Here is a 69,608-nt window from a genome sequence, read left to right as displayed (position 1 = left end):
ACGGAATTAAATTTGTAGATTATTTTTTATAAAAAATATTTATATCACTTTGTGCTGTAAAATTTGAAAAACCTTCTCAAGTTTTTATTTTTAAATATGGTGTTGTTTAGAGAGGTTTGTAAAATACAATAAAATTGTGTTGTATGTAATTACTAAATTACTTATTTTTTGTGTGTGTTTAGTTTGATGAGAGGGTTAGAATAGTAACTTTCTAAAGTTTTGGTTGACAAACAAAGTTTTATTAATAGATAGTTTATGTATTTTGAAAATCTACCTTTTGCATCCATATGTATATCCATCGTTATCTATGACCACCACGTCACCATTAAATTTAATTTGTTTCCTAATGCATGACCACATGACATTTGTCTATATTTTCCTTGTCAAAAATAACTGCAAATTGAAGGACTAATGCGGCCATGCCATGGAGAAATTTTTCGTTGTGATCAGAGCACGGGTGGTATAGTACACCACGTGTTTTTATATAAGTTGTGGGAAATTTGATTTTTTAAATTATTAATTTTTTAATATAGATATCTCATCATTTGTATAATAACTTATGGTGAACCACTCCGTGTTCCGATCACATTGAAAAATCTCTCTATGCCATGAAGAGAATGGTTTACTAATCAAATCTAGGTCCTTTCTTCCTTTTTGGTTTTTCTTTTTTATTTCTAATTTATTATTTACCCAAGTTTTCATTCGTACACTTTTTTTTTTCAACATAGCATTATTGATGTTTAGTTGTATTATTTCTCTCCTATTGTAAGTTTTATAGGCCCGTAAATGACATGTTTTAAATCAAATTAGTATATGATTAGCCATTGTGTAGCTTATGTAAACATCTCATTCTTTAGTGTAAATATTTTGCAAATATTATGTGGTATTTAAAAAAGAAAGTATCTTCTTATTCGCGTTCATAACCAAATTAGAAGTCGATGACGCATTCAAGGAAGCCCGTAATTGAGAACAATGCTAAATTTTTCCCCTTGTAAAGTAGTGCGATTATTCAAGGTGATGAATATCAATTCTAAAATACAAAAAGATTATCAAAGGAGTGCTACACAAGTCTTATGATCATATTTTAGAAACGTTAAAAGTGTTTATGAATTTAAAAATGTATTAGAAGTTTTATTTGGAATGAGCAACTGCTATACATTTCTTTCAAGAAGCCTTCAAGTAAAGAAGTACATATTATATATTTCTAATAGAAGCGTTTTTTTAAGGTATTTTCAAACGCTCTTATTATTAAAAATAGAGTCTTACAAGAGAAAAGTAATCCAAATTTACTTGATATATGTAAGTTGAACTTTTTTTATACGAATTAAAACTCACATTGTACATCAGAGAGTGAATCGTGAAGTTTTCCTCTGCATCATATCTGCAAACAGAGATTAATGGAAACAAAAGGAACAAAGCAAACATGAGTAAGGTAAAGGCAATGCAAAAGTCCAGCAGCAGCACAAAGAATCACATGACAATTCTCATAATTAATAAAGATATAATGGGCTATTCCATCATCAATGTTGGTAATTATTTATACGTCACGTGATCAGAGATATAAAAAAAAAAAAACCACCAATTGTATGATAAAATATCTCATAAAAAAGGACATACCACAATCCTCAGCAGTATGGTACAATCTCTTCTCCATCATCAATGGTGGGTATTATATAAAAATATACATGTTGGAATTAACTTTCTAAGTTCAACATTAATTTCTTAATCCAAGTTCAAATTTGTATCTATCTAAAACTCTAAATTACGTGACAAGATAAATAATAAAGAGATAACATAAATAACCGTATAATAAAATCTCTCGTAAAAAGATATTTCAAAATCCTTCAACAACATTGAAGATATTTCCACGTGAGAATTCTCAAGATCAATAAACTAATAGTCCTACTCTCTTTAAACCTAGGGAATCGGTGGGTTTGATCCACGCACCCCGCACTCCGGCCCTTCGCCATCATCAAATGGTGGGGATTATATAAAAATATTCATGTCAGAATATAAAACTGCCATCCCCAACATCTTAATTTCTTAATCCAAAAGCTCTATAAATCACACCACAGCAGCACCAAAGTTTGTCTGGTTCCCTATCATCATGTCTCCTAATCTCCTGGCCTGACCTACTAAAAGCTCTAGACAGACAAAAGCAGCACACAAACACATTTTCTTGTTTTATGCACGCTCATTGGCCAAGTGCAAATCCCAGCCATTGATTTGTTTTTTGGTAAGCAATCCTAGCCATTGATTTGATGCTGAAATCAACAGGAAAATCCATACCTTCAAGCGCGACGCATTTTCGGAGAGCTCATTTGCTTGAGCTTGAGAGAAGCAGCTCGCTGAATTGTTACCGAAGGAGATGAGCCCAAGGGAATCCGAGCATCCGAAAGCGTTGTATCTGACCGCAGTGAATACGTAGAAGTTACTGCTGCTGGTTTTACCTTGGTTGATTTTTGGCGCTTATTATTTGGCTCAAAGGAAAGAAGCTCTTTGGGTCCAAATGGGCTCTGTGGTGTGTGGTACTCTCTCTTCTTTTCCAATATCTCCCACAGCAGCACCTCATCGTTTGCTTTTTCCTTCTCCATGCTCAAAAACTTCACATCAAGATAAACAGAGAGGCAATGTCACAGTGTTTTGCTTGATCTTGAAAATTAGGGATAAGGGTATTCAAATTGCTAACAAAGACGTGTGATGGTATTGAAATGCTAACAAAGGGCATATGCCCAAAACATCTTTCGACTAATTACATGATGCGGCTGTTGATACGTACTTATTACATCAATTATTATGACTAAATGGTGCGCCAATTCTATCATTATGCAATAAAAAACATATGGTAACAAATATGATCAATCATTCTAGCATTCTTCCCAGTTATCCAATCTAAATGACGAAAATGCATAATTCGTTAAGCAATTAACTGGATTAGCTAACACTTTCTAAAGTGGGATTCTTCATGCTTCACATCTCTTAACTGAAGCTGCAATATTATTCTGGCATAATTTTCTGATGCTATTAAAATTGGAATACAAAACAAAAATGCAGAATTTCATTAAGCAATTAACCAAATTAGATAACGTTTTCTGATATGGCATTGGTCATGGTTCACTTCTCTTGGTAAGAACAGTGTTACAAGAATACATACATCCAGTATTGAATCTACAAACTATCAGTCAAATGGAAAGAAAGAGAAGGGTGATTACCATCTGCTGGGCAAAAGGCTTTACTTTGGTAGATGCCTTATGAGGCTCAGGCAAAAACTTGAGGCACTCCTTCAACTTGCACACATTGTTCTCTGCTTCCCGGAGCCTACTCAAAGCCTCAACTCTCTTAGCCTCTGCAACCGCGGCCCTACTCCTCGCTGCCTCCATCTCAACCCTCGCCTCTCCCGCTTCCATAGCCATCTCCTTCACCAACCCCACCAACCTTACGCAACTCCCCTCACTCAAATCAGCCTTAACCCCCTCCACGTACTCCACCATCGGATCGCACATCTGCTCACCCAAATCCACCAGAAGATCATCCACATCGGTCTCTACTGACCCCAGCACGGCGCCCATTTCGTCAAACACCGCCCGGAGGAGCTTCAGGATTGCAATCTGGAAGGTCCGGTGGTCAACGCGGTCAACGGAGGATAGATAATCGACGGCTCTGCGGAAGAACTTCTGGATGTAGAGACGGCGGTGAGTGAGGGTTTTGACCATGTGGCTCTGGCGAGCGTTGACTTGAGTCTCGATTTGCTTCAGGATTCCGACCAGTTGAACCAGCTGATCTTTTTGCTTCTCCATCACGAGCCTCCCTGCCACGGCGGCTTTAGCGGCGTAGATTTCTTCCTTCGCTGAACGGCGGTTCCGATCCGACGATCCGAATTCCCCCGAGTCGGATCCAAAATTCTGCAAATAATTTAATCTTTAGATTTCTCATTCAGAGTTATTAGAAAATTGCGATTCGATTGTTTGGGAATTGAAACCTGATGCAGAGAATCGGTATTTGTCCGGATGATGATGGTGGAGAACCGGCCCTCCGTCGACATCTCCGCCGTCTTCAGACCTACAAGCTTCATCAACGGAATTGCGAGCGATGCGAAGACTTCTTCGGCCTCCATCATTACACAAAGCAATTTAATTCCATTAAATTCAGAAATAGGAGCGAAAATTTTGAAAACCGGGGAGAGAAATTAGGTAGGTGGATACTTCGAGGAGACCGATTCGGATCTGAGATTTGAGATCGTGGAATGCGATCTTCATCTGTTCGTGATCGCACGTGACTCTTCTGAATTTCGACCGGAGATGCGGCGTCGCCGTCTCAGATGATCTCCGATGACTAACCATGTTTTGGCGGGAATCTTCGCACTGAAATGAATTGCTTTTGCCGCTTTTGAATTTAAGCCACTGTTTTGATGTTTACCAAACGGGCAGTCGTTTGTCTCTATTGAAGTAAGTAGGCCTGCAATAAGGATCAAGGCCCGATTGACTGAGGCGAGTTCAGCCTTATTCTTTGGGCCGTGAGCTGGCCCAGCTCAATCTCGGAATCAGGTTTTATTCTGGTCCTTCCAAAATGAATTGGATAATAGATTTTCGTTTCACAATAATTAGCGAATTCGAATTAAATTTATTCTCATACCTCTTAGTGTAAATGCATTATCATACAAAAATATTATATTTAAAAGTAGAATAAATTTAGAGAGAGAAGGTGCGACAATAAATAGATGGTTCAAATATTTTTTATGTATATCGCGCGGTCCTTCTAGGTTTCATAATCTTACAAAGAATACAATAGTACATCGGTCTAGTCCATGTCTAACACTACTTCTAGATTACACAATCACGCTTTGATGTAAATGGCTTACAACACCAGTTATGTCTGTAAAATAAAAAAGCAATCGTATCAATGCATAAGCAATTGATGAAGTTGTCTCGTCAAACACATATGAAAGAACGCATTGATTTATGGGTGATGCATAAAAGAGATTGTTACACCAAAACCATGCCAGGAGAAAGTATGAGTAAGTGTGTATGTGTCAATTCTTGAGTCTTCAGAACGTAGTAAGGCTATAGAAATAAACTAGGTATGAGCATCTCGATGTAGATGCCACATTAAAACATTGCCATGTAACAAAAATCTAACTTGAAATGTTCATGATCAAAGGAAAAAAGAGTACACTAAGGTCAAGTAAGCATGCTTTGGGACTCTATCTGATTTCAACTCAACTCCTCTTGAAACTATATATGTTGCAAATCTGATAATTTACGCAATCCAATACCTTGAACAAGTTTCCAGAAAGTGGGCTTTGGTAGACTTGGTGAAGAGATCTACTAGGTTATGTTAGGTTAAAAGAGGAATCACTTGGAGTTTATTAATTGTAAAGATTGAAATTTTACGAAAGTCTTGAGCATAGTCTTCTGCCTTTATCTATAATATGCTTGGTAAGGGCAACCTCAATTTTATCGTTGAGGTGGACTGGGGAGATCGATCCTTCCCTTTCACTCGCAATAAAAAAAAAATTATCATTATCATAATGGCAGATTGCAAAGAACAATATTTGGCTGCTGAAAATTCAACTGTCATTCCTGCTTTCATCCAATCAGATTTGAATACATGTTTAATTTGTGTTTATAATTTCAATTATTTAGACATGTGTCCAGATCTAATTGGATATAAGTAAGAGTGATTGCTGAATTTTCAGTAGCCAAGTATTGTTTGATTGCAAAAACTTTTATAATTACCAGCTTTTTTTAAATAGTAGATCATAACAGGATCCTAAAATATTGATAAAATTTTGTTCTAGGCTTCTAGCCTACTACATAAAATTCAGTCCTTAGTTTGCTCAAACTCTCTCTGCAGAACTGGCTTATCAGTTATATTGAAGCGCATAAAGTTTGCTCAATAGGGTAGGTGATCACCGCCGCCGGAGGCAGAGCTAGAGGCAGTGGCGTTGTTGCGCTCGGCGTGACAAAGCTGACGAAGCTTCGTGGGAACATACCAAATAGAGAGACGGGGATGGGAATTGAAGATGGCATCAATGTCCCAGCCTTGGCCTGCTGCAATGGCCACAAGAGGCTTGTAACATGCCTGCCGCCAAGCCCCGACATTTTCGCCCCTCTCCTTGAACGCTCTCCTCAGCGCATTCGATGCCTCCTCATCCAAGCAATGCAGGGCGTAGCAGTGCACGTAGTGCCGCATCTTTGGCTTGTTGATGTAGCTGGCCCCTGCCTTTTTGGCATACCTAAACACTTGGTTTGTCACCTGCATATATAATGTGTAGAGTAAACAAATACAAAACGAAATTATACATTTTGTTAAATCCGGTCAGATTATAATTGCGTACATTTTTTCTTAACACGTATTTGATTACATCATAATCGAATCATCGGACTCAAATCACTAGTAGAATCAAATTTGGACTAAATACTGAGCTATTTACCCGAAACACGTTTTTAATCCATGTAGTTTTCACAAAGACCTGCGTTTAATTTCATCTAATTCAGTCCATGTAGATTGCAAATTGTTCCAACTCGAGGACACCCCTCAACCTCAGCTTCCGTTAATACCTTGTACCAAATCGTTATGTGCACGGTACACAAAAGGGTAAATTTAACAGACTTCATACAAGAATTCAACAAAATTTGACCGGTGCCATTGAATTACAGTAATTTGCAAATTGTAGGGACCAACGTCGATGCTGTCTGCAATGGAGGCAGATTGTCTGCCCTCCCATTACCATACCATTTCCATCCCCTCCAACATTGTGCCGTTACGATTAAACCACGTTAATATTTTATATTAATTTTTTTATAAAAATAATAAGACAAGTTGACGTGGTTTAACCGTGATTGCAGAAATATGAGAGGATGAGAAGGGCATGATAAAAGGAGGGCAGACAATCTACCTTCGTCTGCAATACGTGAACGAAACTAGGCCTCTACGGAAACTATAGAACTAAAACCGCTATGGACGCGATAATTTAATATTTATGTTGAGTTCGATTAAAAGATATAGATTTGTGGTGAAATTTAATACGGCCTACTAGCCTTTAATTGTACTACAGGAAATGGGCCCACAGATCAATGACTAACTTGACGAAGTTACTGTTAGTTTCCACAGTAGAAATCAGCGTACGTAAAAGGGAGATGGGTAAAACATCGTACCTTGGTGGGACATTTTTCACCGCGCTCCTTGGCAATGTTCTGGACCTGGATCAAGAAATCGCGGCACTGCTCGTAGAGATGGAAGAGGTAATCGAGGCCGTTCTTTTTGCCACGCGCCACCTCCCCAGGCTCCGTCACAATGAACGGGTGCTCCCTCTGTCTCTCTCCCAGCATTCCCCCTCCTCCACCGTTCCCATGCCCAGTCATGTCGTCCATGTCGTTGTCGTCCTCGTCGTCCACACCCTCGTTATTATCATTATTATGACGCCCTCCAGCACTACAATTTCTAAATTGCCCCTTCTTCATCCTCCGCTGCTTCTTACGCCTCTCCCCTGCCGTCGCAACCTCCCACGCCGCCCCTCCGCCGCTCCCCACCATCTCCTTCTCTTGTTGCACCGGCTCCTCCGACAGCCCTGCACATCCCATGCACCACGTATCATATATATCCCAATCCAAATATAACAACTTAGTGCTCTAGTATCAAAGTCTATCATAATTATTTTCACACAATGTGACATGTTATGTTACGAAATATAAAACAATGGTTTCGATTTGTTCATGCACTCGATCGAGCATGTTATATTATACCAAAAGTAATGTTTTACAACCTATTTTTCTCCTTGATCATGGATCGTATTTTTCTTTGGGAAATTTTTTTTGAAGTGTTATTATATATACAGTTTCAATTTGTCATATGAACTAAAATTTTAAATGATTTGTCATATCAACTTTTCGAGATTTTTAATTTATCATTTCACCCTAACACCGTTATATTTCTCACAGAAAATAAGTCACGTGCCTCATGACTTGTGTTCATGGTTATGACTTTTGACCTCCTTTTTCACAATTTCTTTACTTTTACATAGTACAAACCCTTAAATTTGGCTAGTTAATAAACATGTGGTGTTCGTTTGAAAAACTTATATTGAACTACCAAAAAAAAAAATACATTAGACTCACTAACATGAGTTGTAGCTAATTGCAAACTTTAAAAATTCACATGGTCAACTATGTCCTAAAAAAAGGTGGGCAATCATGGTCATCTCTTTCATTTCATTGCTATCATATCAAAAAATATTAGTCCATTGCCTGATCATGTTAAAAATCAAATTAAGGCACTAAGTAATGAGAAAATATTGCTTATAGTTCACAATATTGTAATTGATTTCCTTCAATTTCTATAGATTTCAGAGATAATTTAACAGAATTAAGGTGATATGACAAATTAACCATGAATTGAATAGAGTAACAAGATGTTGCAGTGTCCAAAATAATCCTGAACATAAGTTATGATTTATTTTGAATGAAAAACTTAACGAGTTAAAATGATATGACAAATTAAAAATTTCAGAAATTTTGATATGGCAAATTAAAAATAAGTATATATATAAGTCTATAACATTTCAAAATTCTCTCCGTTTTCTTTTTATCATCCATTGGAAGATCTTATATTGTCACACTATTAATTTACATTTAAAATAAAGTTATATCAAAGTGTAATCAAACCCTAGATTAACTCACAAACCATACTACAATTAATCTAAGATACAAAGGTAAAGAATATTCATGTAAAAGATTACCAAAAAAAAAAAGGAATATTCATGTAAATAGGTATAGTACCTTCTTGGGAGAGAGCATCAAGGGCATTGGTAGTGGTATCACCAGAGACATGGTTGCGCCGCCGAGAGTCCTCCTCATCAAGGTGGCGACGCTCGGCTCTGACGGCAGCTTTGATACCATACCTCTCCCCAACAAGCAACTCCCAGCGGAATATCTGAGAGAGGCTGCTCATCATGTCATCAAGCTCATCATCCGTCATGTCCAAGAGGGTCTTCACAGTAAACCCAAGCTCCGCTATCTTTGCCGCCGTGTAGTATCTGACCCCATATGCCTGGAACAAATCCTCAAGTCCTCCAAGTCCAAGCTCACCTGGCGGCCGCAAAGTACAACCAGCCGCCGCAGCAGCAGCTGCCGCTGCTGGTGGCACGGCTGCTTCCAGCTGAACCCGGTTCGTCGGCACAACCATGCCTCGTAGGCCCCACTTGAACAAGTTCGCAGAGAAGGCATCTGGATCCATATTTTCCACAACTCCACACAGCACAATGTGAACAGAGACTATTTTCTGGGGGAGCTTGTAGTGTTCTGTTCCTATAAAAGCAAGACGATTTTTGTTTATACTTCCGAAACTACCCTGTGTTTTGTACGAGTTTTTCCCGAGGTACTAACAAACCGGGGTTCGTATACTTGTATTCAAACTTGACACTTCCAAACCCAACCAAATAATAACAATCATATTGGAGGTGTCTTTAACTTGTTAGGGTCCATCCAGTTGGTCCCACTACCCAATGAACTTTTAACTTGTTATGTCTGTTAGCTCTAGCCTATGAAGATCTATGCATGGCTGTGATAGATTTGAGTTGAAATTTAAGGTTGGATTTTTGTTTTGGTCGAACTTAATGTTACATGGTCATTCTTACTAGAGAGATTTTAGTAGCGGTATTACGTGATCGGACATATAAAACAAGTTATTCAAAAGTTCCTACAGCTCATACGAATCATTCTACCCTAAACCCTAACAAGTAGAGCCGAATGAAGTGGAGTTTGTGAGAGAGAATGGACCAAGAAAGGGTCTGAGTTTTCTTGTTGAGATTTTTCTCCATTTATACAAATAATAGTTTGATCCATTCATATGCATAAATTACTTGCAAAAAAAACATGAGTAGTTTTTATTTGCAAACATATCAAACCTTTTCTATACAAAGGCAAGACTACCATAGAACTTCGTTGACATTAACATAACCTCGATTTCGTTAAGCTAGGTTTCATGTGTTAGTATGTTCGAGACTCGAGCGTAAAAGTTAAGGATTTTTTAATATATTCTGAGGTAGCCTACACCAATGTTTTTTGTAATTAAATCTTTGGTCATGAAACCACGAGCGAGATTTAAAGGATAAAAATTAGAGAGTTTTAACAAAATACTTTCGGTACTGTTCTTTTTTAACGAAAAATCACATTTTTACCTTTAACTGGCACTATTCACTATACATTTAAAAATGACTTTTCGTTAAAAGAGAATTTTTTTTAAACTTTTCGTTAGTTTTCCTTAAAAATTATGATATATCTTACAGTAGCTTTTGGAAAAAATATATATATATATATATTCACCTATAAAGAGGAATGAATCCTTTTGTGAAAGGAGAGCCAAATATCCTCAAAGTGCTAACAGGAAGTAACTTGTCCAACATTTCTTTGCTTGCTTGTTGTTGTCTAGCTACTTGTCTAGTATCCTACTTACCAACATCCAAATGTCCAAAATCTGTGACATGATTCAAACATACAAACAATTTTAAGGAGACTATTCTAAAAGTGAGACATTTTATAGACTCATTTCATGTTTTTAACACAATATTTATAATATTAATATGAAAATTAATGTTAAATTATAAAATGACAGAGAGTTCATAAAATATCTCACTTTAGAAACGTCTTGTTAGCATTTCTCAACTTGGTAATAAAAGATCTTGACAGATATGGATTGAGTGTGGGAAATTAGTCATGGCTAAAAAAACGAAAACCCTAATTTGGTCAAATGGAATGTTAAAATTAGGATTGGTGTTTGTGTAATACATGGTAATTTTTACCATCGCATCGTCATCAGATCCATCACACCCGTCAGTCGATCTAGGGCAGCGTGACACACACAACCACCATATCTCTGTTGAGATTATCGAACCTTTCATTGCTCCAGCAGGCCAAGCATGCATGGAGGGCATAACCGTAATTTCATGACACGTACACAATGTATTATATAGTTTACTGTTTCCATGGCAGAAATGATATTAATAATTTGGCAGGGCAAGTACAAGAGTTGGGCAGGTACTTCAGAACTGAAAGGCTGCTTTTGTACTTTCAATGCCCCATCAATGGGGGTCACGATCAGGTGCAGCTCCGCCTACGTATTCCCCTTCCCCATCTCGACCCGTGGCCTGATGAATACGATGTTGAAACAATTCCGGACGCGTGTCGCGTGGAGAAGAGGGGATGTGGTGGGGCTCAAAGAACACTGCCAGCTGGGCTACTACTGGAAGAGATTTTTCAGTGTAAACGGTACACGGAATGATGCATTACGTGATACTATATAAATGATGAGATATATATGCTGAAAAGTTAATAATTTAAAAAATAAAATTTCTTATTACTTCTATGAAAACAAGTGATATATCATTTGTATTTCTGTCACAATAAAAAATTTCTTTACTGGTGAATTGATGAATGATGAAGCGTGGTGTAATGTAACGGAGGAGAGAAATTAGAAATTTACTATAGACGTTAACAAGATGAATCCGGATTCTCGTTAGATTTTTTTATGCGAGATATTAGAAATCTGTGAATTATATCTGTTTATCGTATATCGTGTAATTTAATTATTTTAAATATTTTTTTTAAAAATTAAATAAAAATAGTATTTAACAAAAAACTAAACACACGATGTACGATGAACGGATATGATTTACAGATCTCCAAGATCCTCACCAAAAAGATTTGAAAAGGATCCTAGTGGTAACAAGATACTGCCTTTATCAACTATTAAGAATAATATTAAGAGTTATGTTAGGAAGTCAAAATTTTAAACTAAATTTACAAACTAAATGATATTTCACGAATAAAAAATAAACACGTTAATCAATGCTTAAGTAATAATCTAATTATCAAAAAACAAATTACTTTATTTACAAATTTAAATTAAAAAATTTAACCTTTCTAACATTATAATATATATTTTTGGTCAACAGAAGGTGTTGGATGGGACGGGCCAATGTAGAGTTGACACGTAGTGTACGGTGGTTCTGGGATGACACCGAAAGAAAGCAGTGAGTGACTCAGGCAGTCAGGTCCAGGAGGAGGAGCGCTCCTTCTTACATTGAGTCATTAACAGTACTCTTCCTTTTACCTAACCTTGCCCACCATTTTTCTTCTTTTTAATTTTATTTATGTTTTTTTTTTCATAGTTTTTATTCACCAATTTTTTGAACAAACAATGTTATTTTATTTTCACAAAAATTATCTCTAATATTGGGTTAAAACTTAAAAAAAATTAATTCAAAAATAATTTTTCTACTTCAATCATTTTGAGTTAAATCATTAGGCCGAAATTATTAAAGAACGAATTTATGATTATTTTTTTCTTTAAGTAACTTTTTTTTTTTAAACTCAAAAATTATGTTGACTATCATAATTTAATTTTATGAACATTTTAACAAAAAAATATTTAAATTATGATAAATATAGAAAAATTACTAAACCAACACCATGAAACTCGTGGAACACTACGAAAAAAATACGAAACACATGAAAGAATTTGTTTTAATTATTTTAGCTGTTCTATTTAAATTTGGACCGTTAGATCTTTTTTTTACTGTTGAATTTGATTATATTACGTCTAACTGTTGGATTCAATGATTTTATAATATCAAATGAAAAAAAATACGCATATATATAGTGGGTCAGTGCACTAACTTAGTTGGGGAAGGGGGGGTTAAATTTGCCCCAAAAATGAGTTTTAGGTTAAAACTCATATTTGGCCCAAGGATTGGAGCAAGTTGGAGTAGGTTTAAAACCTAAAATTTGAGTTTTACTCCAAAGGTTAGAGTAGGTATAAAGGGGAGGGAGGTGGGCTAAGTCTCACAATTGATAGCAAGAATGTGGATCAAATTCGCATTTAGCAAAAATCAAGCATAAGACTTCTCCCTTACAAATGAACAAGAATACACTAGACCGTAATACTAAGTGTCATTTTGCCAGTTTTTTATTTCACATGATTTTAAAGATCTAATGCACTACTCATTAGATATGATCCAATTCACTTAGAAATAAGAGGTCTTATATTCGATTTTCGTCAAACACAAATTTATACCAAATTATTATGACGAACTTCTTGCGAGACTTAACTCATTTTGCACATCTTGTAAATAATTAATGTCACATGTATTTAACAATCTGAAATGCGATGCATGTATGATACCACATTGTAATTTTTTGGAGATTGATTGCAGGTCAACTTAATTTGCCCATTTATTCTCAGATTTTTGTACCAATTTATTTGAATAATAATTCTTTCTGACTTTATTTTAAAACGAATTCTTTTATTTCAGCGATATTTTATTTTAACATAATTTGAACTACAGGATGGGGCCACTTTACCCTAACTTTGTTTTCACCCCTTATAACATAGTGGAATAAACACGCCTACCAGAATTACATTAGAGGCACCATGGGCTATCTTTTGTTTTTTTTGTTTTTTTTTTTGGGAAGAAGATTAGGTGCAACTAAATGTATATTTCTTTATGCTTATCTCTCATCTCTTGTGAATATAGAGAGATACATTAAGTGATATACACTTGGTTGCACCAAAAAATTTGGCGATGTCGACATAAGTGGGGGTGAAAGGGGAAATTAATATATATTTTTAAGGAGAAATTAGGTTTTTCTTTCATCTATTGCATTGATTAAAACCTTATTTCTTTACAATTTTTTTATCAAGGTCCTTAGGTTTTAATGAATGTCATTATTTCAATAATAAAATATTTGCATATTAGTGTCACATACTAACACCGGGGTGCAGGATAATGAGCTATAAATGCATCTCAACACAATCATACTCACTACCATCAATATATACTCACTTGAAGCTTACCTGAGCGTCCACAGTCAAGCAACTATATATATAACCATATAATGCATAATCAAACATAGAGAGCATTTGACATGGCATATTTGTGGATTTGCTATTTTGAGTATGGTTTTGAGATAGATATGCACGCTATTTTCTGGGAAATTATACAAGTTTTACGGCGATGGGTTATTATCTTTGATAAGTGAAACGGTTTTAAAAAAGCTTTGTTTTTGCCCACTCACGTTTTCTGTTTTGCGCCCCTCCAGGTTCTAGTAGCAAAGTTTCTGTTTTGACGAGGATTCTTGGCATATCCTAGTACAGGTGGCTTCCTAAGATGGTATAAGCCTTATCTTACCTTACTATACTTTACTTATGCTTTGTAATCATGTGTGCAATGGGTTCATACCCGCTCACCGCGCACTTGTGTACCTAGGCACTTTTAGGTTTAAATTTATTCACTTTTTTCACATCACCATACTTTATGGTTTCGTCATATTCCAGGTGTTGGCCAGCACAGCTCGATTTGGGGTCCTAGTGAATATTCCGGGTCGGGGTGTGTTAATTAGCATAAGTAAATTAAGTTTCTAAAATATATTAATTTAGTGTTGGAAACGTTGCATTTGATATATTTATATTTATGGCTATACTTTGTATAATATTTTTATTTTTAGTTTGTACCCAATTTTAATTTGCAACCTTCTTTTTTAATTTGTACTAAATTTCATTTTAGTTTTAATTTGTACCCATATATTAACTTCTTTTTGTGCCCTTTTCTTTAAATGATTTTGTGAACACGGAAAATTCCTAAAACGAAAGAGACAAGAACAACGTGCACAAAATAATATTTGTGTTTGATGATTTTGGGTTACAATCTCTCTCATATTTGATCATCTGATTCGATCTCCGTAAGGTGTTGATTTGTGGATGTTTCGTTGATCCAAGGGCCGTTGAGGCTTGATCTTGGATGAACTGTTGGAAGTTTCTTCAAGGGGCCGTGGGCTTGATCTTTGAAGGTGGATTTGAGTGGATCTTCAAGGAGTCGTTGGGGCTTGATCTTGAGGATGAGTGTTTCTTCAAGGGCCGTTAAGGTTTGATCTTGAATAAAGGTGATGAACGGATCTTCAAGGGCTTTTGGGCTTGATCTTGAAGAACGGTTGGATGTGTGGATTTGTTGATGTTGTTGATCCAAGGGCCGTCAGGGCTTGATCTTGGATGAACGGATGATGAACGATGGTGCTTTCTTCAAGGGCCGTCGGGGCTTGATCTTGAATTGGTGGAAGTTCTTCAAGGGCCGTGGGCTTGATCTTTGAAGGTGGATTTGAGCGAATCTTCAAGGAGCCGTTGGGGCTTGATCTTGAGGATGAGTGTTTCTTCAAGGGCCGTTGAGGCTTGATCTTGAATAACGGTGATGAACAGATCTTCAAGGGGCTTTTGGGCTTGATCTTTGAAGAACAGTGATAAACGGATGATGAACGATAAACACTTTCTTCAAGGGCCGTCGGGGCTTGATCTTGGAAGAACGATGAACGAAGAACGAAGAAGGCTTTCTTGATTCTTCGGGATGAACGGATGATGAACAATGAACACTTTCTTCAAGGGCCGTCGGGGCTTGATCTTGAATTGGTGGAAGTTCTTCAAGGGCCTTTGGGGCTTGATCTTGAAGGTGGATGATTGTTGATCTAAGGGCCGTCGGGGCTTGATCTTGGGATGAACAGTTGTGTGGATTTATTGATGTTGTTGATCTAAAGGGCCGTTGGGGCTTGATCTTAGGATGAACAGTTGTGTGGATTTGTTGATGTTGTTGATCCAAAGGGCCGTTGGGGGTTGATCTTAGGATGAACAGTTATGTGGATTTGGTGATGTTGTTGATCCAAATGGCCGTTGAGGCTTGATCTTAGGATGAACAGTTATGTGGATTTGGTGATGTTGTTGATCCAAAAGGGCCGTCGGGGCTTGATCTTAGGATGAACAGTTGTGTGGATTTTTTGAACACTTTCTTCAAGGGCCGTCGATGCTTGATCTTGAATTGGTGGAAGTTCTTCAAGGGCTGTTAGAGCTTGATCTTGAAGGAGGATTTGACGAAGAACGAAGAGGGCTTTCTTGATCCTTCGGGATTTGCTTGAATTTGGGAGGTTGGATGCTTGAAAGCTTTAGAGTTTCAAAGCTTCAAGGATTTTGGATGTGTGGGGAGTATTCTCTTCCATTTTGGGAGTAGAGAAATGTATTTGTGAATTGGTTCATGATACCTTGATGTAGAAGCCTATTTATAGGCTTTGAGAATGAATCACCACCACAAAATATTTTTTTCTTTTCCAAGCACCATTGCCTAATTTCCCACTTAATACAATTTTAAACTTGAAGTGGTAATTTTATGGCCTAATTTTCCACTTAATATCATTTTAAACTTGATATGTGCATGCTTTGTCATTGCGCAAAATGAGAAGAAAACCTTGTTTTGATCTTCAATGGATTGAAATGTGCTTGCCTTGTCATTGCCCAAAATGAGAAGAAAAACTTGTGTAATCCTCCAAGGGTATTTCTTTTTATTTTGTTGAGTCACACACCATGTGTACAATTTGTATGACACGTGGCATATGCCATGTATGCCTTGACACGTCAAAATTTTAATGCGTTGGTGAACATTTATTTCACCGCAATTTCGATGTCTACGGATTTATTTGTAGATGATCTAGTTTTTTTTAATTTTTTAATTTGTACCCATAATTTATTCATAATGTACTTATTCTTCTTTATAAATGTACCACTTTTTTATTCGTAAAATGTACCTTTTTATTGTTGTTGTAAACGTACCACTTTTTTTTAATGTAAAATGAACCCAAAATTTTAAAGTAAAATCCATAAATGTAACCCTTTCTCAATTTCAAATGTACCCTTAATTAAAAATATAAACTATAAAATTTTATTTTGTGAAAAACTAGAAATTTTGATAATTAAGACGAATTATCAATTTTTTGTAAGATTATAGGGAGAAATTAATACTAAAATTTAATATTTTGTCTTTCAATCAAAGTATTTAAATTAATAAAATTTAAGTCTAAGATTTTGGTATAATAAAATTTCAATCAAAATAATGTATCCATATGAATTTTTGAGTACATTACTATATAGTTTATTTACAATTTTTTAATACCATGGATACATTCATTTGCTATTTATGATTTCATATTATTACATTGTTTTTATTCATTTGTTCAATAAAAAATTTGTATACTTTTTATTGTAGCCGTTTCATATTATTACATTGTAATATAATGAGGGACCACATATATATATATATATATATATATATATATATATATATATATATATATCTTATAAATCTCATAAATGTCAAACATATAGAAATATACATATTAATAATGATATAATGAGGTTTTCATAGTCAATGGACTTGGATAAAAAATTAAATACCATTAAAATTTTAATTAAAAAGTGTTAGTGACTAGGGATCGAATCCAAAGTCTCTATTTTTTAATTATCTCTTACAAGTAAATTTGGGTTCCAATAGGACATGCCCCACGACGATAGATGGATGAGCCCCATTCCATTATTATTCAACTAGAAATAGAGATAAATGGACCCAGTAATCCACTTTAATTTTTGCTCATCTATATTGTTTCTACAAAATTATGTGAGTTGTATTGAGCTAGTGATTTCACATGCTCGTTTTCTCTTGATGCGTTTATCTTTAATTTATTTAATTTAGAAGTTAAGAAAGCATAGAGAAGGGTGTCACATCTCGGCCTAGGCCTACATCCCACATCGCCTGGGGAGTAGATCCTGTAAGCCTTATATGTATATTCTCATCTCATCGGAACTTTAAAGTTAAGCGAGTTCGCGCGAGAACAATCCTAAGATGAGTTACCACTAGGAAGTTCTCGTGTGAGTTCTCAGAAACAAAACCGTGAGGGTGTGGTCGGGGCCAAAACGGACAATATCGTGCTATGGTGGAGTCGAGCCAAAAGCACTTTCAGAATTTACTTGCATTTTAACTAAGGATTGGTTCAAAGAATATTTTAACCACATGCACTTTCAGTTATTTTAAAAGCACATCCAAACGAGCCTTAATTTAGTCTATGCAGTTTATTAATTGTTACAATTCCAATATGCGTATGTTGTGCTAGGATAGCACCAAACCAATTGGAATCAACTCAAGCTAACCCACAAGAAATATATCAAATGAAATGCAAGAATAGAATATAAAAGACACCAAGATTTTAACGAGGTTCCTCAACAGTCAGTGTAACTGGAGTACGTCCTTGGAGTAGTACGAGCTCACCTAATAATCCACTATCAATCAAATGAGAGTTTACAAAGTGTTGGCAATCTCACAACCCAAAACACCAATACACCTAATAGCTATCACACACCAAAGAAACAAATAGAGAATGAACTATAATGAATAATTTCCTCTCTATACAAAGCTCAAAGCTATTATAACAACTACTTTGATGAATGATGGCTAACCAAAGAGAAGAGCACTTTCTTCTTTTCTCGAAAAAGTGGGGTTGCGGCACCCTTTTTCCTTTCCTCTGTTGCTCTCTATTTTTTGCTGCTATCAAACAAAGGCAGCTGCTGCTGCTAATTAAAACCCTAGCCACACCCGTGGCTTTTTCACATGGGCCAAGAAAAAAGGCCCACTTAATGGGCTAGGGAGATTAACTTAAGGCCTAATGTAATTTGGCCATAAATTCAACAATCTCCACCTTGGCCAAATTCCGAAAGCTCTATGACGAGCCAAACCAACATAATCAACAATCAACACAAAACCACTCCCAAAAGTAGTAAGAGAATAACTCAAGCCGAGCCAAAATGCTCCAAAGCTCCTACTGCTCAACACTTTCTTCATATAGGCAAAATGTGAGTCAAGTTCAAGCAATGAACAAAATTGGCTACACCAATAACCTTAGTCAACATATCAGCGGGGTTATCTTTAGTTGAAATCTTCTAGAGAATGATATCTTCTTCACCAACAACTTCACGAACAAAGTGATAACGCACATCTATGTGCTTGGTCCTCGCATGATGAACTTGATACTTAGCCAAATAAATGGCATTCTAACTATCACAATACAACTCCACCTGCTTCTGATCAACCCCTAAATCTTTAATAAGTCCATGTATCCAAATGGCATCCTTTATAGCTTCGGCAACAGTCACATATTCAGCTTCTGTAGTGGACAAGGCAACATAAGACTGCAAAATGGACCTCCAACAAACTGGCCCTTTAGCCATAGCAAATAGCCTGTAGTAGACTTCCTTCTATCCAAGTCACCTGCATAATCTGAATCAACATAACCAACTGCAAAGTGACCAATACCAGAGCCATCATTCTCAAAAGCATAAACCAACATCTCGAGTACCATGGAGATACCTCAATATCCACTTAGCTACATGCCAATGCTCTTTACCAGGATTATGCATATATCGACTCACCATACCAACTGCATGAGCAATATCTGATCTAGAGCATACCATTGCATACATTAAATGAAGACATTGTAGCTTCTCTTTATCAATTTTAAGACATTATAGAGAACTCAATTTAAAATGAGGAGCCAAATGGGTACTAACCGGTTTGGTTGAATCATGAACTCCGAACTTCCGAATCAACTTCTCAAGGTATTGTCTTTGATTCAAGCATACCAAACCCTTCTCTCTATCTCTAGTGATCTCCATGCCAAAGATCTTCTTCGATTCACCAAGATCCTTCATCTCGAAATCATTCTTCATTTGCTTCTTCAATTTCTAAATCTCTTCGACATTCTTTGAGGCAAGCAACATATCATCAACATATATCAACAAATAAATGAAAGACCCATCTTGCAACTTCTCAAAGTACACACAATGATCATATTGACTTCTAGAATAATTTTGGCCTTTCATAAATTTATCGAACCTCAAATACCATTGTCTTGGAGATTGCTTCAAGCCATAAAATAATTTCTTCAACTTGCAAAACAAATTATCTTTCCCTTTCACTTTGTACCCATCCGGTTAACACATATAAATCTCTTCATTTAAATCACCATGTAAGAAAGCCGTCTTCACATTGAGTTGCACAAGCTCAAGATCATATTGTGCAACAAGAGCTAATAGAATGTGAATTGAGGAGTGCTTCACAACTGAAGAAAAGATTTCATTGTAGTCAATGCCCTCCTTTTGTGCATACCCTTTAGCAACTAATCTTGCTTTAAATCTCACATTGCTTTTCTCGTCAACACCTTCCTTCTTAACATACACCCATTTGTAACCTATAACTTTCTTACCTTTAGGCAATTTAGCTAACCCCCAAGTCTTGTTCTTCAAGAGAGAATTCATCTCATCATCCATGGCATTGCACCATTTCTCATTTTCTTCACTCTCAATAGCTTCCTCAAAATTGGATGGAATCTCATCAGTGATAATAGGAAGAGCAAAAGAAATATAATCACTAAACTGAGTTGGCTTGGTAATATTTCTCTTTCCTTTGTTCTTGGCAATAGACTCTTGAGGTGAAACTTGCTCTTCATCTAGAATAGATTCTTCAAGTTCAACTTTTTCAACATTCTCTTGGTCTCCCACTTCTTCATTGTAGTGACTTCGACATCAGTGGAAATAGAATTTGAAGTACTAGAGGTAACTTTCTCAAGCTCCACCTGTTGGACATCTTTCACATTCTTCTTAGAGTCTTTGAACATACTTTCTTCATCAAATGTCACATCTCTACTGATTACAAGTTTCTTCATCTCTGGGCACCACAACTTGTAACCTTTGACACCACTACTAAAACCAAGAAAGATAGCATTTTCGGCTCTAGGATCAAGTTTATTTTCTGTTACATGAAAATAAGCAGGTGAACCAAAAATATGAATATAATCATAATCAATAGAAGGTTTTCTAGTCCATACCTCTATTGGTGTCTTACCCTAAACAGCAGCTGAGGGTAACCAATTGATGATGTGACATGCATAAGTAACTGCCTCTGCCCAAAATGACTTGCTCAAACCCGATTGAGACAACATACATCTAACCTTCTCAAGCAAGGTTCAATTTAATCTTTCTGCAACTCCATTTTGTTGTGGAGTTCCCCGGACACTAAAATGCCTCACAATCCTTTCATCTTTGCAAACTTTAAAGAAAGGGTCGGATGTGTATTCTCCACCATTATCCGATTGCAAAAATTAATCTTCTTCCCAGTTTGGTTCTCAACCATTTTCTTCCAACTCAAGAAAATGCTCAACACCTCATTCTTGTGCTTCATAGTGTAGACCCAAGACCTTCTAGAATAATCATCAACAAAGGTCACGAACCAATGTCTACCACTCAAAGAGGGAGTCTTTGTAGGACCCCAAACATCCGAATGCACATAATCAAGAATGCCCTTCGTCTGATGTACTGTAGTATTAAACTTTACTTTAGTTTGCTTCCCCAAGACACAATGCTCACAGAAATCAAGCTTACAAGTTATGGCACATTTTAGAAGACCTTGTTTCACAAGCCCTTGTAGAGCTTTCTCATCGGCATGGCCTAATCTCATATGCCATAGTCTAGTAGAATCTGAATAAGATGTGCCCATATTTTCTGAGATTACACACACTTCGCCTATCACGGTGCTTTCTTACAATAGATACAAATGATCACATCGAGAAGCTTTCATCACAACAAGTGCACCATAAGTAACTTTCAATGTCTGCCCATTTGAATGAAACCTGAAGCCCTTGGATTCTAAGTGCTCAAAGAAATAAGATTTTTCTTCAAATTCTGTACATACCGAACACCTGTCAACTCTTTAACCATACCATCATGCAACTTCAAACGTATTGTACCGATCTTTTTTATTGTGCAAGGATTGTCATCTCCCATGAAAACAACACCACCATCAAACTCTTATAAGTTTGAAAACCAATCCTTGTGAGGAGTCATATGATGAGTACAACCCGTATCCAATACCCACTTAGTAGCACAATCAAATGATGAGGAAACAATTAAAGCAAAATCAGAAAAATCATTTTCATGCTTAGCAACATTAGCTTTAGAACTCACTTTGCCTTTGGTCTTCAACCCAGGACAATCTTTCTTCCAATGACCTTTATTATGACAAAAAGCACATTCATCAATTTCCAAACTATTTCTACCTTTAGAAGTTCCTCCAGGTCGAGAAAGTGATTTTTTCTTACTAGAGAAAGATCTCCTCTTTGATGATCTACCTCTAACAAACAAAGCCTCAGAGGTACTATTATGATTTTTATCTCTATGCCTCATTTCATAATTCATCAAGGCATTCGACACATCTTCAAATTTCACAGGTTCTTTACCATGCATAATAGTGGTAACAAAATGCTCATAAAAGTCGGGCAAAAAATTCAACAATATTAAGGCTTTATCTTCACCCTTAATATTCTCATCTAAATTCATCAAATCGGCAATCAACTTATTAAAAGCATCAAGGTGTCTAATAATTTTTGTACGTTCTTTGTATTGGAAGCAATAGACTTTTTCTTCAAGTGTTGCCGGTTCTTCGCACTCTTCATCATGTACTTGTCTTCTAATTTTTCCCACAACACATTTGTCAATGTCTCCCGCATCACAAAATACTTCTGAGTTTTTGCAAGGCACAACCGAATTGTAGAGCAAGCCCGAAACGGCAAGTAGATCTTGTTGAGCCAACACATTCTTGACCTCACATTGCCACATGCCTAAATTGTTTGTGCCATCAAACTTTTCCACTTCGAACTTTGCACTGTAGTTCTTGCAAACCTGGAGCTGCTTCCAAAAGGATTCTTATCTTGCCTATTTGACATCTTTAGCAACTAGACGGTACCCAAGAGCAACCATTGCTCTGATACCAATTGTTGTGCTAGGATAGCACCAAACCAATTGGGATCAACTCAAGCTAACCCACAAGAAATATATCAAATGAAATGCAAGAAAAGAATATAAAAGACACCAAGATTTTAACGAGGTTCCTCAACAGTCAGTGTAACTGGAGTACGTCCTCGGAGAAGTAGGAGCTCACCCAATAATCCACTATCAACTAAATGGGAGTTTACAAAGTGTTGGCAATCTCACAACCCAAAACCCCAATAGACCCAATAACTCTCACACACCAAAGAAACAAATAGAGAAGGAAATATAATGAATAATTTTCTCTCTATACAAATCTCAAAGCTATTACAACAATTACTTTGATGGATGATTGCTAACCAAAGAGGAGCACTTTCTTCTTCTCTCCAAAAAATGGGGTTGCGGCACCCTTTTTCTTTTCCTCTGCTGCTCTCTATTTTCCGCTGCTATCAAACAAAGGCAGCTGCTGCTGCCAGTTAAAACCCTAGCCACACCCGTGGCTTTTCACATGGGCCAAAAAAAAAGGCCCACTTAATGGGCTATTGAGATTAACTTAAGGCCCAATGTAATTTGGTCATAAATTCAACAGCGTACTCCAAGAAATTAGCACACGAAATCCACGCAATTTTATATTTTAACACCTGCAAAAAGCTTCTAACAAATTGAGCAGAGTTGAACATTATTTTAAATTTCAAGTTTAAACACAATCATATGTTGTAGAGCATATTTATATGTATATTATCCATACATTTGCAAACTTAATGAGATTTCTGCAGAAACATGAGCTTTAATTTGTTCACTTTTCCTCTTGGCATGGTTCATCAATATTTGTCATCCTAGACGGGAACCAACGGTAGTTTGCCTCCGTATATCTCGGGAAGCCGGCTCTCATCAATCTCTTCGAGCAGAGTTGATTTCAGCATTTTGTTTTCGACGAATACTATCTGCACAGAGAAGCGAGATAATCTGAATTCTGGAGTATGAAATGCTGTATACACTCATGCTAAATAACATCTTGTGCAGATTGCTAATTTTACCTTCTTAGTTTTGTTGTCGATAAAAGGGTAAACGATTTTCCAAACCCTCATGAATATGAGAGGCGCATGGACGATGTACGTCTTCCCTAGCCTTTCGGGATAGTAGTCCTGCAACGATTAGTAGACAGTTATGGATGTTATGGGACAATTTTTATCCTTCTGGTATATTTTTGTTTTCACTTTCGCTGTAGAAGTTATTTATATATTATCTGACTAGCAACTTAGCAAGTTTGTTTAATCTTGTATGTACATAGAAAAGTAATGCTAAGCAGTTGAACAGATACCTGCAAAATTGAAAGAGCTCCAAGGTAACCTCGGAGGTCGCTGTTTGAATATCTTCAGCCTTCGAGATATCCTATGGCAATGAACTTCTCCTGTCCTGGCGGAATCCTGACACATGAAGTTCAATTCAGCACATAAAACATATCGTCTATGGACTATACATGTTTCGCACGTTGCATATCCTTGCGCTCTTACATTACATAGCTTTGCAATGGCAAAAAGAAAAAGAAATCGCTTAGGAACACGGTTGAGTGACAAAAAAACTTACTTTGCACATATCTTGTCGAGACCATAGACTACAAAACCTGTACATACAAAAATATACAACTTTTAGATTTGGAAGACTCATCAGATTTCTTCTGAGCCATAGGAAATGTTACTTATTGTATGAAGATTTTGAAAAAATGTGGAAACGTACGCTTGAATTCCTTGAGGCTGTCTTGAAAGTGTCTATATCCAAGGATAACTGCTATGGGGTATCCATTCTTGTCTGATCCCTGTAAAAACATTGTGTTCTGTGCAATTTGGTTTGGAATCTCGGAAGCAGAAATAGAACCTTTACGAACAAAATCGCGTCTCCATTTCAAGTACTTGAGGAACATTGCAGATGCCTGCTCTATATCCAAATCACGAGCACGCAGGAACCTTCTTATCGTCAGATCATCCACTATAGAACACAAGATCAATGCGCCCGAAGAACAGCACTGGCAAAGAAAGCATGACATGGTTCAAGTAAATCAAGCCATCCTTCCAAGTAAAGGAATAATAATTTCTAATTTACCGTTGCTTTCAATTTTTGGCTTTGTACTCAAGCTTATTGTGAGAAGTGATTAACCACTAATTAATCACGTTATAAGCCAAAAACTATCTATATATTAATTTCATTTTTGAAATTAGAACTACTATTTTCACCCTTTTTTGCAAGACCGATTCTTACAAATTAAAAAATATGCAAGTATTTTTTCACTGGTAAGACAGCACCTTGGAGGATGGATCTTTGCCTTCGACGAATTCTCTCACACGACGAATTCTCATCAGTGTCCCTGCTTCTTCTGCTTCATCCTTCATGGTTTCCTTGCACTCCATCTCAGACACTACCTGCATGCCCTCGAGCATATATAAATAGCTAGCAAGTAGTTCTGCTGAGAAATACTCACGAGTTTTATAGCCCTATTTTTTGGAGTATGATTTCGAATCTATAACGCTGGAGTTAGCTTCTTCAAAATTGTCAATGATGCAATGCATGATGAATTTCTCACACACCGATCGAATTCGGGTTGGTAGTGATGCCATGAGTACCAATGCTTTCGGTCAAAAGTAAGGTTTGTTATGAATGCTTATATCACAACTTTAATTAACACTTTATGATGATTTCAATACCACATCATTACAATGGATTTATTGCGTGGCTAAGTTTAAATCTTACATACCTAGTGTAAAATATTATTTGTTAAAAAACTAGAGTAAAAGATGACCATGTTAGAGCAATTCTAGCGTGACAAAGGCCCCCTAGGGCAACTAACCGCATTTAATGAACAATAACTACCTTTTATATCTTCACCCTTAAACTAAATAGTCATGATAATATGCAATAAAATATTAGTATTTTTTATTTTATAAAATAATGCAAAATAATTATATTTGTAATTTCGAATAAGGTTTTTAATCGTTCTCATTGCGCCACATGTCATTGTCCGAAAAGATAATTTTTGGTGATAGAGTTTGATAAGATTTTGGGTAAATTACATTTTACCCCCTCAGGTTTGGAGTCGATTTCAATTTCTTACAACATCTTTAAAATATTTCAATTTCATACATTGACTTATCATTTTATTTCAATTTCATACATCCGTTATAAAATCTGTTAAGTAAACTGTTAAGTGATGACGTGACAAATATGGGATTCCCATCTATGCTAACATGGCTAAAACTTAATAAAAAATTTAAAAAAAAAAAAAAACAAACAAACAAACAGAAAAAAAAAAGATCCCCTTCTTCTTTCCCACCCGAGCCCATTCCCATTACCCTTACCCGAGCCCACCCCCTTCTCCCATCTCCTATCCCCCATCACCTACCCCTTCACCTTGCTGAGACGCCAGATGTAGTGGGCGTGAAGCCGCCATAACCCGTCGAGAGCGAGGACCACAGATCTCAGCTATTGGCTGCCGCAGCCGCAGCCGGTGTTGGCTTAGTGCCTGGTGCATATCAGCTCCCAGAGCCGCTCATCCTCCGCCGTCTTGTCCCACTGCTTGCTCACGCCTCAACAAAAAAAAATCATGAAACACCTTCACCCAGATCGTTGCACCTACTCATCCCTTCCTTCCCGTCGATGTTGCACGCCTCAACCAAGCTCAGCTGGCGCGGCGTTGCAGATGACCCTCCAGTTCTTCACAGCCCGTCTAACCTTCTGGGTTCGAGACTCCAAGATCTTCATTTCCCCTTCGATTGCTTTTGAGGTTATTAAACGGTTAAACGATCCGAGATTAGGGTTGAAATTCTTTGAGCTCAATAAGGTTAATTGGAGCAGTGTATGGACTTACATTCTCTTTTGAGGTCTCTGTGTCAAATGGGGCTTCAAGATTTGCTAAATTGGTGTTTGATTGCATGAGGAGTGATAGGCATACACCTAATGATTCTGCCGTGGAACTCTTGGTGTCTTCATATGCTCAGATGGGCAAGTTGGATAATACTAAGAAGTTTCTTGATGAAGCTTATTTTGATTTATGGGTTCTGGAAGAAGTACAGAAATTTATGGGGGTTTGGAGGGAGAAGATGAGGGAGAAGGAATGAGGAGGAAAAGGAAGGTACTTTCACGGCGTGGCGGATCTAGGTCCTTGCAAAAGCAAGAGCAATGATGGAGAAGGAGAAGAGCTCTGGAACTCGAGGGACCAGTTGAGCCTGGTTGAGGAGGTACAATGTCGACGGGAAGGAAGGAATGGGTGGGTACGGCGATCTGGGTGAATGTGTTTTAGATTTTTTTTCTAAGTTTTAAAATTAAATTTTTTTTATTACGTTTTAGCCACGTTACATAAATGTAGCAGCCACGTCACCATAGTTGAGGACTCCATATTTGTTACGTCATCATTTAATGATTTACTTAACAGATTTTCTAACGGATATATGAAATTGAAGTAAAATGATAAGTCAATGTATGAAACTGAAATGTTTTAAACATGTTGTAAGAAATTGAAATCGATCCCAAACCTGAAGGAGCAAAATGTAATTTACCCTAAGATTTTTATCCAATGCAGACATGCCACGTGTCGTTACCTTTTTTAGAATTGTTGAGGATAGATTTTTGATAAGATTTTTAACCAATCATGTCGCGCCACGTGTCACAATTTGGTTACAATCTTTGATGATAGATTTTGATCAGATTTTTAACGAATATGCTAGCATTTTCAAATTTGCTAGCATTTAAGATAAGGCAAGTGGAATGCCTTTGGAAATAGCAAAAACCATATTTGAAGGCAACTTCAAATTTGACATCTCTTTGTCTATGCCAGCTTAGCTTTTTTTTTTTTTTTTTTTCCATGTCAGTTTTGACATCTCGGTTGGAGTAAATGATATGTTATTTGTTACTCTTATATATCTATGTGGTAAGACCATCTTCAAAGGAGATGTCAAATTTTAAACATAAAATTTAAATTTGAAAGCTTATGTGGCATATTGATATTTTGAATATTTTTATTCTCCACCCGATATGTCTAATCTAAACTATTATTGATTAAATTATTTACTTTTCATAAGTGTAATTAGTATTTTTAAAACAAAAGATAATAATAGAAATTATCAAAAGCATTTACTACTCACTAAATATAGATGTGAAGTTACCATTAAATTTGATAGCAACCCTCTTTGTACGAATGTTTACTGTTTCGAATTCGAATGATGCATCAGCAATAAGAAATTTGTGTGTGGCTGAGCAGCTTTGGAATGACCATTTCTCCCATGGTCATTCCGAATTCGACTTGTCTTCATATCGAACAGAACCAAACCCTATAGGTTCGGTAGTAATTCGGTACTTTCAGGCATACCGAATCGTAACGATCCGGGCTGAGGCCTACTCCTAATAGAACTCTTGTCCTTCATAAAGCCAACAAATTAAGAATTGTCATGTATATAAAAAATAATAATTTAATGTTGTTTAATTGTATTGTACATATAACTCAGGTCAAAGTGTAAAAAAAATTTGGTTACGGTACATGCATTTACGTAATACATTGCATCAAAGGTAACATAACGATCAACATATCATTGAAATTCATCTACTCACGTAAGCCTGAGATAATCATGAAATTGAAGTTTAACAAATTTGTTTCAATGGTACCGCAATTCATGGACCTTTTTACTCGACCCTAGCCAAAGTCTGCCTTCTAAAAATTGGTGTGGGATATCGAGTGTGTTGAGCTGAATTTAGAAACACGCAATTATCAGGGGGAGCAACCATTAAATATGTTGTTTTACTACTTTGTTTTTTTTCTTTTCCCGTTTTGATTAGGTGCCTAGCAAAATTTTAACGAGCTAGCATTGGAGAGTTTAACGTGATATCAATAATCTCAATAAGGGTTACACTCTTCTAAGTTCTAACTTAGCTACGATGTTTTTTTAACGAGGTCACTAATTATTGAATTGGAGTTACAAAGAAGTGTCGTAAAATATATATAGTTGATGACTTTAATCAAGCTAGTGATTAGGGCAATCAGTAATATGAAGGGAGCTATTACCGTTGTTACCATTTACAGTAGCTTAATTGATGAACAAGCATCCATTTCGGCCAAATTTTAACGGTGTCGGTTGTAGTGGGATAAGTGGAGTAGATATTGTTATAATCTCACCAAACGTTTACCTTAGTAGTTGTAGTGATCAATCAAATATTACAGCAAGTAATATGAACCACCTAATATTAGGTGTGAGGTTTTAGCCTCGGTGTTTTCTAATTATTCATGCATCATCAACTAAGCAAGCTTAAGTGCTTAATCACCGCCTTGGCTTTAAGCTCATCTATAACTACTTGATGGTGTCTGTGGCTCTCCTGTTAGACTGAGAGAAGATAACGGTTTTGAAAGGAACTCCGCGGGATCAACTTCCCGGAAACTGCTCGAATCCACAAGGGCAAGTGCCAAAGCCTGAGACAAGTCCTTGTCCTCCCCAGCATTATAGAAACATTTGCGTTTCTTAGCATCAACAATTACCTTCTTCCAAATACTCCCACTCTTAACCAAAGTTGGTTCGTTCCCCAATATCCAAAGACAATACCTGCGTGCGTTTTATTTTTTTGGTCAATGTATGTATAGACACATAACGTACAACAAATTAAACGACTAAAAATTCAGACATCTAACCTACAATAACATGTATTGTAAGAGGAGTACCTTGCACGTGTTAGCATCACATTCGCTCTCTGACGATTCGAGAGGAATCCCACAGATCCATTCTCATTACATCTGACTGTGGAGATTATTATCACATCCTCTTCGCCACCTTGGAATCCGTCAACAGATCGCACACTTAGGGCAAAGTCACTAGTTCCAGAGTTTGCACTGTATTTTCTGACTCTCGCTTGAATTGCATCAACCTGTGCTTTGTAAGGTGATATTACTCCGACACTAACCTTCTTCTTTGTGCAAGTGAACTCTGCGATCCAGATATAAAAATTACGCACAGAAGAATCTTCAAGAACTCGTAGCCATAAAATCTACTGACTTGCAATAAAATTTACCTCTGTATAGGCTTGCAACTATCTCATAGACCACAGCAACCTCAGCCATATTTTTCTGGCTACTCCCGCGATCAAATTCTTCTTTTCCATTGGCTATATTAATAAACGAGTAGCATCCGTACATTTTTCCCGAAAGAAAGCACTTGTCATAGCTTTTTTTATTGACATTCGAACCATCTAGTAACCGGTGGTTGTAAAACTCTCTATTAGGAAATAAACTGATCCAAGGATGCATTCTATACTGGACATTGAGAAGGAGCTTCTCGTGTCCCAACTGTACAAGTCTTTCAAACAAACTTCTCCCAAATACAGCCTTCTCGGAGATCTAACAAGTTCATGGACTAAACTGTTAGATAATGTGTATGTGGGTGTGTTTTTGTGTGCGTGTGTGTGTGTATTTATGTATGTATGTATTCAAAAACCTGAAAAACACAGAGGAGAGGACGAAATGAAGACCTTGCTTTTCACCATAGCGGGGAGTTGCCTTTGATCCCCAATGAGAATAGCATGGCGAAGACCAGGGAGTTGCAAAGGAATTAACGATTCACATTCTTTAAGCTGAGCAGCTTCATCAACCATCAATATTTCTACCGGTTTCATTCCTTTTGTGTACAATTTAGAAGAGCTCGAGACAGTGCAACATATTAAGCAAGCATTTTCCAAGCAAAAATTTCCTATTTCCTTCTCGTCAGTCAAAATAGGAACAGAAAATGCGCGAAGTGACCTCAGTATACAAACACAATCTTGTACAACTAATTGCATCCTTTCATTAGAAAAACCAACCTCATCAAATAAATCTTTGCAAGAGTTGAGCAAATCCAAAGCTGTAATCATGTCCTTGACTACCTTTATGGACATGCAAGAAGTTGGTAAGTGGGTGTACAAATTTACCATACAAATCTTGAGGCGCTCACCAATGGAATCAAATTTTTCCTTCACAAACTCCTCGAATGTCATAAGATCATTATCATCGTCACTTGTTGAGTTTCTACCTTTGATTAACGACATTATCACTCCCTTCAGCATCGTCATCCATGTATTATCGCCCTCTTCAACCTCATTGTGTCTTCTCCTTTCTTCTCTCAAATACACTGCGTACTTTTCCTTTGGATCCTCAAGTAAATCAATCATTGATGCTAACCGATGTTTCCATCCACTCAAAGGGGCAAAACACTCGGCCAGAATTTTAGTACGATAATCAAGAAATACATCAACAAGGTCATCATGATCATCAATCTTCATCCTCTGCTCATTCCCAAATAGAATTATATCCCCAAGCCCGTACTTACCATAATCAAGTGACTGATTTACCAATCTCAGCACGCGTGCTGTTACTTGTAACACGGCAATATTGGTTGGAGCACATGTTAATGTTCTGCACTTCAATTTAACCATGGCAAAGAGTGACATACCGACTGTCTTCGTTTTTCCAGTTCCAGGAGGTCCCCATATTAGTTTTATGGTATTACGGTGGTTGCATTTACTTAAACTAATACAATTCAAAACTGCAGCTTTTTGGGAATCATTTAGATCAGAGCACATTGCATGAAATGTAGCAGATAGGTAGCATTTTTCGTTGTCAAAGCAAATTGAACACGAATTCCTACCCTGTAAGAGACAAAGACAAAAGATTGTGAGGTTAACCAATCAGAGTACAAACTAAACATGGTCAGCAATCCAATCAGAGTACGTCATCACATCAGTATTGCAAAAGCATGAAGATGGGTTAGTTCGTCAAAGATGTTAAAGTAGAGATAAGAGTCCAGGAAAAATACTTGTGATGAATTGGCTTGCGGTTGCAGCAAGTTTTTAGTTAAACTTGTATTTGCCCCTTTTAAGTTCAAAGCTTTCCATATGCGAACAGCTGTTGTCATGTTCACTAGATAGACCGCAAAAAGTGTATCTGTCTTGATATGCGTGTATCTTCCTGTATCGATATGCTTTGACGAGAGTATTGAGAGATTACTGTCTCTACTTCGATGAACATATGCAATGAGATAGGAAATTCTGGGCCCGTTCAAATGATCAACGCATTTTGGTTTAATATCAGTTAAGGCAATAAGATCTCCAACCTGTGGCACATATGTTCCTACACAAGTAACATCATAAAACAAGTCTTTAGGAGGTCCATGATTCTTAGAAGTTTGAACTGTCAGAATTTTGAGAGTAGGGGCCTGCGATAGATTCATCATGCTTGAGAGTAGATCAGCATGCGTTTCCTCAACAAGTGAAGGAATGAAAGATTTCATGTAACTCGTCACGGTAGAAAATGTATCAGGAATCTTTGTCACCTGCAAGTTGACGAAATGAAAGGAAAACTGACGTTGTAATTTTACAATACTACTGACAAGTACATGATCGAATACGAAAGAAATTAGAAGCGCCGGACAGTAGAAACAGCACAAATTAACCTGATTTCGGTAAAGATGTGCATTGAGAACATCCTCAAGTGACCAAGAGAAGACGATATTGATTAAGGGTCGAGCTGCTGCAACTCCATAATTGTTCAACTTACTACTCTCCTGACGATCCATTACGTACAAACTGATGGATCTTCGGATGATATTCGCAGTGACTTGAGTTTAAGGAATAGTGATGAAGTCAATGGCATCAATTAGCTTAGCTCTCCTTCTTGTTTAAGTATATACTTATATATTTTAGCAATCAAGTAGGGGACAACTTGAGCAAGACGACTAGTCTATACAGGCTACAGAGAAAGAAACAAAACTTCCAGCCACCAAGACGACTAGGTACCAATGTTTTCATTACTTTATGATTGAAGTGCTTTTTCTTTTTCTTCCTTTTTAGGGGAAAAGTACTTTTTCTTTTTTAAAATCACAGCTCTATTGGAACTTGGAAGTGAGAAGTGAAAAGTCACTTGAGCTAAATTATAAGACATGATTAAAAATAAAAGAAAATTAATAAAAAATGTTTGAAAACTTTGAGCTTTAATGATAAGAACAAAATAAAGGGTAAAATGAATAGTATCAGAATTGACTTAAGGGCCGAAGGAGTACTGAACAATTATGATGAATCAACAAACATGCAACCCCAACTGATGCTATTGAGTAACATAATCCGAATCATATATTTCAATAATAATTGTTTAGTTCGTTCCACATCGAGTGATGAAAGATACCAATATAAAATTCTACTCTTTTACATCAGGCAATGACGATGATCTTCACGAATCATATGCTGTGTAATGGCTGCTGCTCTGCTGCACATTGTTCATAAGGTTCAATCGCTTGTCAATTGCCATACACCACAGTTCAATCGCTTGTCACTCTGCAACTTTAACTCGTTCCTAAAAACAAAAACAGTTAGTACTAAAATTGCAACATTCAAACAAAAGACCTAACTCAAATTCAGGTAAACCCAAATTCAAACAAAAGACCTAACTCTAAATAAAAAATTAGAAAAAAAAAATGGCAACCAACTCGAAACCTTGAAAATCAACTAAACCCAAATTCAAACAAAAGACCTAAACCCAAATTCAAACAAAAGACCCTAACTCTAAATAAAAAATTAGAAACAAAAAATGGCAACCAACTCAAAACCTTGAAAATCAACTAAACCCAAATTCAAACAAAAGACCTAACTCTAAATACAAAATTAACAAAAAAAAGGGCAACCAAAAAGACACACAACTAACCAGAAAACAGCAAGACTTAAAACGCCAAGAAGGCGGCGTGCGAAGCGTTGGACCAAGGATGAGAAGACAAAGACAGAAAACTGAAGACGAAACATAAAGAGGCTAAAGAGAGAAGCAGAAAAATGATAGGAAAAAGCGAACAAAGAGAGGAGTGAAAACGAAACAAAAAGGGAAAAATCCTCTCAACAGAAACACTGCCGATGATCAACACGTGGAAAGTATGTACTGAAAAAGTAGAGCACAAACCCAAAAAAAAAAAAAAATCAGAGGTGGAGGAATGAGAGTTGCGCATGCGGCAAGGACAAAACAGTCAAATCACTGTACAAAATCAACATTAAAATGAAGAGGAAGGAAAAAATTAGGGGCATTCTCGCCATTTTACTGCTCTAGAACAATACCAAGGGAGTTTGAGTTTTAGTATATATAATAATATAATGTCTCACAACAGCAAATATATGGTCATTCTTTTTACACAATTTATGTAGTTGAACATATCTTATAAGTACGATATATGGAAGAAAACGCTCACTGGTTAGTGACAATGGCGCATGGTAGACTTTGGACACTGCAACCTGTGGAGCAAAAAATGCCAAAGTTGAACAAATAACTCAATTTCGAATTTATCTCTATATAAACGAAGTCAGATTTGGTGGTATCAAAAATACCCGTCACCTCTTACAGCTAAAGAAAACAGTTTATTAAGCAAGGACAAATTAAGTTAAAACCCCCTACATAGAAGGAGTTTGTTAGTATATGAGACTCCGGTTAGAATTCTATTGGGCTAGGTTATGTAAATCTATGTGAACCTAGGTCTACTTGTACAAAAAGTTATTTGACTAGAATTTATTATGATATTTAAGAAGAGGGAGGAGTTTTGAACCCGGGACGCATGGGTAGGAACCCAACATCATATCCACTAAAATATTGTACCGTGTATTATCAATTAAAATGAATACAATTACAATCCTACAAAGTTACTAACCTTTTTGAATTTTTTTTTTAATTATAAACCATAAATTAAGTTTTGTTTTTCTTCAAATAAAATGAAAATATCCAAAAAATAGTCAAGACTAAACTAAAAAAAAAGAGCGCCTATGGCAAGAAGCTAGTATTTGTATAAAATGTGCCACCTTGAATCGAGTTTCTGATCACCTGGAGGATTAGCCACACACTCCACGCAATGCAGCTCATCAGAATAAGAGCAGAACCCTTGATCCAGTTTTCCTAAACATGTTTGATGTTGCCATACTCCTCTGCGTTGTGAACATTTATTGTTAACTATGGAGGAATTGAAGAAGCTTAGGTAAGAAGAAAGTAGTGCGAACAAGAGAATTAGAGAGAATATGCAATCTGACTTTGTATTACACACAATGACCTTTTGAAGCAATTACATCAAGAGGTTATATAGTAACAACCCTTATTTCCCTATTACAACATTACCCTTATCAACCTTTTCTTATTACAATAGTTCCCTCAACAGTTTTATCTAACTCTCAACCGACTAACTAATTCAACCAATACACTACTCCCATTACTCCCCCTCAACCATAACTGGGAAGGAATTGTAAAGCTGTGGTTGAAATCAAACCAAAATCAGATGAAAGTAGTAGAAACTGCTTTGACAAATCCTAATCCAAGATTATGACAATGTTTATTGAACACAGGACTATGTAAACCTTTAGTGAATACGGGACTCGTTTGGTTGTGCTTTTGAAAAAGTCAAAAGCGCTTCCTAATGAGTAAAAGCACTTTAGATTTAAAAAAATTATCGTTTGGCAAACATTTTAAAAGTGCTTTTAGCTAGAAGTAGAAGCACTAAGAAGCATTTTCTAAGAAGCACCTAGGAGGTGCGTCCTCCTAAAAGTGCTGCACACAGAAAACAAGGGAAACACTTTGCTCAATTTAATGAATTTTTTTCAATTCCAAAATTATCCATATTTTTTAATTTGCAAAGTCTACAATGCTATTCCACTTTATAAAATCATCAAAACTACCATCAATAATTTTTTCTAGGGTTGCACGTTGAAAACACAAAAGGTTTTTTATTTTCAGATTATTTTGGAGGCTAGAGTAGTCCACTTGGTCTCCATCTCTTCCTCTCCATCTTCCCAAATCTCTCTACATCTTCATAACCTGAAATTTTTGTGGAGGTATGTATGTTATTTCTTATCTTAAATTTGTATGTACTGTGAGAATTTTATTGGTTATATATATATATATATATATATATATATATATATAATTTTTTGTCGAAATTGTTGTGAATTGACTCGAAAGCAATAAAATATGGCTTCAGAATTGAAACAAAAAGGAGAAAACATAAGCCAAACCTTCGGCCTCCTGTTGATAGAGAATAAGTGTCCCCTGCATATATGGATCTTTAAACCATCACCTTGTTTAAGAGAAAAGAAAGCCCTCTTATTATTATTTGTAGCATTATATGGATCTTTAAAATAGTAACGCAATGCACACAGTCATTCAAACAAGAAGGTTTCATATCCTTTGAGTCGAATATACATATAGATTATTATTAGCCCACAAGTCATAACTAATTATTAGTCCAACATGCATATAGATTATTACAGCTTCCATGATAATATGAAGATCCCCATCAGGAATCTTATCCTTGTTGTTAATATCCATGAGCTTAAATCCCTCATGTATGCCAACAACTTCCTCCATCGACAAATGCTCAGTACTACCTGTTAATCTAAAATCCCAAAAGAACCAAAAAATAAAAACATTAGTAATCGAGGGCACATACAAATCGAGCTTACAATTACAACAACTTAACAATTAGTTTCTTGTTAGGGTCACAAATACTGCAAGCAGTGGTGTACTGCATTATATAGCAAGTATTAGATTACAAATCATGCATTATTGTTTTTAACTTAGTTTCGTGTTGTTAGTTAGGACATAAGCAATGGTGTATGCTCTTATTACATGCTATGGTTTTTTTTTCTTTCTCTTCATAGATATGTCAAAAAATATAGTTAAGGATGTACAAAATGCATGTGGGGAAGGCAATGAAAAAAAAAAAGCAAGGCAATGTGGGGTGATGCAAGTGTTGAGACATTTATAAGCATTTGTGTGGCTGAGACATTCGCCGGAAACAAACAGGCGGTCATCTTAATAGGATTGGATGGAAAAATGTTATTAAGAAATTTAATGACCTTACTCAACGGTCATATGTTCATAAACAACTCAAGAACAAATGGACAACACTTAAGAAAGAATGGAAATTTTGGACATCTTTAGTTGATAAAGAGGCTGGCTTAGGATGAGATCCTGTGAAGCAAACTATAATTGCAAGTGATGAGTGGTGGGAGAAAAAAGTGAAGGTGAGAAATTATTATCTCAAATCAATGGAGAATTCAACTTCATATTTATGTTCTTTTATCACAATTTGTTAATTCTAGTTGGTAATATTTCAGGATAATCCTGAAGTTGCAAAATATCGAAATAGTGGATTGAAAAATGTTGACCAACTTGACATTTTGTTTGAAGAAGGAGTTGTTACAGGTGTAGGTGCGTGGGCACCCTCACAAAGGTTGATGAGTAATAATGTCCAGAAAGCTCCAATAGGTGAACAAAAAGACAGTCAAGATGATTTGGAGAATGAAATAGTTAATAATGATGGACTTGACGACATAGTCGATGCTGAGACACCTTCCCCTGCTCAACCTTCAACACAAGGAAAATGAACAAAAAGAACAAGGGGATTCTAAAAGAGTTGGAATTGGGGCCAAGATGATAAAACAATTAGATAGTATTTTACAAGCTATAAACAACTGTTCTAAAAGCAAAGATAAGCCTGGTTGTAGCATTGAGGAAGTGATGGAAGTTTTGGAAGGAATGCCTGAAGTTGTGAATGATGACGAGCTCTTTATGAAAGTTGTTGATATCTTCACTGAAAGAACAAATAGAGAGATGTTTGTTGCATTGAAGCAATCTAATAGACAAATTATGTGGCTTAAGAGCAAGAAAGTTTGAATCGTCACATTTATTTTAGGATTATCGTATTTCGAGATGGTTTTTTTTTTTTTTTTGTGATTGAATAAGTATTTATTACATAATGGATTGTTTGAACATTTGCTTTTAATGTTTTTAATTATATGATTTTTATAACTTTCTCTAGAATGTGATCTTTATTTTTTGCCATGAATGTATATTGCTCTTTTATTAAATATTTCTTTGTGTTTACACATATGAGTATTAGTAGTAGTGACAGTAGCAATACAAACACATCTACTGATGGAAGTGATGACGAATTTTATCAATTGGTTTTTGCAGGCTGTGTCACGACTGTGTCTGAATGGTTAAAGTATGTTGACAAAGTACCTTGTAGGACTTCTTCATATACAGGACATAGATGGGTAATGGAAGTTTTAAATGGTCATCCCATAAGATGCCATGAACAATTTAAGATTGAACATCATGTTTTTAAGGACTTATTAGAGACTTTGAAGCATGATTATGGCTTAAAAAGAATTGGAGATATAATATTGGAAGAAGCATTAGCAATGTTTCTTAACACATTAGGTCATAGGCACACTAATAGAATTATCTAAGAGAGGTTTCAACGCTCCAGTAAGACTGTTTCTAGGTGGTTTGGGATATTATTAGATGTTGTTTCTCGCATGGCCACCAATATTATATGCCCACATGATCGGCAATTCAAGAGAGTTTCAAATAAAATTAAGGATGACAATTGATATTGGCCATATTTTAAAGGTTGCATAGGGGCAATTGACGGAACACATGTCCCAGTTGTGGTGCCTAGAGAAATGCAAGTACCATATATTGGTAGAAAAGGAAACACAACTCAACATGTTATGGTTGTATGTGATTTTAATATGTGTTTTACAATTGTTTGGGCTACATGGGAGGGTGCTACTCATGATTCACGTATATTTATAGAGGCCTTGAGAACAACATAATTGAAATTTCCTTATCCCTCTTCTAGTTAGTAATCAACTTTAGTCCTATATGAATATGTTTATTCATTTATTATCTTACGAACACAAAAATCTTTTTGTTTTTCTTTACAATTATGGTGTAGGTAAATATTATATAGTTGATGCTGGATATCCACATATGAATGGATATATTGGACCTTATAGGGGTGAACGATTTGTCAACTGGTTTGAGGGTCAAACTAATGAATCTAGACGACAACTATGCATTAAAATAGAGGAGTTGATGAACCCAAGTTCCACGACACTTACAAAACCAGTTAAAAAAATTAAAACCAAAGGACGTCCATGTAAAGTTGACACTTCTACTCGTCGTTTGCCATCGGCCTTTGAGATTGTAGAAGCTTTTTCAAGTCATGATAGCCAAGCACAACCCTCTAAAAAGAAACTAAGAGGAAGACCACGCAAATTAAAGGTACCAGTATGCCCTTATCTTTATAGTTGTGGTGTTTGATATACTAACTGTAACTTCACTAAGTAACCCTTGATTACTATATAGACTTATAGCTCAATTTTACGCAATTCGACCACCCCTACGAATCAATATAAGAGATAGTTTCCTGAGGTAATAAAGCAATACATTACTATTGCAATTGATGTCCTTGGAAATGGTAATTGTGGATATAGAGTCATAGTTGGGGCAATGAGATTTGGTCAAGATTCATGACTAAGGGTACGTAAGGACCTATTGGTGGAAGTATGTGGTTGCCCATTCCTATATGAGCAAGCTTTTGGTTGGAAAGAGAAGCACTTAACTATTTTGAAGATTCATATGCATCAGAACTCTACTGGATGAGCATGCCAGATATGGGCCATCTTATAGCTTCATGTTATCGTGTAGTGGTGATTTTTTTTATCCCTTTTTGGAATGCCTCTCATTCCTACCTTTATATGTATTAGGAGATGATGAGGCCACTAATCTTCCTAAGATTGCAATTGGTTTAGTCAATGACAATCACTTTATACAGGTACTAAGAGTTGACTTACTTTTTTTTGCAACATTGAACGTTGTTTTTGAAAGCTAATTGACTCCTTTTGTTTTGTACAACTACGTTTGGCACCAGGACATCCCATGCCATCGGTTGCACAAAATTAGCATACTCTTGCAGTAAATAACGCTCACCACTGAAACGATATGTCTTGATTATGACTGATTTATGTTTTACAAACTGAACTGAAATATATTAATTGCCATGTGAGAGTACGTTTGTAAAAAAAAAGGTTTATTTTTTAATGGTGATTTTCAACTAGGTAGTGGTGATTTTTAATGGTGCTTTCTTGCACTATAGTAAGATGCTTGTGCCGCATATCGGAACATCTGAAATATATATTCTACCTTCTAAAACACTTTTTGTACTCTTCAGCTTCTTGTGTCATTTCCTCGAGGCTTTTGTCTTTCATTTCCTGGTCTAAATTAAGTTTTTGCTTTAATTCCTGCTCCTTTTCATCTAGTTATATCATTGAACACAAAAATAGTAAATACTTGAGGCTAAAACATACGAATTAGCACGCATTAATAAAACTTGAGATAGATGTTCCAATCTTACTGCATCATAAATCTCATCATTTTTCTCGAAGTCGCCACATTTCCATGGGAGGATGTGGATATGAACATGGGGTACAATATGTCCACCTTGGGGTCCATCCTAAGGTTCAAAAAATGAGGACAAAGTTAGCTTCGGGGGACATAAAACTATTACAATGTGCAACAATAAAAATTTCAGAGCCTAAGATATGAGAAATATAGGGTGTATAGAAAATATGGGGTCTATATATAAAATATAAGGTGTATATTGAGAATGTAGAGTGTGAGGGTATTATAGGAAAGTAGGTGGGGTGTATTAAGATAATTTTTAAGTGAAAAAGAAAATATGGGGTGTATTAAGTATATGAGGTTTTTTCAACAATTTGTAGGGTGTTAATATAATAAGCCATTAATGATTTTATATGATTTAATTAGGATTTTGATTTGATTTGATTTGGTTTAGTTTCATTGTTTTGATTTATTTACTTACTAGTATTGCTCATTTGTAATCCTATAAATACCTCCTTATGAAGAAGAATAAAGTATTAAATGTTGCAGTCCTATTAGATTAGGAATGTGATTGTGTAAATCCTAGTATATCTTGGAATATCTCTTTTATTCCTATTAGGAGTAGATTGCCTATTAAATGTTGTAATCCTAAAGGGAAATGAATTAACCTTCCGTATTACTATAAATAAAGGCACAATAAGGTGGAATAACACATACCCACAATTACACATCTCTTTCTTTCTCTCTACCTATTGTCGCACCCCTCTCTCTAAGGCCTCCATAATTGTTTTGTAAATTATGCCTACAACACGTTATCAGCACGCTCTTGACGTTGCGCTAAAAAGAGAGTTTATTCTTCAATCAGGGGAGTATTACGTTTTAATCATTCTTTTTGTGATTAATTTATTATTTTGAATTTATCTACATGTTATTGATTCAATTTAATTTTTCTATGTTGAACGTGATACAACGCGTTGGAGATGTAATTCCGGCTTTTCGAGAAGGAACATCTACAAATTCAAAGGCTTTTGTTGTTTTCTACCAATCAGGTACGCTTAAAATAAAGTAAGATATTTCAAACGACCTTGAAGCATGAAAACATTCCCCATGATGCATGAAACCCCTATGTTTATATTTTCCTTCCGATATATATATATACGCATGAATGCTATGTGAAATTTGTGGGTCAAAGTATCGAAATAAATTAGAAGCAAGTAGGGTTTTCCAAACCCTAGATGTTGAAAAAAAAAAGAAAAAAAAACTCAGGGATTTGTTTTTGTGGCTTTGAGCCAATCCGAGCCACGCCGCCAAGCCTGAAGCTTAGGTTTGCGACATGGCAGCCTTTTGAGTTTTGTGCTACAATTGGGTCCATGGGCTTCATACCCCCGTTTGTTCTAGAAGCCTATATCTCGGCCTGCTCAGCAATAGCCAGGCTTACATTGTGTCAACAAAAAAACTAGCGCATGTTGGGCCTCTTTTCGGGCTAATGCCCAATACCAGCCAGCCCCGTATTGCTGGGCTCGGTCTTCTTCTTTGGCTCGCTGACTTGCAACCAATTTGGGCTGTTATGCAGCCATGTAATATAACCCAAGGCCTGCAGCTTGCTGTAAGGCCGGGCCTCACACTACCAGCCCACCCTTATTGGGCTGTGTCTTTTCAAGTTTTTTTTCGATCTAGTGACATATTTTGGTATCCCTCGCTTCTTAACCATACCCAAATATTTTTGGACGTTTTTGGTTAAAGCCACACTAGGTTATATTTTCTTAATTATTTGGCCCGAAGCCATCTAAAGTGAATATGATCCGAAGTCATTATCTTTGCTTCTACGATCGACCCTGAATGGTCCTGATCTATTGAATTAATTAAAAGTGACCTGCAGTTCATTAATCTGATAATGAATCCAAAATTATTGACCTGAAGATCACTTTTGGACATTAACGATTCAATAATTTATTTTATACTTTGAACCGTTGACATACTTTCGTAGTCCCGAAGCACTCATACTTGAGTTCTTGAAGTAACCCAAATCCACTACAATTAGTTGTATATTGCATTCTGTGTTCTTGCAGGAACCTCTCTTTTATGAACTAAACGTTCATAAACTAAATTGAACTTGTAGTTTCACATTTAGTGCCTTTGAAACCTGAAGTTTTCATAAAACAATACACCCATGAAAACCCGACAATTTTCATGAAAACCATGTCTTAGAACTCGAATGTTCTAACTTTACTTATGGATGATTCATTCCCATAGAACCAATCATTAACTTTACACCTAAATCACATCTCTAACAACGACTTCAGGTCTAAACAACCTGATTTAGAGCATTGGCACACTCCTCGTTGTATGAATGGTACTAAATCACCATTTAAGGGACCTTAAATTCTCCCTGACGTTGAGTTTTTAAGGATATTTGAGATGACAATGATCATAACCTCCAAAAATGAGCCCAAAGCTTTGATTTGGGGCCAATAGGTTGTCTCCCAATTGGGAACACGCCACATGTGGCCGGCCTGGAGCTGGGTGATTGAGTAGTTTACTTGTTTTGACACGACTTTTTGGGACACTTAGGTCGATCAATGATGTTACAACCCATCTCCTTATCTGAAGTAAGGATATTGTGCCTACAAGCACACTTTGCCAAAGCCTGCTCATTTGGGAAATTGATTTCTATATCATTCCTTGCAAAGATACGACATGACTTATTTTTCATAGTGGATTCAAGGGAATATATGTGGACTAATCCAACCAAAATGCGAACCATATAAAATACTTATGGTTTTGGTTGATGAATCGACAAACTGGTCACATGTTTGTCCACAAACATTACTGCTAAACCTCATGGCCGATTAAGGGCTTACCATCCTACTTATCCCTTAAGGTCTGGGAGATTGGATAATGCCGGAGAGTTTATATCGACGGTTTTCGATAAAGTATTGCATGTATTTTGGGTTTATAATTGAACATTGAATTCCCATGTTCACCCCAAATAGCCTCGCCTAGTGATCATAAAGTGCAATTTAAATTATCGCCCGAATTTTGGTCAACGTACCAAGTTTTCAGTTTCTACCTAAGGCTATGCAATCCTTGTACGCAGTTATGTTGGTTCGCCTTAAAGCCTATTGCCACCCAACTTATATGATGTTACAGTTGGTTACTGGGTACGAACCTGATGATTTTCGTATTTACGCATTTGGGTGTGCATTCTATGTGCCAAGTTGCGATGCCGCAATGTACCACCATGGGTCATCGAAGAAGGATGTGTATCTTTTGTCGATCATGATTCTCCTTCACACTAACTTTCTTCGAGCCCTTGCATGCGATCTCTTTACCTCTCATTTACGGGTTGTCACTTTAATGAGACAGTCTTCCCGCCGTTAGGGGGAGATACGAACATTAACGTTCCTAGAGAACGACGTGAATTTGCGTAGACGTTGCCTACTATGTCTCATCTCGATCTTTATACTGCACAAGTGTGATATTGCTCAAGACGCATTCCTCTGATCTAGCTGAAGTGACGAGATCATATACCAGCTGTAAACATGCTTGCAAGGATATACGTACTTTATAGACATCGAGTTAACCTCCTTGGGGGTGTGCCACTCTTGTTGGAGGGTGTGCCGCCCCTGTTGGACGGTCCGGTACACCAGTAGATAACCAATCAATCTGTCTTGGCCTGGAGCATGACAGATCACTCGGTTCGTAGGATTCACTTCCCTAGAAGAGGAAGACACGGCACAACAATGAATCCATACTTGATCGCAAATCATCTTCATCTCATGAGATTAATCAGGATTTCTCCCAATACTTAAAAGTTCTTGGTCTAGTATACTAGTTTAGATGAGAAAATGGAGTTGAAATGAGATTATCATCGATGATGTTTTCATTTATATGGTAGTTACCGACATAAATAAAAAGCGACGATATCAAATTATGTTCCGTTGATTAAGTGACAACTAAAGTTATAATCCAGGTCAAATTCCTTACCAAAGTGTGTTTTGGACTTGTAGTTCCTACACTGCCTAAGGTAACTTTATTGTGTTACAAATGAGAAATGAAACGTTATGAGATGAATGAAATAATGCGATATGATGCACGCCTTACGACACAAGGTTTCTCTTAAAACATCCTGTGATTGATAGTAGCATTATGAAATGTGGTTAGTGTTTTTTACATGGGGATATAGATACGGAGATTTACATGTAAGTTTTTGAAGAATTACATGGACTGGTTCAAATAGTTTCAAAATCACGGAACACCCTCTTTACTTGTTTGAGGCGTTCACTTACAATCAGACGGACGTGGTATACCCGTTTAAGTGATTATTTGATCAATTAGAGATGTGAATTATGCCCTTGCATGTTAAACTATGAAGTCTTATTCCAAATTGCTAGAGTTACAGTTTATGTCGTTAACACGAATCTGACTAAAGCTTCGGAATAGCTTGATAAAACTGCCTCGCACCTGAAGATGGAATTTGAGATGAAGGATATTGGGAAAACTCATTTATGCCTTAACCCGAAGTTGAAGCATTATTCTAACGGTATTTTGGTCTACCAGTCAAACTACACCCCAAGTGTGTTACTTTTGAGTATACCTTTGATCGTCCATACGTTATATGCAAATGGGATCCTTGAAGAGGTTATGGAATCCGAAATTCCATATCTAAGTTCAACTTTGCACTTCGTTGTACTTAGCTCATTGTATTTAGACAGGACATATCTTTTGTTGTTCATCTTGGTAAAGATGCAGCACCGCGCCTACACGCATCCACTGAATTGGTATTAAAGACATACCCTGAAGGTATTTCATGGGCAAATCCCAACGCATCTCAGCGGATCCAACCCCCCTGATCCTCAAAATGATGCTTGCCTTGTAGTTATGCTGACGTATGTTACTTATCAAACTCGCACAAGGCAAAATCCCCGAATGGTTATGCCTTTACCATTAAGGGATATCGCAATATCTTGGAGGTCCACGATATGACCTTAGTTGCGAAATCTTTGAATTGTTCCAAGACTCACCTTACTTCACTATGCCACAAGTGAGACATGGTTAGGAGTTCTTGTTGAGCATATTCGAAGTACTTGCTATGTTTTCATCCATTGTTGAATCCCAATTACGATTCATAAAGATTATGCCGCATGTATTAACCCGACCAAGCCATGATACATCAACAAGGTCAACACCAAGACATATTGCGTTTACATCTACATCAACAAAGCATCAAGAGATTGAAGTCATGCAAGCCGATCCTAGACAACCTTGCCGACCTCTACATGACGTCATTGCCGAATTCAATCTTCTAGAAGCTTGTTCGAGGAATTGATATGCCTAACTATCATATGCAATGCTTGTAGTTCTCATTTGGAAGTTATGTTAAACTTAGAGGGAGTATCTAAAAGTATATTCACTTGATCTTAATGTACTATTTTCCCTTACGATTAGGAGCATTTTTCCCACTAGGTTTTTGCTACCTAACTAGGTTTTAACGAGGCACCCATCTTGGGCTGGTCATACCCTTGTGAGCTCTTCTACTTGCGTCCAAAAGATGTATAGTTTTGACTTAATGCAACTTCTCACTTTTCTCCTTAGTCTATGGGTTTTTCCCCCATCTTGGGTTTTACCATAGCGATGTTTTATGAGTTTTACTTTTTATGCATTCTTCCGTTGATTTGAGACTCGCATTCTCTCATTGTGCCGACGACTTCATCAACTATACTTGCTTCATCACTGAAGACTTGATGCGCCATTTACTTGAGTATTTACACACTCAAGGGGGAGTGTTGTAGTCCTATTAGATTATGAATGTGATTGTGTAAATCCTAACATATCTTGGAATATCTCTTTTATTCCTATTAGGAGTAGATTACTTATTAAATGTTGTAATCCTAAAGGGAAAGGAATTAACCTTCCCTACTACTATAAATAAAGACACAATGGGGTGGAATAACACACACCCATAATTACACATCTCTTTCTTTCTCTCTACTTATTGCCGCACCCTTCTCTCTAAGGCCTCCATAATTGTTCAGTAAATTATGCCTACAACATTAAAGTTATTATTTGAGAATTGTGAGATTGTAGAGAATTCTAAATTTATTATAAACCCTTTATTTTCAACTTGATATCATAGCAGAATTCGATTCTTGGTTGAACCTTTCTATGAGTGCTTCCCTGTGAGAGCACGAAGCTAATTTTCTTCGTGCACCCATATGCCATGAACCTGAGGTGAAAATTGTCTACGATTGTTAGGAAAAGATAAGTTTCCATTGCCATTAAGAAGAGAAAAAAAAAAGAATAAGAAAAAGTTGTGCTGTCGCTGCCTCAGGAAAAGAGAAAAAAAAATGGCATGATAGGATCCGTTTCTTATCATGGAGCCTTATGTGCTTTATTTGATTTTTCTTCTTAATTTAGTTTAGTTATGAGTTTGGGAGAGAAACAAAGAAAAGAAAAAAAAAACAAAACAAGAAGAACGAAAAAAAAATTGCAATAAAAAAGAGATTTGATGGTTGGGGCTTCCGAAAAGAGGCGTTAGTTTTAGTTGAGCTTTCAAAAGGATTAGCGTTTGTTTCAACTGGACTTTCGAAAAGAGGCATTGGTTCCACTTCCACCATATCAGGAGATTTATTTATCGAGCTTTCGAAAAATGACGATAGTTCCAAATGGGCTTTCAAAAAGATTAGCGTTAGTTCCAGTTGAGCTTTCAAAAAAAAAGCGTTAGTTTTGAGGATTATGATTTGTTAGTTGAGTTTTCAAAAAAGGCGTTTGTTCTAGCTGGACTTTTAAAATGATTAGCACTAGTTCCAGCTGAGCATTCAAAAAGAGGCGTTAGTTTTGACAGATTGTGATTTGTTGAGCCTTCGAAAATATTGGCGTTAGTTTCAGCTTATCTGTGAAGATTTTCGACACGTGTGACTCACTTAATGTGTGGTCCCATGTGAGGGGAGGTGTTGAATTTACGAAGTTTCAAATTAAATCTTATTTTCTTCTTCGTAAACTTATGATTTCACATCTTGAGTTTGAAGGGGAGGGGTGTTGGAAAATAAAAAAGAAAGTATTTCAGGGATACGATTTATTTAGTAATTTTACATGATTTAATTAGGGTTTGGATATGATTTGATTTAGTGTAGGTTTCCTTGTCTTGTAGGCAAATGATTGTTTTGATTTATTTCCTAGTATTGCCAATTTGTAATTTATCCTAAATCCTTTATTTTCAACTAGTAAAAAATGAATCAGGAAAAGTTTATAGGAGGATTAAGAAATGCACTCCATGATCATTACAAAAGTAATGACACTTTTCAAGTACGGATCTGCAAATCCTTCTTGCATGATTTTGTACTGGTCACAAAGAGCTTTTATAACCCCCCTCTAATATTTTGTGATCATTTGGACAAATGATATCTTACATTAATTTATCTATTAAATTATAAAACGGAAAATTCAAATTTCAATGCAGAAATGAAGCATATTGTTCTAGCGTGTTTAGCTAAACTCTTTTAAGTCGACCGTTTTTTTCAGTTACAAAATTACAGTGGCCTCTTTTCTCTTCCCGGGTAAAACAGGTAAAATGGTCTCTTTTCTTTTCCAGTTGCTGGTAAAAAGTAAAAACTTTGAAACGACTTCCATTTTATTTCATTGACCAAAAAGGAATAATTTGGGTTCACCAAAAACAGGAATTATTTGGTAAATTTTGGTGAATCACGAATCAGAAAAGAGCAGGTTGGGAGGCTTGGTCTTCGGGTGTCGGTGACTGAGATGGACTTGCCATCGAACCTCCATGGACGCTGAATAAAATACACATCAAACAACCCAGAAGAGATCTTATTGTCCTTGTTTCTTCAACCTCAAATTATTGCTATTATTTCTTCATTTTCTCTGTCAATTTCCTCTCTGCTGCTGAAGCCAAAAGCCAGAGTCTTTGGAGTCGAAAAATAAAGCCCAGCAATTTTGAAGGAATCATCCAACCAATCCACCCTTCGACGTCCCAAGCACCACCTTTCCCAGATTGCTAAAGAACCCATCTGCCTTCTTGGGGTCATATCCTTCAGGACCCTTCCACTTTTGCGGGGTTGCTGATTTTGTAGCTGAAGAAAGAGAAGGATTGGGGAAAAAAGATGAGAATTTGGAAGCTGGGTTTTGCTGGGTTTCTTGTTGCTGCCTTTGTGGTGGGGTTTGGTTCAGGGGAGCAGGCCCGCACTGAGAGAATTTCAGGTAGGGGACAGAGAGACTATTTTTTTTTTCTTTCGATTTACATTATTTGATTGCTCTTGGGTTTTTGCCATTTTTCGGTTTCGAATTTCATTTTGCTGCCTTTAACAGCTACCTGGGTTTTGATCACTTGAAGTTTTGGTTTTGAATCTTTTGATTGATGGGGTGTTCGTAGGTTTGGTACATTTTATGGATCTGTTATCTAAATTTGATGTTCAATTGGACATATGGAATGTTGGATGTTGATGTAATTCTTATCATTGTTAATTTCCACGTTGTTCTTAATTTTGATTTGACAATAATGAGGTTAGTCTCGGGGACGAGTTTAGTTTTGATCCGCCAATAATCGAAGTTATATACGTAGTAAATGCTGGGTTGTTTAGCTGGAGTTGTAGCTCCCAGAAGGCGGCAAATGCATAATAATGCCATTGTGACGATGTTGATGAACTCCAAGGACCAAGAATTATGCGGTTTTGATCCTTTTGGATTTGTTGGATTTGGTCTTTAGAAGTCTGTCTATTGTATGTAGATTCAGAATCTGCTGAGGAATACAAGTGTATGAGAACTTAAGTATGGTTTGTTTGCACCGAATGTAGGTAGCGCTGGTGATGTTTTGGACGATGACCCAGTAGGAAGGTTGAAAGTTTTTGTTTATGAGCTTCCAAGCAAATACAACAAGAAGATTCTTCAGAAGGATCCCAGATGTCTCAACCATATGTTTGCAGCTGAGATCTTTATGCATCGGTTTCTCCTGTCAAGCCCCGTCCGAACCCTTAATCCTGAAGAAGCAGATTGGTTTTATACTCCTGTTTACACCACTTGTGATCTGACCCCCAATGGCCTTCCTTTGCCTTTTAAGTCACCACGGATGATGAGGAGTGCAATACAACTCATTTCTTCGAATTGGCCTTACTGGAACCGGACAGAAGGTGCTGATCACTTTTTTGTAGTGCCTCATGACTTTGGAGCATGTTTTCATTATCAGGTTAGAAGCTTGGTTTGCTTCTTCTTAATTCTCTCATGGAATTCTGACCATTCGTAATTTGGACCAATTGGAATAAGTATGTTAGCTTGTTCCGATATGCCTGTAGAGCTTACTTCTTTCATGATGTAAATTCATGTGTTGTATTTGAGCATGTCAATTATCTGAGTTGGTTCCATGTACAACTATTGCAGGAAGAGAAGGCGATTGAAAGAGGAATTCTTCGCATGCTCCAACGTGCAACTTTGGTTCAGACTTTTGGGCAAAAGAATCATGTTTGCTTGAAAGAGGGCTCAATAACAGTTCCTCCTTATGCTCCTCCCCAGAAGATGCAAACCCACCTAATTTCTGAGAAAACTCCTAGGTCCATCTTTGTTTACTTCCGAGGATTATTTTATGATGTGGGAAATGACCCAGAAGGTGGTTATTATGCAAGGTAATTCCTCCATAACGTATATGTGAATGTTAACAAAAATGGTATCTAAGTCTCCCATAGTGTTTGAACTCACAAAACGCATCCTTCCATTGGTTGATGAGAGAAGTTATGCCGTTTTATGAGGTTAAACAATGTGATGGCATTTCATTTTCTAAACTAGAAGTTAACTTCTGATAGCTGTTGAAAATAAGAAATGAGAGTTTGGGGTTCTTTGGTTTGCTAGATAACACTAATATGAAAATAGGTCGGAGCAGGATGTGGTCTAACTTTTTGTACTTTACAGAGGTGCACGAGCAGCGGTGTGGGAGAACTTCAAAGACAATCCGCTTTTTGACATCTCTACCGAGCACCCCACCACATACTATGAGGACATGCAACGAGCAGTCTTTTGTTTATGCCCTCTCGGCTGGGCTCCTTGGAGTCCAAGATTGGTTGAAGCAGTGATTTTTGGCTGCATTCCTGTTATCATAGCAGACGACATTGTTCTACCCTTTGCCGATGCCATCCCTTGGGAAGAGATTGGCGTGTTTGTAGATGAGAAAGATGTCCCCAACTTGGACACCATACTCACTTCCATCCCACCTGAACTGATACTGAGAAAGCAGAGATTGCTCGCTAACCCTTCAATGAAGCAAGCCATGTTATTCCCACAACCTGCCGAAGCAGGAGATGCTTTCCATCAAGTCCTAAACGGACTTGCGCGCAAGTTGCCGCACGGCCCTGATGTTTTCTTGAAGCCGGGTGCGAAGATCCTGAACTGGACCGCAGGGCCAGTGGGCGACCTGAAACCGTGGTAGCCACTGTGACTTTTTACCTCCTCTTTAGCCAAGCCTCCAAATTTAACTGTAGTAATTTTGTTATAGTTGAGATGCCGATTTTCATGACTGTAAAAAATTGGATTTCGTGAAAAGGTATCAGATTATTATACACTTTTCTTTTGTAATGTGACTTGGATTGTTATAATTTCATTGAAAGCATGATATTGTTCCATCGTTTAATTTGAAGTTTGTGAATCCCACACCAACGAAATACTCAGGTTTATGACTTCGCTGTGCTTACTTATACAAGTTATTTGGATTATTTTAAAAGAAAACTAATGAAAAATGCTTAAAATTTTTGTGCTCTTTGTACTGAAGACAAGAGGATTGGATTATTAGGGAAGCCGCTGCACTTGAAGGGCTCCACATTTCATCGCATGATGAGAGCTTCAACTTGAGGCATATCGGCCCTGGAATATAGTCCATGGCAAATTCTAGACCTAATACTAATGGTTCACGGTTCTTCATTTGCATTGCAATGGCCCCGTGGGTTGAAGGAAAACACGTTGTGTTAGAAACAATTGTTGATGGATACAGTGTTGTTGAGAAAATGAAGGTGGGATCGAAGAATGGGACTAAGTTTTCATAAACAGTATAGTAAGTTTCATAAACAGTGTCGGAAGTTTCATAAATAGTGTAGTAAGTTTTATAAATAGTGTTTTGTAAGTCCGTGCGTCAGATTTTTTGTCATTTTTATTAAAATTATGTCTTTTTCATTAAAATTTAAGTTTTTTTGTCCTTTTTATTAAAATTTAAGGGTTTTTTATTAAAATTTAAGTATTTTTAATTAAATAAAGTTATAGCATGATATTTTATTAAAATAAACTTAACCCAAACCATTTTCATGAAAGTTTCCTTTTTTTAATTCTTGACTTCTCGTGCGTTTACTAATAATACCAACGAAATAAATAAATAATTGCCACACTAAGACCATCTCCAATCCTGGGCTAAAAGCCAAATTACCCCCCAAATTACCCCCCCAAACACTCTCCAACCCATGCTAAAATTTTAGGCTAAATGCCAAATGCTATTTCTGGGCCAAATACCCCCCAACTTTCCCCCCGGGCTAAATGCGAAATGTTTATCGGAATTTAAATTTTTTTAGATTAAAATGTTATTAAAATTAATTTACAATAATCTACATATTTATTTAAAAAAAAAATTGATTTAAGAAAAAAATTTAGGCTAATTTCATTCTTTAATAATTCCGGGCTAAAATTTTAGGGTAGAAGGGTTGGAGCATAAAAGATGTTTCTGGGCTAAAAGCTAAATTTTCCTGGCTAAAAAATTTGGCTTTTAGCCCAAGGGTTGGAGATGGTCTAAGTTGTGCAATTATTGAATAAAAAGAATTGAATTACTTAGACCATCTCCAACCCTTGGGCTAAAAGCTAAATTTTTTAGCCCGGAAAATTTGGCTTTTAACCCAGAAACATCTTTTCTGCCCTAAAATTTTAGCCCGGAATTATTAAAGAATGAACTTAGGCTAATTTTTTTCTTAAATCAATTTTAAAAAAATAAATAAATATGTAGATTATTGTAAATTAATTTTATGAACATTTTAATCTAAAAAAGTTTAAATTCCGATAAACATTTGGCATTTAGCCCGGGGGGAAAACTGGGGGGTATTTGGCACAAAAATAACATTTGGCATTTAGCCTAAAATTTTAACATGGGTTGGAGAGTGTTTGGGGGGGGGGTAATTTGGCTTTTAGCACAGATTTGGAGATGGTCTTAGGGGACTAGTTGATTTCGTTCTTATGACTTTCTTATATTCTTTTAGTTTGAAGTATTCAAAACAAGTGAAGAGAGTTGTCTAGCGGGCTTATTTGCGTCTGCTATTTAAAAGGCTAAAAACAACTTTCTAATAAATTAAGTGTTTTTAGATCATAGAAGCATGATTTCTAAATTAGGTATACACTTCCAATTTCTTTTCTATAAAACATTTTTTTAGTAAAAGTTTTAAGTGATCTACTCATAAGCACTTTTGTTTTGTTTGTTTGTTTTTTTAATTCAAAACACTTCTAGAAATAGAACTTATGAACATAAGTACTTTTTAAAAAAACAAACCGGAACGAGCCCAAAAAATAATAAAGAGGAATGTTAGCTATCTTTTCCACTTTGCCTTTTCCTACTTAGACTTTCTCACTCAATAGATGTCATGTCGACTTTGTTTACACCTACATGTATGTATTAAATTTTAGATGTCAACCAAATCATTAATATTATCTGTCAAATTTAAATAGGACATAAGTGAAAAGAGAAGAAACAAAACATACTAGCTCCGGTTGGGATCGGTGGGTTTTCTTTTGTTTCTTTCTCCTCTTCCATCCACTGTTTTCTTCCTTGGTTTTATTGGCTGATTTGCCTTCATCTCTTCCCACTGCTGTCTCTCATCCATATTCATCCAATTTCCAAGCTTCAGTCACCCTTTGCCGTAATTTGTTGCGTTGTTTCGAGTTGGTGTGCTTTGATGTGGATCTTGCACTAGGTCGGGTGTTCCTTACACCCCCACCTTTTCTTTGTTGTCTGCCCTTGTTGGCAGTGTTGCTTGTGAACTGCCATGAGCTTCTTTCACTTGGCTGCAAGTTCTTTGGTGTCTGTAGCTGGGCTAGGAGTGAAGTTTGGAATTGGCTGCTGGTATCGATGAGGCGAGGCTTTGTTTGGGGAGCGAATTTGGCTGGATTGACATGCACGATTGTTGTTTGGGTGGTTGTAGCGGTGGTTATGGTGGAAGACACAACGACTCCGGTTGTTTCTGTGTTTTCTTTGTTTAGGTCTCAACTTTGGTTGGGCCTCTGTTGTTTGTTTGTGTTTTTGTTTTTGGGCTCTGTGTTGTAATGTTTGTTGTTGGTAATACATGTTACTTTTGCTCCAAAAATAAATAAAAAATAATAATAATAATAAATAAAATAAATAAATAAATTAGAAGAGTCGAGAGGGTGTTGCTTGTTGTAACTTGTAGTAAGGGAAAAAGATCATCTCCGGATCTTTTCCACCAAGGCCATTGGATTAAGTGATTCGGGTCTTCCAAATTTCATCAAACGGTCAAAATTATTATGCTTTTAAGAGATCAAAACAGGTAGGCCGTTAGATAAAATTTAGAAGATTCTGATAACTTAATCCGGTAAACTTGATAGAAGAAATATGAAGATGATCTCTTTCCTTATAGTAAGTGTTTGGTATGTGTGGATTACCAAGGCCACGCGACACCCAACGAGACTCGCACAATTCCAATTCACCTTTTTCGTTCCCACCACGCTCTCTTATCCTCTTCATATCTTCCTCTCACCCCTTCAACTCTACAGTTTCACTCGCTTCCCTGTAGCTCCAACTATCCTACAACATGGCCCTGCAACTGCAGGCACCCACCACAAGAAACCGCCTAGCGCCACCATCTCCGTTAGCAGCTCCGAAGGGCAATGCCGGCCTCCGACAACCATCCGATAGCTTCGCTCTAAAGTCATCCTTCTTTTCTTCATCACACCACCTCTTATTGCTTTCTCCCAAGCAAAAGCCTCTTGCTTCTTCCTCTGCACCCAAGTTCTCCATGCGCGTCGCCTCCAAAGGAGCCTATATTTGTCGCGATTGCGGGTACCATATTATTACACTTGTTATTCTTGACATGGCGATATTCTAACCATTCTAATCTATGGGGAGCGAGATTCGAATTTGGGTTTTTTTTTGCTGTTCTTTAATCTTGATCGTCACGATGATGCAGGTATATATACAACGACAGAACTCCCTTCGAGAAGTTACCTGACAAGTATTTCTGCCCTGGTAAAAATTAAGCACTTCATTTTTTACACGACCTACATTTTCACCGTCCAATTTCAAAGCTTTTCATGTGTACAAATGTGGTTACTATAATTTAACTCACGTAAGTAATCTGTGGTTTGCAGTTTGTGGTGCTCCGAAACGGAGGTTTAGGGCATACCAGCCTCCTGTGACCAAAGACGCCAACAAGAAGGATGTCCGGAAGGAACGAAAAGCGCAGTTGCAGAGAGAAGAAGCAATCGGGAAGGCACTGCCTATTGCTATCGTTGTCGGAGTTGTGGCACTTGTTGGATTATACTTCTACATCAACGTCGGCTTTCAGGGATAGATCAAAGTAGCAGAATCTGTAACCTCAAATGTATTGAACACGATCATTTGTATAATTTCATTCAATTCGGAGAACAGATCTTTCTGTTGAAGTTTACTTCCGTCGCGTCCGTCGCGTCCGCAATTGAATGCACAGTAAGAACAAAGAGGATCTACGCAAAAAATTGTTGTCTCCGGAAAGTAGGATGAACTAATGGGAATCGATAGTAGCACAGCCGTGAATTCCTTCAAATATTGAATGCAGTAAGAACTCATCAAATAAATATGCAATCGCACCGCCAACACTTATGGATGTATTCCTCAACATGTAAGCAACGTCTGCATTTACTAGAAGGGTTTTCATACACCGGCACAGTGGCAGATAACAAAATTTCGCCTGAAACCTAAACTACGATATTCACTAAACGAGAAGAGCGCGAGAAAGATGCAAGCCGATACGAAATACCATTAATAGAGTTGAGCTACAAAAATTTTGAGCATTTACATAGGATGGTTACAGGTATCAAGTGATTATTCTTGCAAAACAAAAGAACCCTCTATTCTTTTCTCCATAGACTGCTGAATGGGAAAATTTAAAGAAGAGAACATGTCGTTGGTACTAGAGGCCGGGGCAGGCTTGAATTCGTACGGACCTTCCTTTGGACCCCAAACCTGTAACAATACAAAGCACTTTGACTTACTCCCGGGAAAACTACCACATTACAGCATCCAGTAAGGGGATTATAGAGCGACCGACTAAGAGGATAAACTGACCTGATTTCCATCACCATCAAATCCCCTATCCCAGGCATGGATCTCATTATTTTTATGAATTGCAAGTTCCGAAGTACAGTACGCTGCTCCATTCTGTAACAAACGGGGAAAAACAATATATCACTGAATAACAGTCATTTGATTCATAGCAGTTTCAACTATCAAGTAACCAACTGTTATCCATGGACTCGTAACAAGGTCTTAACAAAAGGAAAAAGTGACCAAGACTAAAAGAATTACCCATAAATTAGGAAAGCTGTCAGGCGGAGTTGAACCTTCATATAAGCAGCGTTTCCCACGCTCACAACGTTTCAGATGTATTGTTGTCAAATGCTCTGCAATGTCCTGCAGACAGACAGAAGTTTGAATAAAAACATCGAAATCATATCCATAAATGTTTTCAAATGGTTAAATATCGGACTATCTAATTCCCGGATGAAGTAGCAACTCCAAAGCATTCTTTAAGTGCTTACTCACAAGCTTGTGCCTGAAGCCTCACAGGCAAGGTTATAATATTTTTAAATAAGATCAATTCTCTGAAAGGTTCAATGCTAAAGAAGTTATATCATGGTGAAGTTAGCAAGTTGAAAGCTGTCTATAAACTAAAGTTAGTATGTTCTACACGATAACTATTAAACTGCATTTGTAAGCCACAATAACGTGTTTGATACCAGAAAATCTAAAAGCAAGCATTGACAAGCTAAGATTATGATTTTGATGTGAACAGACTAACCCCGATAACTTCTTCAGGAAGTGGTCGCTGGTCCTTTGAGCGATCACAGAAATTCTTGTACTCCTCCGCATCTCTGATTGCATATGAACTTAGCTGCTCATTAATAGAAATTTCAATATATTAGAACCTCACAGAATCCCAAGATACATCTCGCACACTCTAGTTTCATGCTAGTGCATTAAGTAAAAGAGAGCTAGTAACAATTTACTTAGTAAATACTCTCTGAAAAGAGAAGTTCACATACAGATTATCATAACATTAACACGCTCTTCAAACTAAACTGCAAAACGGATTATACACCCACCTCAACATCACATTTCAATTCTTTCGGGCAAGGCTTCACCATATAAAATCTCTGCAACCAGGAAACACTAACAATTACTCAAAAGAACAAAACAATGGGCAAGTAAGTTGGCCAAGAATTGAAATTTGAAGGCATGAACATACTTGTCGAAACGGCTTCTGAGGAGTCCTCCAAAAAGCCTACCAAAACCCCACAAATTCAAATTCAACCCAAAAAAAACCAAACTTTACAGCAAAAAAAAAGTACAGAATCTTGCATGGAACAATAAGCTTACTTGCTCAAAGTACAAAACATTAGAACCATCTACCATTTCAGCTGCTGGGCAAGTTACCATTCTGCAAGAAAATCAAGAAATCATGTAAAATTAAACCACAAAACCCTTCAAACAAAAAAAACCCAATTGAATTGAACACGAAAGGAACGAAGAATTGTGGCCCAATTGGGTTTTGGGGACCCACCTGATGTTGAAGTAGTGGTCAGGATCTCTGGCCGCTTGGTCTTTGGAAAACTTCTCGCCGGAGAGAGAACGGGAAACGAGGCGGGCGTGGTCCCACCGGGTGGTGGACTTGGTGAGCCGCTTCAGCAGCAGAGCTCCGCCTATCATCACCAGCGTCTTCACCAGCAGCCCGCGAGCCACGCTCCATCCTCCTGCGGAATCGGAGCTGCCGCTACCCGGCTCCGACCCGATTACCATTTCCTTGATTACAATCTCAATCACTCAGTGTGTTTACTGCTACTGCTGCAACTAGTACCATTTCGATTGAATTCACCCACACCCCACAAATCTAGACAATCCTAAAAACACCTTCCTTTTTCTATTTCTAAAATATTTGAAATTGAAATGTGAAATTATAGAATTGGAAATTGATCAAATGGGTTGGGTCGGGTCGAATCGCTTCCGTTCGGTTCATCCAGACCGTTTATCTGGATGTGGTAAAGCTAACATCGGCCGTCGGCTTTGTTTCAAGAGCTTACCAATGATTGCCACGTTGCCGTCACCATTCCCGTCCAAAGACATGATAAAGTGGCGTAGAAGGTTCATCTTGGGAAATAAATTTGCTCACGGGCCTTTAGTGATTGTAACGAAGAACACTTATTTATCATTATTAAAATTTCGAAATCTGTATAGTGAATGAATACAAATATTAAAATTTAAATTTATTTACCGATAATAAATAAGAAGATGAACATTACCACTACTTAAGAACATTCCTTAACAAAAAATGCATGGCCACTTGTCATATATACAACATATGTTCTCTTACTAGATGGTTTGGCACGTTATATTTTTGGACTCTCAATCTCAACTGTTGTGAAAGAGGTACCCTACTAAAATATCCTTCCGATTTGACACTACTAAAACATTAACGGTCTAATTGAATAAATAGTCTTCGTGGTAATAGAGTATTCGGAAAATAACCTTTGTGGTAAAAAAAAAAAATTTAAACCCTTGTGGTAAAATCTATTAGGAATCCAGCCCAAAATCAAAATTTTCATTAGTTTCTCCATTAAGTTAGGATCTTAAGTCTCTACATTTAGGCTTTATGCATTTACCCGCGTTTCGTTACATCTGAGTCATTATGTGCCATTATGTTTTGTTCCCTTTCATCAGTTGTTGCTTTTGTGCATCTTCACTGTGTCCCTAGCCCGCCGCTCGTCTTTTAGAACCTTAGTATTTCTTTGTCGATAATGCACCGGCATCAATAACATACTATAGGGAGTAAAAAATAAAACTCAAAACCTCGGATGCATAGTTAAATGCTCTTAACTAACTGAGCTATAAGCACTTTGTACTAGTACATTTTCTTACCTACAATGATATTTATATTATGGATGGTATATCGACAGTCCATTCTTATTAGTTACAAGAACGTTGTTTAGGCTGGTTTTATTTGAAAATTTCGAAGGGTACAACTCCTCCAGAAGCAAAGAACCAAAAGAATAATTCAGTTTTCTAATAACTGCACCATTTGATTACACAATTTATTTCCTTTCATTCATTCTGGAACGCATGCCAAAGTGTATCGACTATATTATCAATATGTTACACTGTAAAATGAGAACCATACCTCTCGGGTTTATTGAATCCGCCGGTGTTTAATTTCAGACTCGGCATTGCAAGTTCTAATTGGCATTTTTCATCGCTAACTGATTACACAAATCAACACACTACAGAGAAATTTAACTTGAAAAGGTGATGGCAGAGCTACTGGTTCCCGGTTAAAGGGCCACCCTGGCTTTTCTTTATATCATCCCACCCTCTAACCCATGGCTGGCCAGGTGTTGCTCGAGTCTCGGGAGCAGCATAGCTGTTCAGGTTGTTCACGATCTTGTTGCGCACTGCAGTAAAAACCTATAAAAACAGATCATTTGAATGAAAACGGTGTCTATGGAGAATATAGCAACAAATGGAATTTGAACGTTCAGATATCATTTCTCACAGGATTAGTTTGGAGTGCTTCGGGGGGTTGCTCCTGGCCACTTAACCACTTCCACAGATCTGGATTTTCCTGTAGATGGGAAAATGATATCAGAATGGCAAATGAAAAATCGAGCAAAAGTTTCTCCCTTGTCATTCGACTTTGCAATTTGCGTAGTATCAATTCTAGAAAAACCGTACATCTTGCCTCCATCCATGCTTACATCAAGTACATGAATAGGGAACTGACCATGCTCTATATGCTACGTTCCGAGGTTAACAGGAAACATAGCATTTACTTACACACTCCAAATCTTTGTTATTTCAACTGTTGGATGATGAAGATCCAGGGATTTAAAACATTTTATGTTTCTTAATATTTGATTTCAAGTGCTTGAAAACTCAACCGAAAATGAAAAGCCTCTTCTATTCACAAGTGGAACAACTATTTATTGCCAACATACATCACAAGACTGACTGAGAAACAGTGAACAAGAAAGCTCTAAATAACTGAAGAAGCTAGCGCCAATACAAATAGTGTGCAGGTCACCAGACTCTTGAAAGCACCATATCCCTATATGTCAGTTAAACGCTCAGATGGATAACAAATATAATTCCGACATTAAATACGGATGACCTTAAATACAGTGCTAACTTATGCTGGGAACGACCATGAACAAACACATCTGAGCTGGTGTTGCCTATGCAACACTTTCAGTTAGTCTACGATGACAATTAACATCAACTCGCATTAGGGCTGTTACTATACAAGATTTGAGTCTTAGCAGAAAGCCTGTTTAAACTATTTCGCATATATCAGGAACTTAATAGTTAAATTCCAACGAAAAAGCAACAAATTCGGCAGTGTTTTCTTTACTAATCACAGCATAAACTATCAAGCATTCAAAGGGAACCGAAAGCAGAAGATTTTAATGATCAAAGTGGAGATAAGAAATTTACCAGGTCAAGGACATCCACAAGAGATTTAATTCCCCGTTCATCCATGGAATGTATATGCTCCTCCACCCACTTCCCCAGAACCAAATCCAGCTCCAAAAACCCTCTCTGCTTGCTCCTGTATATCAATCTGTTCCACAACCCAAACCAATTCTTGTCTCAGAAGCAACAAAACCAATTATTTTTGGTTATGTATAGAGGTAACTACGCGACAGAAAACTGAAAACGAAATGGTTACAGAAGAATTAGTGACCTGTTGACCAACCGCCTTTTGCTCTCTTGGTTGGAGAGGTCGATATCCAGATTGCTGCCATTGTTAGCGGAATAAGAACGCTGAACCAAACCGTATCCGAATTGAGGCCTGGAAAATGAAATCACACCCCAATAAAAATCAGAGCCAACTCGCTCTACACAAAGCCACCGCCTTTACGAATAGCCATTGCAAATGAGAGAGGGAATCGACGAAAGAAGGGAATACCTGAGATGGGTTTCGGCGGGAGAGATGGAAGCGGTGGATTTGAGGGCTCGGTGGAGGCTGATCAAGCTTCTTCTCAAGCTTCCCATGCTTTTCTTTCTTTTTTCGACTGTGTTCGCAGATAATAACGGAAGGGGAGAGAGGAGTAGAGAAATTATACAATTTGTGGGCTTAAATTAGATCAACAATGAAAAGGGCCTGCCCGCCCAGACGGCATCGTGGCCTTTTTACGTCCATATGCTGTGGCGTCAATTCAGAAAAGGCAACGTACCTAAAAGGACATGTTTGGCTGTGATATTTTACTTTCTAAATTATTATGAGTAATTTATTGTATAATTTAAGTTAAATTTTTCATTTTTAGATTTAGCAGCATTTGTTTAGACTACTTTTTTATTTTTTTTATTCTTTTATTCTTTTTTGTAACTCTATAAAAATAAAATTAAAACTTTTGAACATTTGATTGAAATTTTTTAATAACATTGCTTTTAACTAAAAATGTAACATCCCACATCGTCCAACGAAGTGAATCCTATATGCCTTATATATATATATATATATATATGCCTACCTCCTATAGCACGAGACCTAATATATATATATATATATTTCTAATCCATTTTAAACTTATATGTGTACATTTTTTTTTGTTGATTTGAGAATGTATCCGTGTCAAGTTTAATTAAAGAAATTTACTAATTCTATTAAGCCTAATATATATATATATACATTTTTTTTGTGGGTTTGAAGAATGTACCCATGTTTTGGTACAGTAAATTTTTTATAATTTTGATGATTGTACTATATATATAAACACAACATCTTGGAGAGTATAATTTACATTTTTAGTCCCACAAAGTATGGGTTTTATTTAAAGTCTCAAACAAATAACTAAAAACTTCAAATTTTAATTTAAAAATATAGTAGCTTACGTAGAAATACATTATTTCATTAATGTTAGGAACTCCGATAAAAAACTGAAAACCAACAAGATTTCAGTAAAAGAACATTGATAGCTAAAGATCTCATCCAAAGTTTCCATTTTTAATTTTAATGAAAAGGACACGAGTTATATGTCTAGTATGCTCTAACATATTATGTGCCAACCTTTTTATCACAGCATTTCAAAAACATTCATCGGTTGGACATGCGACATCATTAAGATTAGGGGAGAGAAGTGCAGGTGGAAAACATACAAACAAAGTTTTATAAGAAAAGAAAGTCTTCAAAATCGTCACGGAAGAATTTTTCAGTGTTAAGCTCAGAGTGGAAATAAAATTGTTGCCAACAGATTTTTTTTATTTAGAAAAACATTAAAAAATAGTTATTAAAAATAGAAAATTCCCAGTCCAATAAATAGCTTTTTAGAATAAAAGGAATGGAACTTTAACGAAAAGCTCCTAATATTGTTCACTTTAACGAAAAATCACATTTTTGCACTAAAAAGTCAATTTTGGTACTATTCATTTTTCCCTTTATTTTTTCCTTATCGTTAAAACTCAAAGTTTTAAAGTCATTTTCATTAGTTTTCCTTAAAAGATTGAAGAATTTAAAAACACTATTCCAATCAAGAAAAATATACACATAGGTACTAAGACTTTAAAGTCCCAAAAAGTATATTTAGTACCTATGATAAGTTATATAGGGTAAGTCAATGGCTTCGCGAGCCAATCGTCATACCATTGTCCTATAGTTATCAACCCCATAATTGTTGGTGAGGTTGATACCCAGCAAATTGTTGAGAATTATGGTATGGAAGATAAAAGTGTTGATCATTCTGTGGTGGGAGGATTGCTGGTTGATCCGCTTCAAAACAATTGTCATAACCTGTTCCAAATATGAATAATCACTCTCATAAGTTAAAAACATAATTTGGTAGGTAACTCAAAAAATGAGTGATATAGGAGATTCAAAATTTAAATTTAAATACAGATGGCTAACTTACGTACACATGGGGTTTTTGTTATATCCATCCTGGTTAGAAACTAAGTAAGATTGATGATTAGGGTTTTGAGGAGGATGTGGAGATACGTTCTTATTATTAGAATTTTTTATTTGCAAAAGTTCTTTGATAAAACGTATAAGAAAAATATAATGGCTAAAAATTTAGAAAATTCCATAACACTATGTTTGGATGAAGAAATTTAAGATTACTAAGAAATTTTAAAATGATGGAAATTGAATTGAAGGGATTTTATTTTCTACAATTTGTGAATTTTGTTGTTTGGTTAACTTAAAAGAACAATGGAATTGAAAATGAAATTTGTTAATTTTAAACTCCAAATCATATCTCGAGGAAAAAAAAAACCTCCTAATCATAGAAATTGGGAAATAACACCTATTTACATGAAATTTAAACTTGGAAATTGGTGGCCCCAAATTCCAAGTTTTTTTTTTCACGCATTGAGTAGCCTGCTCCCGCTGAGTAGCCCACTCCCGTGATCCAGCCTGCTCATGTGGCCCAACCTACTCATGCGGCCCAACTTGCTCCCACCGAGCAGCCCACTCCTGTGGCCCAGCCTACTCCCGCAGCCTAGCCTACTTCCGCGGCCCAGCTTGCCCCTATGGCCTCCCAAGCAGCCTAAGTCGGCCTAAGACTATCTCAACCATCCGGACCTACCATCAAGTCGGGGGCATTTTCACCACATTTCTTCACGGATTTGACATTTCTCAACTCAAATCTCGCGCCCGGAGCCTACCACACTTCCATTGCTCAAGGAGGTACATTCATTCCAAGCTCTTCCAATCTAAATGGTGAACAACACTTGTCTCGACAAGTCATAGAGTTGACGAGTGTCCTTGCACAACAGACAACCTTGGTGAATCAACTCTTGCAACGCACCGAGATCCAACGTGCCTCGGACAAGGTGTCCCGAAGTAGGACAAGGGCAGATGAACCTCTCTACCAGCGTCCCGGCAAGCAGCTCATCAACCAACCACGATCCGAGCGTTCTAGCAGTTTACGCTCCTGCCTGGATCCTTGGGATAGCGTATACTCTCGTCTTAGCACGCGGATGATCATGCATTCCTAATCAAGCCCATGGACGAGCATACGATCACAGCTGAAGTCACAATTCGATTATCAATATGGACAACCTTCTAGGCGAATTGTTCATTCACAACTAGGCTCGCAAAGAGTATTCTCCACCTTACATTGGAGTAGGTAGCACGGTAAACGGAGAGAAGCAGTCACTCAATCTGACTCAAGTTCAAACGATAGCCTGCGAGTAGCTTGTTTGCCTGCCAGGAACATGCCACATGCACCACAGCCATGACCTAGATGAGTCGATCATAGGGAAGAGTGGCCCAAACCCATAAATCACGACCGGGGGCAGTCGAAAGTTCCATTGCCCCAGCAGAAGCAAATTCAAGAAGAAGTTAAGAGGCTCATAACTAAACGATTGTGCAATTTCCAATGTAACGAGCTTGCTCATGATGCGCTTCGACGAGACATGACCAACATAAGCAGGTCACCATTCACGAATGAGATCAAACGGACAGATCCACCTCGCGGGTTCACTATGCCTCACTTCACTTCGTACAAGAGAGACGAAGATCCGGATCGATATCTCAAGCACTATTGCAGTACCATGATCCTCTACAAGAACAACGATGCGCTTATGTGCAAAAATTTTGCCATAACTCTACAAGGCGAAGTGCAAGATTGGTTTCACACTTTACCATCGCAGTCAATCCGTAGTTTCAACGAACTTTCCTTTGTTTTCATTAAGGAGTATTCGTCTAACTGCTCAATCAAAAGGACATCCGACCATCTCTTCAGCATCATAAAAGACCCTAGGGAGACAATTCGTGATTATGTCAAGAGGTTCAAAGCTGAGAAGGCCAAGATTGTTGGTTGCAATAAGGACATAGCAATGGCAGCATTCAGAAATGGGCTTCCCACCGAACATCTTTTATTCGGAAAACTAATCATGGGAGAAGAACTGACCTTAATAGCTTCGTATGCTTGGCAGAAAAGCATGCATTATGGGACGAGGCCAAGCAGTCTAACAAAAATGAGTCGAAAAAGAAGCACATGGAACGTTCATCGACCAAAGAAGACTCAAGGCCTGAAACATTCACCAAGTTCACAGTTCCAATCGGCCAAATTCTCCGCAAGCTCAAGAATGAACCTTGGTTCGAATTGCCGTCACCCATGAAAGGTGATCTTACCAGGCTAGATCAAACAAATTATTGCGTATTTCATTAAGGACCAGGCCACATTACCAACGACTGCCTAAAGTGGAAGCATTACCTTAAGAAGCTGACAAATGAGGGTCGATAGGATGAGTATCTTGATAAGTTAACGAAACAACCTACCCAAGCAGAAGAAGTCTCTATCACCCCTTGAACCCCGTTTAAGCTTTTCCAAATAAGTTCGAAGTCTCAAGCAGCTCGACGAACAAGGCCTCACAAGCCAAAGATTATCCAGTTTGTTATGCAAAACCTTCAAGCACAATTGATTTATTTATTTATTCTCAATGAATATTCAAGAAGTTACTTATAAGCCTGGCTTAACTGCTGTCCACAACAACTGCTAAAAACCATTTCTGGGTCTGCTCTCCAGTGCGAGAGGATAAACTAATTGCTCTCAAGTGCAAGAGCGTAAACTAATTCCCCGACACCCATATGGGTCTACTCTCCAGTGCGAGATGATAAACTAATTGCTCTAAACTAACTAATTCCCCGACACCCATATGGGTCTACTATCCAGTGCGAGAGGATAAACTAATTGCTCTTCAGTGCGAGAAGGTAAACCAATTCCCAGACACCCATATGGGTTTACTCTCCAGTGCGAGAGGGTAAACTAATTCCCCGACACCCATCTGGGTAAGCTTTCCAGTGCGAGAAGGCGATATAGCTTAAAAGATCGAATGCTTGAAGATCAACTAGGCAGCTAATGGTCAGAGGGCAACAGCCACTTTTGCACTTAACATTTCACTCATTCGACACTTCATCTTCAGCAGCTCCGATCTTGGCAGCTTTATCCTTGACTGCTCCATCTACGGCAGCTGAGAAATCAAACTCAAGCAGTTTTCTCATTTTTGGCAAACAGCCCAGACATGGCAGCCTAAACTGTTGCCCATGCCACGCCACTTCCTCGGCCTATGCCGAGCTAATCCTTGGCTTCAATCAAGCCAAGCAGAACAAGCAATGGCCCCTGCCACACTTCCTCATTGGCCCATGACAAGCCGACTTCTGGCCCTTGCTAGCCGACGTGCCGTACCACCCCGACGGCTGCCCCGTATTAGCACCTCCCAAGAAGAAGACAAGTAGAATTAAGCTTTCCTTACATCGGTGCGGCGCGAAGAAGACGAAGAAAGCAATGAAAGAGGGTCTTTTACACAGGCAAGTATAGAAGATTGCTAGGGAATGGGGAACAAATATTCTTTAAGCTTTCTCTCTCTTGTAGGGTAGAATAAATTGCTCTCCAAAGTTGATTTAACAACCCACTTAAGGTGGGCTTAAATAGGCTTTGAAAGAAATTTATTTCCCTTTCCTAGAAAGATCTAATTTCATATTAAAAAGTGAATCTACATCAAAATATGAAGCAATCCTAAAGCAAGAATATCTCTACACCTGCTACCCTTTCCTACGAGCAGCCCAACAGGTGTGGGGGCATTTGTGGAGCCAAAAATAATCAAGAGGTGACACGTGGATTTTTAGGTGAAGAGGACAAAATTGCCCTCGAGACACATTGCGTTTCCTACATGCGAGCAGTGGAGAATCATCCATCAACCGAGTCAAGAGTGCCCAAAATAGGTAACAAGTTCAAATTTATCTCATCCATCTTTACTCCATATCCTCTACAAGGAAATCATGACATAACCTCCCAAAACATTTCTTTTATTATGATAATTAGCCAATTAATATATTTATACCTAATTAATATATTAATTGCTAATTGAATCACCAAATAACACCCCAAAAAACACTTAAAGGCCGGCCACCTTTTCTCCAAAGGGGACCGGCCACACTCCCTTATAAAAGCCTTATTTTCTTCTCCAAAAGACACCTCCCATACTCTTGCAAAACTCCCAAAAACTCTCCAAATATTTTTCTTTCTAAATTCTAACTTTGGCATCGGAGGTTCTTCGGCCAAAGCCCCCCCAATTCATCGTGGGTATGTGAGGCTCTTGGTCTTGACCTAAGGTGTTAATTGTTTTGTAGGTGCAATTTTGTCAAAGAAAAAGAAGGCGGAAATTTGCATCCACAGAGGATATTGATGATTAGAATTTTGAGGAGGAGTACTATGATCATATGAGTTTTGAAAAGGAGTGTGATCATATGAGTTTTGAGGAGGATGATCATATAAGTTTTGAGGAGGATGAGGATACTCGTCGGGTTTTTGAGGAAAAAGATCTTCTCTATCATAATCATGTCCATTGTCTTGTTATTCCTGAACTTGATTAACATCATGACTTTGGTTTGAAGCTTTCAATTTCTTAGCCTTGTTAAGCTTCATATATACCCTACACAAAACCCAGTCATCAAGCTGCAAGAGAGAAAATATTACGTCAAACCTAAGTGTTGGGAGGTGAAGAAAGTTGAGGTTCCACCATAAAGCCCCTTCACTTGTGACGAATTTTCAAGCCTAACACGTGGACAACACAACGAGGTGAAGTGGAACACGCGTGGTTGTTTGGCTTCACACATAAAACAGCCTGCTCTGATACCATGAAGAAAGCTGAGGTTCCACCATAAAACCAATTGGCAATATGAGGAGTAGCCCAACCTCTTATAAGCCTATGCAATGTCTCTTCTCCCATCAATGTATGACTCATTCTCAACAGGAGGAACACAAAATTTTTCCAAGCAAAGAAGTTAAACTCAAATTTATTTTGATTGCCGATTTTGCCAATCCAAAAGGTCACCATGCACTCCTTTTTCTAAGTAAAATTTCTCTTGTATTTCGAATGCATGACGAATGTAAAGTGACAATAATAGCTCTTTTACTCTTGTCAAAGAAATAGTAGTAAAAATATCTAAATATATTCAAACCTTAATGTTATTTCTGTATGCCTTCTTGGGAGGAGCTTCAACGTTAAATTCATGCATCAACCAGTCAGACTTCTTTCCATTGGGAGACTTCCCCTCGTAGAAAACTAGTGATGTCTTAAAACCAACTTTAACATTTTTTAACATCACATCTTTTTTTACCCCAGTAACTTTCCAGTATCCATTCCCTGCTGCTCGATCTAGACGTGTCCCTTTCGGATACTTTTTATCCCTTGGTGTGAAAAAGTACCACATGTTATCTTCTTTCCCCATCACGCTTGTGTGTCGCTGCGCATGATCAACAAAATTGTACATGCTTACAAATTGTAAAAAAACAATAAAATTAACTCTGAGGTATTACAACCTAATATCAAACAAGAAATCTTGAGAAAAAGTTACCGTGTCTATCAAATCCAACAAGTGCAAAATCATTGATGTTAGTTAAACTATATATTGGACCGGCCTAAATTCAAGATATTGTAACAATTCAATCAGTACAACAAGTTATTGATGCTTTAGGGGGAAATCGAACTTAAAACTTTGATGTAGGGTAAATGATGTTAACCACTTGAGCTATAAGCCCTTGGAACCACTCTTATCTCTCAATTTCTTCTAGGGTTTCTACTGGTGGTTAGATGAGATATTACTTTTGCTTTATTGGTTTTTATTGTTCATATGAATATATATATGGGGGTCGGATCCATGACACTAGATTTTAATTGTTCATATGGGCTATAAGTCATAGTTAAAATTTTCAGATTTTAATTTTTAATGTATATTTGTTTAAATACTTAAAAGAAAATTAGGGCATGTTTGGTATTTGATTTAGATCCAATGTTTTTAACTCAAAAACAAGTTTTGAGTCATAAATTTAAGTTTTTGTTTGGTATTTGATTTGAATATAATTCTCAAAACCACAACTCAAAAATATTTGAAAACAAAGCTTATTTGTTGAAAACACAAAAAGTGTTTTTTTAGACTTGTTTTTTCCGGGATTCACCACTCCCCTTTGTCTCTATCTCTCTGTCTCTACACCATTCACTCCCGTCTCTCTCTCTCTCTCTCTCTCTCTCTCTCTCTCTCTCTCTTTCCTCTCTCTCTCTTAACCCCTCTCTCTTTCTCGATACTCTCTTCTCTTTTGCCTCTTCAATCTCTTCCCACTTGCATCCACCACTCTCCTTCTCTCTCTCTCTCTCTACACCACTCACTCCTGTCTCTCTCTCTTTCTTACCCCTCTCTCTCGATACCCTCTTCTCTATTGCCTCTTCAATCTCTTCCCACTTGCATCCACCATAGCCACCACCTTTATCCTTCTTCCTCTGGCCGAGATAAATCGATTGTAACAAATAGCTATTGATTTTGAAGGTTGTTGGATCTCAGATTTGAATCACCGACGTGACCAGCCTCGGTGTGTCAATGCGAGTTTGGAGGAAGGAGTCGGTAAATAGCAAAATGGGTTGCCAGGGAAGGGAGGGATGCAGTGGTCGGGAAATCGGTCTGGCCTGGGTGTTTGATTTTTCCTGTTTTGAATTAGTTTTGAGAAATTGCATACCAAACAAAGTTTTGAATTTAAAATTTTTAAATCAAAACATGTGTTTTAAAAAAAAAATCAAAATTTTGAATTCCATTCTCAAGTTAGATAGCAAACAGGCCCTTAATTGCCATGACAACCATTAAAAGTGGGCTAATCTAATGGTCTAAAATTTGTGTCAATTCTTGTGTAAAAAACATGGTGCCACAGATCCGCTCCCTATATATATATATACACTCTTTTTCAAGAGAGAGTCTCGTCTAGAACCTAGAACTGATCATGATAACATTCTTCTCAAGCACTATCATCTGATTCTACATACGTCAAGAAGCAAAATACACATCCAAAAACACATGCAGATACAAATAATTGCATATAATATAGGTTAATCAGGAAATCCTGACTGCATCCACACACATGCAATACGATACATTCCATCATAGAGTAGTGTAAAACAAACCCAAATACGTTAATATAGACTGAAAACGAAATAGTTATCAATGATTAAAAATTTAAAATAGACCTGTTAGTGCATCATGGCTGAATTTGTACAATTCAACTTCGTTAATAATATGCAGATGTAGCGGTAGATGTAGAATCTAAGAATACACAGTTTCTGAATATACCTCTTTCATTTCATTCAATGTTTATTAAATTACAATGGTACTTCAGTATACATATAAGCAATATACTACTCTCACAATTACAATTATGCCCTTGTCTAATCTACCAATTTACAAAAGGATTATAACAAACATCTAACTAACTTGATGACTCAATACTTGACTCTTTACACCCTCTTAAGTTGAACTTGGATGCATCCAAAGGTCCAAGAGAAAGCTTGGATTGCAAGTACAAGAACCTGGATTTAGACAAAGATTTAGTATGAATATCAGCTAATTGGTCCTAAGTGCACACATATTCGACTTTGAGAAGATTAGCCAGCACCAACTCTCGAATATAATGATAATCAAGTTCAACATGCTTGGTTCGAGCATAAGAAAACTGG

At 37.0% G+C, this 69,608-nt stretch overlaps 9 protein-coding genes, 2 long non-coding RNA genes and 1 pseudogene across 11 annotated transcripts; 3 read left to right on the top strand and 9 right to left on the bottom strand.

Annotated features, from left to right (window-relative positions):
* Positions 1-1,180: 1,180 nt before the first annotated feature.
* On the bottom strand, positions 1,181-4,440 carry LOC103454943 (uncharacterized). The gene is made up of 5 exons (XM_008394533.4): positions 4,203-4,440; positions 3,980-4,108; positions 3,213-3,902; positions 2,290-2,603; positions 1,181-1,381 (listed from the first exon to the last, which is right to left on the bottom strand). Exons 1-4 carry the CDS (start codon positions 4,338-4,340, stop codon positions 2,292-2,294), a joined length of 1,269 nt encoding a protein of 422 aa, XP_008392755.3. The 5' UTR covers positions 4,341-4,440; the 3' UTR covers positions 1,181-1,381; positions 2,290-2,291.
* Positions 4,441-5,751: 1,311 nt separating this feature from the next.
* On the bottom strand, positions 5,752-9,261 carry AFL2 (floricaula/leafy homolog). The gene is made up of 3 exons (NM_001294016.1): positions 8,778-9,261; positions 7,158-7,570; positions 5,752-6,255 (listed from the first exon to the last, which is right to left on the bottom strand). Exons 1-3 carry the CDS (start codon positions 9,232-9,234, stop codon positions 5,893-5,895), a joined length of 1,233 nt encoding a protein of 410 aa, NP_001280945.1. The 5' UTR covers positions 9,235-9,261; the 3' UTR covers positions 5,752-5,892.
* Positions 9,262-22,837: 13,576 nt separating this feature from the next.
* Positions 22,838-24,843, bottom strand: LOC103454877 (CRAL-TRIO domain-containing protein YKL091C-like; annotated as a pseudogene).
* A 1,157-nt stretch (positions 24,844-26,000) lies between these two features.
* On the bottom strand, positions 26,001-26,990 carry LOC139187569 (uncharacterized). Its single transcript, XR_011575598.1, has 2 exons — positions 26,537-26,990; positions 26,001-26,444 (listed from the first exon to the last, which is right to left on the bottom strand). It is a non-coding gene; the product is annotated as an uncharacterized lncRNA (long non-coding RNA).
* A 1,829-nt stretch (positions 26,991-28,819) lies between these two features.
* Positions 28,820-32,485, bottom strand: LOC103415121 (probable helicase MAGATAMA 3). The gene is made up of 6 exons (XM_008353473.4): positions 32,130-32,485; positions 31,494-32,009; positions 30,175-31,326; positions 29,719-30,043; positions 29,372-29,633; positions 28,820-29,255 (listed from the first exon to the last, which is right to left on the bottom strand). The coding sequence occupies exons 1-6, from the start codon at positions 32,250-32,252 to the stop codon at positions 28,997-28,999; spliced, it is 2,637 nt and encodes an 878-aa protein (XP_008351695.3). The 5' UTR covers positions 32,253-32,485; the 3' UTR covers positions 28,820-28,996.
* A 302-nt stretch (positions 32,486-32,787) lies between these two features.
* On the bottom strand, positions 32,788-33,510 carry LOC139191104 (uncharacterized). The gene is made up of 2 exons (XR_011575252.1): positions 33,374-33,510; positions 32,788-33,025 (listed from the first exon to the last, which is right to left on the bottom strand). It is a non-coding gene; the product is annotated as an uncharacterized lncRNA (long non-coding RNA).
* A 14,032-nt stretch (positions 33,511-47,542) lies between these two features.
* On the top strand, positions 47,543-50,510 carry LOC114821017 (probable beta-1,4-xylosyltransferase IRX10L). Its single transcript, XM_029092657.2, has 4 exons — positions 47,543-48,097; positions 48,691-49,079; positions 49,271-49,512; positions 49,796-50,510. Exons 1-4 carry the CDS (start codon positions 48,001-48,003, stop codon positions 50,307-50,309), a joined length of 1,242 nt encoding a protein of 413 aa, XP_028948490.2. The 5' UTR covers positions 47,543-48,000; the 3' UTR covers positions 50,310-50,510.
* A 2,990-nt stretch (positions 50,511-53,500) lies between these two features.
* On the top strand, positions 53,501-54,528 carry LOC103454874 (uncharacterized). Its single transcript, XM_008394466.4, has 3 exons — positions 53,501-53,921; positions 54,049-54,107; positions 54,230-54,528. Exons 1-3 carry the CDS (start codon positions 53,674-53,676, stop codon positions 54,430-54,432), a joined length of 510 nt encoding a protein of 169 aa, XP_008392688.3. The 5' UTR covers positions 53,501-53,673; the 3' UTR covers positions 54,433-54,528.
* Positions 54,529-54,852: 324 nt separating this feature from the next.
* LOC103454873 (chromophore lyase CRL, chloroplastic-like) lies at positions 54,853-57,293 on the bottom strand. The gene is made up of 8 exons (XM_008394465.4): positions 56,680-57,293; positions 56,496-56,556; positions 56,365-56,400; positions 56,222-56,272; positions 55,918-56,010; positions 55,425-55,529; positions 55,185-55,277; positions 54,853-55,082 (listed from the first exon to the last, which is right to left on the bottom strand). The coding sequence occupies exons 1-8, from the start codon at positions 56,913-56,915 to the stop codon at positions 54,942-54,944; spliced, it is 816 nt and encodes a 271-aa protein (XP_008392687.1). The 5' UTR covers positions 56,916-57,293; the 3' UTR covers positions 54,853-54,941.
* A 902-nt stretch (positions 57,294-58,195) lies between these two features.
* LOC103454872 (succinate dehydrogenase assembly factor 2, mitochondrial-like) lies at positions 58,196-60,268 on the bottom strand. The gene is made up of 5 exons (XM_008394464.4): positions 60,076-60,268; positions 59,851-59,958; positions 59,601-59,727; positions 58,663-58,731; positions 58,196-58,574 (listed from the first exon to the last, which is right to left on the bottom strand). The coding sequence occupies exons 1-5, from the start codon at positions 60,159-60,161 to the stop codon at positions 58,428-58,430; spliced, it is 537 nt and encodes a 178-aa protein (XP_008392686.3). The 5' UTR covers positions 60,162-60,268; the 3' UTR covers positions 58,196-58,427.
* Positions 60,269-63,521: 3,253 nt separating this feature from the next.
* On the top strand, positions 63,522-64,229 carry LOC103454941 (uncharacterized). Its single transcript, XM_008394532.3, has one exon. The coding sequence runs from the start codon at positions 63,522-63,524 to the stop codon at positions 64,227-64,229; it is 708 nt and encodes a 235-aa protein (XP_008392754.3).
* Positions 64,230-66,463: 2,234 nt separating this feature from the next.
* On the bottom strand, positions 66,464-67,341 carry LOC139191232 (NAC domain-containing protein 1-like). Its single transcript, XM_070811808.1, has 2 exons — positions 67,072-67,341; positions 66,464-66,565 (listed from the first exon to the last, which is right to left on the bottom strand). Exons 1-2 carry the CDS (start codon positions 67,339-67,341, stop codon positions 66,464-66,466), a joined length of 372 nt encoding a protein of 123 aa, XP_070667909.1.
* Positions 67,342-69,608: the final 2,267 nt, after the last annotated feature.

The sequence above is a fragment of the Malus domestica genome, chromosome 14 (assembly GCF_042453785.1).
Source record: "Malus domestica chromosome 14, GDT2T_hap1".
Classification (NCBI taxonomy): Eukaryota; Viridiplantae; Streptophyta; class Magnoliopsida; order Rosales; family Rosaceae; genus Malus; species Malus domestica.
Note: the sequence above shows the minus strand (reverse complement) of the source record. Positions and strands in the feature narration are given on the sequence as shown.

Coding starts and splice junctions, on each gene's coding strand:
- LOC103454943 (XM_008394533.4), bottom strand. CDS start 4,340: ATGGTTAGTCATCGGAGATCATCTGAGACGGCGACGCCGCATCTCCGG. Junction 3,903..3,979: donor ATACCGATTCTCTGCATCAG/GTTTCAATTCCC, acceptor AATTATTTGCAG/AATTTTGGATCCGACTCGGG. Junction 2,604..3,212: donor AGCCTTTTGCCCAGCAGATG/GTAATCACCCTT, acceptor CTTGATGTGAAG/TTTTTGAGCATGGAGAAGGA.
- AFL2 (NM_001294016.1), bottom strand. CDS start 9,234: ATGGATCCAGATGCCTTCTCTGCGAACTTGTTCAAGTGGGGCCTACGA. Junction 7,571..8,777: donor TGATGCTCTCTCCCAAGAAG/GTACTATACCTA, acceptor TGGGATGTGCAG/GGCTGTCGGAGGAGCCGGTG. Junction 6,256..7,157: donor GTGAAAAATGTCCCACCAAG/GTACGATGTTTT, acceptor TTATATATGCAG/GTGACAAACCAAGTGTTTAG.
- LOC103415121 (XM_008353473.4), bottom strand. CDS start 32,252: ATGGATCGTCAGGAGAGTAGTAAGTTGAACAATTATGGAGTTGCAGCA. Junction 30,044..30,174: donor CCGCTATGGTGAAAAGCAAG/GTCTTCATTTCG, acceptor TGAACTTGTTAG/ATCTCCGAGAAGGCTGTATT. Junction 29,634..29,718: donor AGTTGCAAGCCTATACAGAG/GTAAATTTTATT, acceptor TCTGGATCGCAG/AGTTCACTTGCACAAAGAAG.
- LOC114821017 (XM_029092657.2), top strand. CDS start 48,001: ATGAGAATTTGGAAGCTGGGTTTTGCTGGGTTTCTTGTTGCTGCCTTT. Junction 48,098..48,690: donor CCGCACTGAGAGAATTTCAG/GTAGGGGACAGA, acceptor CACCGAATGTAG/GTAGCGCTGGTGATGTTTTG. Junction 49,513..49,795: donor GAAGGTGGTTATTATGCAAG/GTAATTCCTCCA, acceptor TGTACTTTACAG/AGGTGCACGAGCAGCGGTGT.
- LOC103454874 (XM_008394466.4), top strand. CDS start 53,674: ATGGCCCTGCAACTGCAGGCACCCACCACAAGAAACCGCCTAGCGCCA. Junction 53,922..54,048: donor TATATTTGTCGCGATTGCGG/GTACCATATTAT, acceptor ACGATGATGCAG/GTATATATACAACGACAGAA. Junction 54,108..54,229: donor TGACAAGTATTTCTGCCCTG/GTAAAAATTAAG, acceptor TGTGGTTTGCAG/TTTGTGGTGCTCCGAAACGG.
- LOC103454873 (XM_008394465.4), bottom strand. CDS start 56,915: ATGGTAATCGGGTCGGAGCCGGGTAGCGGCAGCTCCGATTCCGCAGGA. Junction 56,273..56,364: donor CTCAGAAGCCGTTTCGACAA/GTATGTTCATGC, acceptor TCCTGGTTGCAG/AGATTTTATATGGTGAAGCC. Junction 55,530..55,917: donor TTCCTGAAGAAGTTATCGGG/GTTAGTCTGTTC, acceptor GTCTGTCTGCAG/GACATTGCAGAGCATTTGAC.
- LOC103454872 (XM_008394464.4), bottom strand. CDS start 60,161: ATGGGAAGCTTGAGAAGAAGCTTGATCAGCCTCCACCGAGCCCTCAAA. Junction 59,959..60,075: donor CCCGCCGAAACCCATCTCAG/GTATTCCCTTCT, acceptor TTCATTTTCCAG/GCCTCAATTCGGATACGGTT. Junction 58,732..59,600: donor TTGTGGATGTCCTTGACCTG/GTAAATTTCTTA, acceptor TCCCATCTACAG/GAAAATCCAGATCTGTGGAA.
- LOC103454941 (XM_008394532.3), top strand. CDS start 63,522: ATGACCAACATAAGCAGGTCACCATTCACGAATGAGATCAAACGGACA.
- LOC139191232 (XM_070811808.1), bottom strand. CDS start 67,341: ATGGGGAAAGAAGATAACATGTGGTACTTTTTCACACCAAGGGATAAA. Junction 66,566..67,071: donor CATACAGAAATAACATTAAG/GTTTGAATATAT, acceptor TCTCTCTTGCAG/CTTGATGACTGGGTTTTGTG.